The following is a 70,728-nucleotide window of genomic DNA, read 5'->3' as shown; positions in this document are numbered from 1 at the left end:
GAGAAGAGCAGAGATAGACCAGGAGGAGGCAGCGAGAGAGGGGATGGGTGAGGGGATCTGAGGGGGGAGAGAGAGGGAACTCAGGGAGAGGAGGTCAGCAACTCAGTTGTGGAGGGAGGGGGTGGTGTAAAGAGCACAGAGAGCACAGTGGGGATGGGGAAGAACATGATCCAGGTGTAAAGGGGGGGTTGAGAGCGTGAACGTGATCTAGATGGTAAGACGGATCACGTTCTTCCAACCCCACCCCCTTTACACCTGTTATGTATTGATGTGTGTATCGTCCTGGTACTTTAAATGTAATATAAGCACAATGGTACACCACAGAGGGCGCTGTGGTGGGAAACCTGGAAGTACCTGCAACAGGCAATATAAAAGGCTGACCACCACACCTGAGAGGCACTCTGAAGCTGTTCAATAAAGGACGAAGGTCACAGCAGTTAGATTAACACCTGACCGTGTGGAGTCAGTGATTTGCATGCTACATACACCACATTGGCGACAAGGAAGCGGACGAACTCCATGCAACCATGGCTACTCTGGGCTCGCTAAAGGATTTTACCGTGGGCAATGATTGGGAAGCCTTTACGGAATGGCTCGAGTACTACTTCACAGCAAACGACCTGACGGAGGACATGGGCGCAACGAGAGATAAGCGTAAGGCGATATTGCTCTCCAGTTGTGGAGATGAGGTTTACTGTCTTGTCAGGGATTTGCTGGCACCCGGGAGCACCAGGGACAAGTCATACGAGGAGCTGACTGAACTCATTTGTGACCGGTTGAAACTGAAGGAGAGCATCCTCACGGCCAGATACAAATTTTACCATCACTGCAGACCTGAGGGCCAGGATGTCACCAAATATGCTGCAGACCTCAGGAGACTCGCGGCGCCGTGTGATTTTGGCACACACCTTGACGAGGCATTACGGGACGTTTTCGTTATGGGGATTGGCCACGAGGGCCTCCTTCACAAGCTGTTAGCCACGGAACCCACAGTCACTCTGACAAAGGCTATCACCATCAGCCGGGCACATATGACTTCGACTTGCAGCACCAAGCAAATAATTCACACAGTCTCGAACCCGGCAGGCACTGTCCACAGGATAGCATCCACCACGGACAAAACTGCAGAATGTGGCTCTGCCCGGGGCAGAGAGCACGGACCTCGGGGTCCTGGAACTCAGAGTCCGCTGAGGGGGGCCAATCAAGCAGCATCATGCTGGCACAGTGGAGGAAGCCATGGGGCTCACCGGTGCAGGTTTGCGGAGTACTCGTGCAATACCTGCCACACGAAAGGCCACCTTCAGCGTATGTGTAAAAGAAATCGGACTCACCATGTGGCTGAGGAGATGGGGGATGATCCACCATCCAGCGAGGAGCAGGCAGAAGATGATGAGGTGTTGGGACTGTACACGTGTACTGACGATTCGCCCCCAGTGATGAGGGAAGTAAAAATCAACGGAGTCCCTGTGAGTACGGAAGTGGACACGGGCTCAGGTCCGTTGTTGATGAGTCGGAGAACTTTTGATAAACTGTGGATTAACCCAGCTGCACGACCCAAGCTGGTCCCGGTCACGGCGAAGCTGCGTACCTACACCAGGGAACTAATACCTGTTCTTGGCAGAGTGATGGTGCAGGTATCCCACGGGGACGAGACGCACGTTTTACCTTTGTGGGTCATTGCAGGCGATGGGCCGACACTCCTCGGCCGGAGGTGGATGGGGACGGTCCTTGGGAGCTGGGAAGACTTCACCACTCCACAGGCTACTGCTCCCTGGGGTGCTGCCATGCCCCGGGTCCCCAGAGAGCAGCTGGAGCTGCAGTCTCAATCTACCCACAGGCAAGCAGAGCAAGCCCCAGGCCCGGACCTCACACAGAGATCCTGCAGCCTCAGCCCCCACAGGCAAGCAGCCCTACAGAGGCGGGCCTAGTGGGGGGGGGGGGGGGGGGGGGGGTGAGCCGGCGGGGCGCTGCGGATGGGGTGCGAGGGATCCAGGATAGCCGGCGGATCGGAGGGGCCCACAAAGAGGGAGAGTCGGGCGGCGGCAGCAGCTGGAAGTCGGCGGCCATGGCGGCCACAGGGGAGGCTGCTACGGAGGCCGCGGGGGAGGCGGCAAGTGCGGCTGCTGGAGAAGCCACGACGGCCGCAGGGGAGGCGGCTACGGTGGCCGCCGGAGAAGCGACGACGACGGCCGCAGGAGAGGCGGCAAGTCAGGTGGCAGCGGAGGCTGCGGCGGCGGAGGGCATCCGGAGCAGCGGAGAGCAAGATGGCGGAGGCCTCGTGTCCAGAGCAGCAGAGCATCAAAGATGGCGGTGCCCAAGGACAAGCCTTGTGGAATCCTCCTGCATCAAAGATGGCGCCTTAAAAAAGAAATGCACCCGGGAGTCTTAAAAGGGCCTTATCATGTGGTGGTCCCCACAAAGGACTTCCGTAAGGCAGAGCGAGTCTAAAATGAACTATGTTAATGTGAGATGGCGGATTTATAATAAGAATTAATATTTTAATGCTGAATGGCCACTGTATTTGTGTAAAATAATGGATATGAAGTACAATTAATGATAAGAACTAACAAGGAAATCAGGGATCCGTTACCAGTCAATAACTAGTTAATGTACCAGATAACATGTACCATACTAGCGCGCTGTCTATGCCTACCTGTCTTCCGTTGGACAAACAAGGTCGAGATCCCCGGCAATGGCTTCGGGACTGGGGGGGGGGGATGTTATGTATTGATGTGTGTATCGTCGTCCTGCGTCCTGGTGGGGGGGAAGTGTGATGTTATGTATTGATGTGTGTATCGTCCTGGTACCTTAAATGTAATAAAGCACAATGGTACACCACAGAGGGCGCTGTGGTGGGAAACCTGGAAGTACCTGCAACAGGCAATATAAAAGGCTGACCACCACACCTGAGAGGCACTCTGAGGCTGTTCAATAAAGGACGAAGGTCACAGCAGTTAAGTTAACACCAGACCGTGTGGAGTCAGTGATTTGCGTGCTACATACACCACAACATCCACACCACGTTCTCCCTCCTCCCCCTACGCCTGGTTGATTTCTCAGAAAGCATGTGTGGCAAGTGGCTTTACTTCATACCCAATAAATCTGTTAACAATCTGTGATCCACACATAATGCCCCATCTATGGCGCGGTGGAGGGGGTGAGTTAATAAATTTGTTGGAGGGAGAAGGTCATGAATCCATGAGGTAGGAAGTTGGGCAAGAGGAGGAGGTCAAGAACCCGAGGCGGGGGTGGGGGAAGAAGATCAGGAACTTAGGCAGGAGGCAAAGGTCAGGAATTTGGGCGGGGGAGAATGTCAGGAACTTGGGCTGTGGGCGGGGGGGAGATCAGGAACTTGGGCTGTGGGCGGGGGGGAGATCAGGAACTTGGGTTGTGGGCGGGGGGGAGATCAGGAACTTGGGCTGTGGGCAGATCAGGAACGTGGGCGGGGGGGGAGATCAGGAACTTGGGCTGTGGGCGGGGGGGAGATCAGGAACATGGGCTGTGGGCGGGGGGGAGATCAGGAACTTGGATTGTGGGGGGAATGGCAAGGGGAAAGTCAGAAACTTGGGCTGTGGGGGGGGCAGATCAGGAACTTGGGCTGTGGAGGGGGTGGGTGGGGGGGGGAAGGAACTTGTTTGGGGTGGGGTGAGAGAAGGTCTTAATCCGTCAGAGCAAGCCCTGTCTGTTCCAAGTGAGCTAGCTCTGTTCTGTCTCGAGTCAGCAGTCAGAATGCCTCTAATTACACTTTGCAAAGTCACTGATTACATAGGCAGGGCCCGAATTCCTGAAGTTTCACCCCCCCCCCCCAACCAGCCCAAGTACCTGACTCCACCTCCACCCCCACCCCGCCCCGGTCAAGTTCCTGATCTACCACCCGGCCCAGCTTCCTGACATTCTGCCCCTGCCTACACATTAATTACACATTACAGAGAAATTGCTGGGTGTGTCTTATCCTCCAAGGGGACCAATCAGCAATCAGATCTTGTGATCAAGGGGACTCAATCAGAGCATTAGGTGTTACAAATAAACCCGTCCTTAATAACTTTTTCCAGGTCTGATGAAGGGTCATTGACCTGAAACGTTGGGCTCAACTTTGCCCAAGACCGTTTTCTGGCGTATTGCCAGAGTTATGCCTGTTTTTCTCGGCCAGAAATGCGCCAGAAATATTTTGCCAAAGTTTCCCTGATGTATAATTCAAATTTGGCGCCATGCAGCATGTCCAGTCGCCTTGGGGGGTGTAGCCTGCTGTCTGTGGCAGAAAACGATACCGCACTTTCTGCGCATGCGTGACAAAAAAAGTGACGTTTTTGATGTTATTTCAATGGACGCGCAAACGCAGTACATCTCCGGGCTGGCAATCAGCCATTTTGAAAGAGCCAGTTGTGTGAGAAGGAGTGCTGTGTGAGAGCATTGGAAAAATCGGATCTGCAGCAATACAAGATGCAATGCGGTACCAGGACCAAGAATTTCTTACAGGATGAAGTGAAGGCACTAGTTACTGTGATTGAGACCAGATGGCAAGAGCTGGACACCAACAGAGGTCACATAAAAGATCCACCCAAAGAAATGAAAAAACGCTGGAACCAAGTTGCAGAAGATTACTGTGCAATGGTGACCACCACATGGTCTGGAGGCCAGTGTAAAAAGAAATGGCAGGACCTTGGTCAAGTAGTTCGTGTAAGTAATATTTTCATTAATTCAATGCAATTGCAATTGTAAATGTGACCAGCTGTACATGTCCCACCCAGCAGAAAGATACTCTCTCTAAAAAGTTATGTTTTCATCTTTGCAGAGGAAAGTGGCATATAATAAAAGGGAAAGAACTCGAACAGGAGGAGACCCGGCAAATCTGTAGCCACTGACACCCTTGGAGGAGAGGGTCCCTGTTTTGATGGTCCTGCCTGGAGAAAAGCAACCACCACTGCACAAGCTGGGCCCATGCTCGAGGGAGAGGGTAAGTCCTGCAAATTCCAGATGGCTTTGCTAAATGTAAGTACTGCGCGGGCTAGCCATGCTTCAGTTCCTGGGGATGTCTCCGTCAGCAACGCTTCGGTTGATGCAATGTGTGCTATCATTCATCGTGGTCCTTCAAATCAGCCTGCTGCCTGCGCTATGTGAGCCTACTCATGCCACCTACCCTGCCTCCTCCTCTGCCTCGAACCATTTGTCTGTGTTCTGTTATATTTTGCAGTACTTGAGGCCGACCCTGACGATGCAGAAGAAGATTCAGACGAGGACGAGCCTGAAGAGGAGAACATCTTCCAATCCCACCCTCCAGACCAAGAGCATGGGAGGGAGGGAGAGGGGATGGAGATGGATGAAGCCCCCACTGTTTTACTGACTTTGGTGGAGGTGCAGGTGCCGCCCATTGAGATGCTAGCCCCTTCCATGACTAGTGGCTTGAGTGTTGGTTGGACATTCCATGGTTTCCTAACGTGGGTCCCAGTGGTGTGGTATCGTGAGGCATACCCAGGGCCCCACCGTCCCATGTTGCGTGTCCCAGTGGTGGTGTGCAGCGAGGCAAACCCAGGGCCCCACCGTCCCAGGTTGTGGGTCCCAGTGGTGGGGTGCAGCGAGGCAAACCCAGGGCCCCACCGTCCCAGGTTGTGGGTCCCAGTGGTGAGGTCCGAGCCACACCCATGGGGAGGAGGGGAAGGAGAGCTCGACTGCGCGCTTCTGAGGTGCAGGATCTAACAGATGTGGTTCAGATGATGGCAATGAATGGGGATTGACCTTCCGTGATCAATCCTGGACACTATCAGTGGGGTGTGTGATGAGGTAGCGGGATTGACGGGAGAAGTAATCTCACGAGAAATGGGAACGATGTTCGGGACCATGAGTGAAGGAATATCTCAGTCAGCTGAAACCATGTCAGTGACCATGAGGGACGGAATGTCAGAGGTAATGCAAACCGCATCACTAACCATGAGAGGGAATGTCACAGGTAGTTGAGACAGTTTTGCTCAACATGAGGTAGGGAATGTTGCAGGTCGTTGAGACACTGCCAGGGCACATGAGGGACAGCATGTTGGAGTTAGCTGCTGCAATAAGGGAACACGTCCAGACCTCGTGTCCATTGACAGAATCAACTGCCACTCCCACTCCAATCCCCACACCGGCCTCTGAAGAGTCCCAAGCCGGTCCATCCAAATTGCCGCCTCGGCCTTCCACATTGCCGCCTGGGCCCTCCACATTGCCGCTTGCTCCCCCCACCCCCCAACCAACAGGTGCACACTACCCGAGACTTTCAAAGTGTACCCGCTGTCGTAAAAATGTTCTGAAAATCGTGTTCCCGAAAATCTCCGGGCACCCCGCCAACCCCCAAGGACAGAAATGACAAGTGTCAAGTTGGCGGGGCGTCGGGCCACCTGCTGCCGGCCATGAGCATCCAAATCCCCGCAAAAGGGGCATTTTCATTTCTTCATCGGGACTTCCGACATCTTAAAAGGATTAAGCTTGGTACCAACTCCAGAAACACTGCACCACTGTAAAGTCCTTACTCTACAGTATGAAACCACATGAGGCATATTCTGGGGACAAGGTCACTCTGTGACCTTAACTCTTTATTCACAGGACTCCAAAGACGATGACCCTGCGTGGGACCTCCCTTTTTATACCTGTGTGATCAGGTAAGGAGTGTCTCCCACAAGTTCGCCCCTTGTGGTTAAGGTGTGCATCTAGGTTGAGTGTATACAGTAATACAGTGGTGTTACATTGTGGTTACATACATGACAGTCACCGCCCCCCCACCCCAAAGTCTTATTGGGATCATAGGTTTAGTCTTTCAAGTGGTCTACGCTCCCTCATGGAGCGCTGCAGTTGGGGCTCTGGATGTTGGACACTGACGTGAGTGTCTGTCACCTGTGGTGATTCCGGCCTGTCCAGGCTGACCGCAGGGACTGTGCATTCTTCTGATTGCTCTTGTTGCTCGTTCACTGGCGTGTGGTGAGCTCCATCTCATGGTCTTCTTCAGGTTTCTCCGTGTCGATGCTGAACCTTTTTTTTACTTGGTCCAGATGCTTACGGCATATCTGATTATTAAGTTTTACCACGATAACCCTATTCCCCTCTTTGTCAGTTACAGTGCCCTCAAGCCATTTGGGCCCCATGGTGTGATTGAGGACGAATACAGGATTATTTATTTCTATACATCTCCCCCTCGAAATACGGTCATGGTACTCGTTTTGTGACTTGCACTTGTCCTCAACTATGTCGGTCAGGACTGGGTGAATGAGGGACAACCGAGTTTTGAGTGTCCATTTCATTAGTAGCTCTGCGGGCGGGACTCCCGTGAGCGAGTGCGGTCGGGATCTATAGGCCAGCAGGAGACGTGATAGGCGGCATTGTGGGGAGAGTCCTTGAACCCTGAGCATACCTTGCTTAATGATTTGGACCGCACGTTCCGCCTGGCCATTGGAGGCCGGTTTGAACGGCGCAGTCCTGACGTAGTTGATGCCATTGCCCGACATAAACTCTCCGAATTCACAGCTTGTGAAATATGGGCCATTATCACTAACCAGGATGTCCGGCAAGCCATGGGTTGCAAAGATCGCACGTAGGCTTTCCACGGTGGTGGATGACGTGCATGAATTCAGAATGATGCACTCGATCCATTTCGAGTACACATCTGCCACATCTTTCCCATGAATGGGCCCGCGTAGTCAACCTGAATGCATGACCATGGCCTGGTGGGCCAGGGCCATGGGCTGAGTGGGGGCCTCCCTGGGGGCATTACCCAGCTGGGCACACGTCGAGCACCTGCGAACACAGTGTTCCAGGTCTGAATCAATTCCAGGCCACCAAACGTATGACTGGGCAATGGCCTTCATCAGCATAATGCCTGGGTGCTCGCTGTGGAGTTCCCTGATGAATGCCTCCCTGCCCTTCTGGGGCATAACTACCTGGCTGCCCCATAGTAGGCAGTTGGCTTGGATGGAGAGCTCATCCATCCATCTGTGGAACGGTTTGACCTCCTCAGGGCATGCTCCGTGTGCGGGCGCCCAATCCCCAGTCAGGACACATTTCTTAATCAGGGATAGGAGGGGATTTCTGTTTGTCCAGATTTTGATCTGGCAGGCTGAGATGGGGGAGCCTGCGCTGTCCAAGGCATCGACAGCCATGACCATCTCAGTGCTTTGCTCCGCTACCCCCTCAGTGGTGGCCAGTAGAAGCCTGCTGAGCGCGTCAACGCAATTTTCAGTGCCGGGCCGGTGCCGGATGGAGTAGTCATAAGCAGCCAGCGTGAGAGCCCATCGCTGTATGCGAGCTGATGCGTTGGCATTGACAGCCTTGCTGTCTGACAACAGGGATGTTAATGGCATGTGATCCATCTCTAATTCAAACTTCCTATCAAAGAGGTACTGATGCATTTTTTTTACACCATAGACACATGCAAGCACTTCCTTCTCGACCATCCATATCCCCGTTCTGCTTGAGAGAGCAACCTGGAGGCATAAGCCACAGGTTGCAGTTGACCCTCAGCATTGCCCTGCTGCAACACGCACCCAACCTCATAGGACGATGCATCACATGTCAGAACCAATTTTTTACAGGGGTCGTACAGGGTCAACCCCAAAACCAATCGCAACCCTTACGCAGGAGCACATGTAGCAGCTCCAACAATGTGCTCAGGTTCAGCAGAAAGTTCCCTAAATAGTTCAACAGTCCCAGGAATGAACGTAACTCTGATGTGTTGCAGGGTCTGGGTGCTCGTCGAATCGCCTCTGTTTTGGAATCGGCCATCTGAGCAACCTTCCTACCCAGAAACTCAACCTCGGGAGCTAAGAACACACATTTAGACTTCTTGAGTCGCAGGCCTACCCGGTCCATTCGGCGTAGCACCTCCTCCAGGTCGTGGAGGTGTTCTTCGGTGTCTCGACCTGTGATGAGGATATCGTCTTGGAATACGATCGTTCCAGGAATAGATTTAAGCAGACTTTCCATGTTTCTTTGAAAAATCTCGGCCGCTGATCAAATGCCAAACGGGCACTTGTTATAAAGGAACAGTCCCTTCTGTGTGGTGATGGTGGTCAGTAGTTTAGATTCGTCGGCCAGTTCCTGGGTCATATAGGCTGAAGTGAGGTCCAACTTGGTTAACAGCTTGCCGCTTGCCAGCATGGCGAAGAGGTCCTCCGCTCTCGGGAGCAGGTATTGATCTTGTAGGGATACCCGCTTGATGGTGGCCTTGTCGTCGCCACAGATCCTGACAGAGCCATCCGCTTTTAGGATAGGAACGATGGGGCTCGCCCAGTCGCTGAAATCAACAGGCGAGATGATGCCCTCTCTCAACAGCCGGTCCAATTCGCTCTCGATCTTTTCCCACATCACATACGGCACCGCTCTGGCTTTGTGGTGCACTGGCCTGGCATCCGGGGTGATGTATATCACTACTTTAGTGCCTTTGAAAGTCCCGACGCCAGGTTGGAATAGTGAATCAAATTGTTGTAGGAATTGTGAGCACGAACTTTGCTCCACAGATGACATTGCGTGAACATCCCCCCCATTTCCAGTTCATCTCGGCTAACCAGCTCCTCCCCAACAGTGCGGGACCATTGCCCAGGACAATCCAGAGCGGCAGCCGATTCATTAACCCATTGTGTGTGACAGCCAACATTGCACTGCCTAGCACCGGAATGATTTCTTTAGTGGAAGTCCGTAATTGTGTCTCAATACGTGCTAATTTGGGTCTACTGGCTTTAAGTGGCCATAGCTTCTCAAATTGCTGAATGCCCATGAGTGACTGGCTAGCCCCAGTGTCCAGTTCCATGCGTACTGGGATACTGTTTAATAAAACCCTCATCATCATTGGTGGCAATTTGGTGTATGAACTGTGAATATTCGCCACATGAACCCACTGAACCTCGGCATCCTTCGATTTGCTCCGAAAGTCATTCTGCCTCAAAGAACCCTCTTCTGGTCCATCTGCCTCATATATTAGTCTGGTTGCAGACTTCCTGCACATTCGAGCTAAGTGGCCACTGAGATTGCAGTTCCTGCAGACAAACTGTTGAAATCTGCAAGATCTAGCTGAGTGTTTTCCCCCACACCTCCAGCATGAGTTAAAGTTTCCATTGTTGGGAACAAAGGGACTATAGCCAGGCATTCCACGCTGACTGTCCCTTTGACTGCTCTTAAGTACCCTATTAGTGGGTGTCAATGGCCCCATCCCGGGCCGCATTGTCCACTGTGATGGCGTGAATGTCCGTTCAGCCTGCCATTGTCTCTGTTGAAGTCCTACACTGGGGTCTATTGCTGCCTGAGGAGTGTCGGACTGCCCCTGCCTGCCTGCGGGGCTCTGAGTCGCATTGATGATGTTGACTTCCTGATCCATCGCCGCGTTAGAGGCAGAATTGCGTGCGTATATTATTTTCGTCTCTTCCTCCCCGCCATGAAAGTTTGAGCTATCAACGCCGTCGCTTCCAAGGTCAAATCCTTGGTTTCAATTAATTTGCGGAAAATTCCCGCATGACCGATGCCCTCGATAAAAAAGTCCCTTAGCATCTCCCCCCTGCAGGCGTCTGTGAACTTACAGAGGCTGGCCAAACGCCGGAAGTCCGCTACAAAGTCCGGTATGCTCTGTCGTTCACGACGTCGGTGGGTGTAGAATCTGTGTCGGGCCATATGTATGCTACTCGCCGGTTTGAGGTGCTCCCCAATCAATTTGCTAAGTTCTTCAAAGGTTTTGTTTGCCGGCTTTTCGGGTGTTAGTAAGTCCTTCATGAGTGCGTAAGTCTTTGGTCCGCAGCTGGTCAAAAGATGAGCCCTTCGCTTGTTGGCCGCTGCATCCCCCAGCCATTCTTTTGTAACGAAGCTTTGCTGAAGCCTCTCGACAAAATCGTCCCAGTCTTCCCCAACACAGTACCATTCCTCTGTGCTACCGGTGGCCATTCTCATGGGCCGTGAATTCCCGTTTCTCGTCGCCAATGTAAAGTCCTTACTCTACAGCATGAAACCACACGAGGCACATTCTGGGGAGAAGGTCACTCTGTGACCTTAACTCTTTATTCACAGGACTCCAAAGATGATGACCCTGTGTGGGACCTCCCTTTTTATACCTGTGTGATCAGGTAAGGAGTGTCTCCCACAAGTTCACCCCTTGTGTTCAAGGTGTGCATCCAAGTTGAGTGTATACAGTAATACAGTGGTGTTACATTGTGGTTACTTACATGACAGTCACCACCTGCGGGCAGGGGTGGTGGAGTCACCAAGAACAAGCATGGCGAGCTGTCTTAGAATAAGGTGGAGGAGAGATTGGTGCAGCCTTTCTTTGCTGCTGTTGTTGTTATTATTATCGAGAATCTATGGTGCGTCCTCCTCCGTTTTGGATGTCCACGAAAGTTCGTCACCATCCTCCGCCTGCTCCATGACGACATGATCCTTACCACCTGAGCCATTACAGACCCAATCCACGTCCGGACTGGGGTTAAGCAGGGCTGCGTCATCGCCCCAACCCTCCTCTCAATCTTCCTTGCTGCCATGCTCCACCTCACAGTCAACAAGCTCCCTGCTGGAGTGGAACTAAACTACAGAACCAGTGGGAACCTGTTCAACCTTCGTCGTCTCCAGGCCAGGTCCAAGACCACCCCAACCTCTGTCGTCGAGCTATAGTATGCAGACGATGCCTGCGCCTGCGCACATACAGAGGCTGAACTCCAAGTCATAGTCAACGTATTGACTGAGGCATTCCAAAGCATTGGCCTTACTTTAAACATCAGTAAGATAAAGCCCCTCCACCAACCTGTCCATACCGTACAGCACTGCCCCCCCCAATCATCACGATTCATGGCGTGGCCCTGGACAACGTGGACCATTTCCCATACCTCGGGAGCCTCTTATCAACAAGAGCAGACATTGACGATGAAATTCAATACCGCCTCCAGTGCGCCAGTGCATCCTTCGGCCGCCTGAGGAAAAGAGTGTTCGCAGACCAGGCCCTCAAATCTGCTCATGGTCTACAGGGCTGCAGTAATACCCACTCTCCTGTATGGCTCAGAGACCTGGACCATGTACAGTAGACACCTCAAGTCACTGGAGAAATACCACCAACGATGTCTCTGCAAGATCCTGCAAATCCTCTGGAAGGACAGACGCACCAACGTTAGCGTTCTCGACTAGGCCAACATCCCCAGCATTGTAGCACTGTCCACACTTGATCAGCTCCGCTGGGCAGGCCACATTGTTCGCATGCCAGACACGATACTCCCAAAGCAAGTGCTCTACTCGGAACTCCTTCACGGCAAACGAGCCAAAGGTGAGCAGAGAAAATGTTACAAGGACTGTTGTAACTGTTCTCAAATTAAAAGATTTTTGTAAGTTATGTAACTTTACAAGTTTAAAAGTTAGTAAGTGATCTTAGAGTTTGTAAGTGATCTTAAAGTTTGTAAGTGATCGTAACTGAAAACTTTAAAGTTTGATACAAGAATAATTTTATTAAAGTTAATTTAAGTACAAAGAACTGTTTGTTAAACTTTTGAATGAAATATATTTTACATTAAATCTGAATCGTTTTCATTATTTGTTCCATTATTAACACAACTTTTGAAGTAAACAAGAATAATTTCCATCATTTGTTTCATTAACACACACAACATTACGGAACAGGTCCAAACAGTAAACATGTGGAATAGTTGTCGCTGAACCCTCAGGCAGCAGTAAAGCATTCATGAATGAGCTGCTGGCGCAAGGCTTGAGGGGCACGATGGCACGCCCTCCTCCGCCGTCATGCTCCGGGTTCAGGTACTTGCATAGCTTCCTCATCCTCGTCCTCCTCCTCCTCCTGCTCGTCATCTGCATCTTCCACATCATTATCATCAACCACTCTCACCGCAGGTGTGTCTTCTCCTACCAGCTGCAGCTGCCTCATGATGACTAAGCTATGCAGCACGCAACAGTGAACTAACCGACAATCTCAGGGGAGCATAACAAGTAGCCTCCGGAATGGTCCAGGCATCGGAAACGCTGTTTCAAGATGCCAATGGTCCTCTCTATGATGCTGCATGTCGCAATGTGCGACATGTATTCACGGTCAGTTTCCGTCCGGGTTACGTGTAGGGGCGTCATGAGCCAGGTGGCGAGGCCGTATCCTTTGTCTCCCAGTAGCCAGCTCTACCCTTCTGGCTGCTGCTGAAATACGGCAGATATCACGCTCTCGCGTAGGATGAATGCATCATTGGTGCATTGACTGACATGATGCGATGCATGTCGTCACACATGAGCTGTACATTAATGGAGTGGAAGCCTTTTCTGTTCCTGGACATCTCAGAATCCTCCAAAAGTGCTCACAAGGCGATGTGGGTACATTCAATGCAGCCCTGTAGCTTTGGGAAGCCAGCAATCATGGAGAAGCCCATAGCCCTGTCACGCATTGTTTGGGCGGTCATGGGGAACTTTATGAAATCATTCCTCTGGGCATATAGTGCAGCAGGCACCTGTGTCGAATGGAGACATGTGTTGCATGCTGAGAGATGGCGCATACATCCCCAATTGTAGCTTGAAACGATCCGGAGGCAGAGAATGAAAGTGTAGCTGTAACCTTCACTTCAACTGACAAAGCAGTCCTCCTGGTTGCAGGTCTGCTTTCACCAACTCACAGATCTCAGTTACAACTTTGCGGAAACACAGCCTTCCGACACAGTCTGCATCACTCAGGTGCAGGTACGAATGCCTATCAATATACCCGACGTGGGTAAGGCCTCCTGCCCAGCACCCTTCGGGCTCTGATGTTCCTCATGTGTGTGAGTCCTACGTAGAACCATCATGCAGAAGGCTCGCACAAGGTATGGCATTGTCAGTATTGCCCCCATAGTTACATTTTACCTTTGCAAGAAGCTCAAAATGGCAGGAAGGCAGGCAAGAGAGGTTTTTTGTTTTCTTTCCCCAAGGTCTGTATGGATGGACCCAGGTCATGTGACTTCTACTCCTGCCCCCCCCGCCCCCAACTAATTACAGTCTTGTGATTTCTCCCCTTCTTCACCCCCAAACTCATTGCAGTCTTGTGCATAGTGCAGCAGCCTTCCGATCGCCACCTCCCTCCCCGGGCTCAGTTCAGAAGCTTTCCGATCACCACCTCCCTCCCCCACCCCTTCCTCCCGGGCTTGTTTTCCAGCTGAGCCCCGAGGTCCTGTGTCCGGGCATGGGGCCGATTCTGACGGCTGATGCTACAACCCCTCTCCAGCCCCGCTTAAAGATGTTTGGTGGTGGCGTGTGAGTAAAAAAAAATGAAAACTTCAGAAATCCAAGAAACTTCCATGTACTCTGTTGAAAGGTAAAAAAGAGTTGAACTTTAGCAAGTAGAGCTTTTGCCCCTCAGGTGTATAAACTGGTACTGTATCACATTACATTATTTTTTAAACATATTGGCCCTGAAATTCCGATGTTCCGGGTCCGTACGAAGTTCCTACGGACCCGGGAGGGCATCGGAAAAGCCGGGTTTCAGCGCGTAATGCGCATGCGCTGAAAACTGGCTTTTCCGATCTGTCAAGTTTCTGGCTTGACAGATCTCGCGCATATCGGGAGCGAGGACACTTGCAGGCAAGATTTCCGATATTTTGCCCTGCAAATGTTCATTAAAATCTTGCGCCTGAAAAAGCAGGCGTATAGCCTACTTTTACAGGTGCAAGTGTTTAAAAATACATAAAAACATTAAAATTAAATTAAATAAACATGTATGAAAATATACTTTATTGTTAAAAACCCTCCCCACTACGGTAAGTTTATTTTACGGCATCTTTTTAAAAAGTCGGGAAAATATTATTTTTTATAAGAACTTTAATTTAAATGATTCTTAAATATGTCGTGTATTTTTCTATTTTTTAATTGATTTTTTGTGTGTTAGAGGCGGGGGGGGGGGGTTTCTCATTCATAATAATGGGAACTCCAACTTACGGAGTTTCCATTATTATGGACGAGAAAATACTGTACCTTGATTGGTTGCCCAGAGCCATTTGACTACAGCTCCAGCCCTGCGCTCGTCCCAACGTGCACGCGGTCCGATGCGTAGGAGTGAAGGCCTCAGGCTCGGAAGTTCGAGAGGGCACAGCAACAACAGGTAAATGCGCAGTTTTTTACCTTTTTTCTTTAGTTTGCCCACAGGAAGACCTCTAGCGGAATTTCAAGCCCATTGTTACAGAAAACTAACCCGGACACACTCAAGAATTCAAGACTTTTCTGATAGGTGCTAGTCTGCTTATCCCAATCTATATGAAAGTTAAAATTCCCCATTAAAACCACTCTGTCTTTACTACACGCTTGTCTAATCTCTGCATTTATACAACCTGGCACTTCACAGCTGCTACCAGGAGGCCTATACACAACTCCCATTACAGTCTTAAATCCTTTCCAATTTCTTAATTCTTCCCATAATGTCTCCACTGCCTGCTTACCTCTCGTTTTATCCTCTCTGCTGCTTACCTCTCATTTTATCCTCTCTGATCATTGAAGTGATTTACTCCTTAATCACTAAGACTACTACCCCCCTCTGCCATTTCCCTATCTGTCCTGTAGACCTTATAACCGTGTATATTTAGTTCCCAGTCCTGACTGTCTTGCATCCATGTCTCAGTAATGGCCACCATGTCATGCCCTCCAATGTACCTGCAGTTCATTCAATGTATTCCTTATCATTCAATGTATTCCTTATATTCCGTGCGTTTGTATAAAGAACATTTATTTGGGCCACACACCCTGTCCTTCAGCTCTGATGTTTTAGTCACACATTTCTTATTTCTCTCTCCTGGTTTAATCACTTTGCAATTTTTTGTTTTCCCTTTTACTGTAGTGCCTAAAGCACAATTTCTGACTGCTACTCTACTCTCTACCCTTATGTTTGTTTTTGAAAATACTATCTGTCCTGCAATTTCTCTCTGGGCCCTCCCTCCCCATTTACTAGTTTAAAGTCCTTGTGACCACCCAATTTATCCTTTCCGCTGGGACCCTGGTCCCAGACCGGTTCAGATGGAGTCTGTCCCAATGGTACTGATGCTTCCTGTCCCAATACTGGTGCCAGTGCCCATGAAATGCAACCCCTCTTTCCCACACCACTCCTTTAGCCACATGTTCACTTCCCTAATCAGCTTATCGCTACACCAATTTGCACGTGGCTCAGGTAATAATCCAGAGATTATAACCCTTGAGGTCCCGTTCTTTAATTTAGCTCCTAGTTCCTGGTACTCCCCAAACAGGACCTCGTGCTGACTCTTCCCTATGTTGTTGGTCGCAACATGGACCACAACGACTGGATCCTCCCCTCCCTCTCCAGGATCGTTTCTGGCGATTTCAAGATGTCCCTTACCCTGGAACCAGGTAGGCAACATACCAAGTAAGACTCTCGATCTTGCTTACAAAAGATGCTATCTGTCTCCCTAATTATAGAATCATTTACAGCTACCACATGATGTTTCCTCACCTCCTCCTCCTCCTTTTGGACAGCCTGCTGCTCCAAGGTGCCATGATCCGCATTCTGGTTGTCCTTCCAACAGCCTTTATCCTTATTCTCACAGATAGCAAGTACATTGTACCTGTTGGATAGGATAGTTTCTGCGAATCCTCATTCCCTTTCTTACCTGGGTTTCCCTTACAATGCACACGAGCACTTCGCACTTTTCTGCTTTAAATTTCATCTGCCATGTGTCCGCCCATTCCACCAGCCTATGTCCCCTTGAAGTCTATCACAATCCTCCTCACTGTTCACTATACTTCCAAGTTTTGTATCACATGCAAATTTTGAAATTGTGCCCTGTACACCCAAGTCTAAGTCATTGATATATTTCAAGAAAAGCACTGGTCCTAATACCGACCGCTGGGGAACACCACTGTATACCTCCCATCAGTCCGAAAAACAACCGTTCACCACTACACTCTGTTTCCTGTCACTTAGCCAATCTCGTATGCATGCTACCACTGTCCCTTTTATTCCATGGGCTTCAACCTTGCTGGCAAGCCTATTATGTGACACTTTGTCAAATGCCTTTTGAAAATCCATGTACACCACGTCAACCGCATTGCCCTCACCAACCCTCTCTGTTATCTCATCAAAAAACTCAATCGAGTTAGATAAACACGATTTGCCGTTAACAAATCCGTGCTGGCTTTCCTTAATTAATCCGCACTTGTCCAGATTGTCGTTTCTAAAAGCTTTCCCACCACCGAGGTTAAACTGACTGGCCTTTAGTTGCAGGGTTTATTCTTACCTGAACAAGGGTGTAACATTTGGATTTCTCCAGTCATCTGGCACCACCTCCATATCTACCCTCATTCCTGTTGGAATGATTGCTGTTGGTGAGACTCTTTTTATTTGTTGATGAGATGTAGGCGTCGCTGGCAATGCTAGCATTTATTGCACATCCCTAATTGCCCTTGAGAAGGTGATATTGAGACGTCTTCTTGACAACTGAATGGCTTGCTAGGTCATTGGTGAGGGAGGGTGTTACGTTTAGAATAAGACTGCACAAGACAGTACACCTTCAGCTCAAACTGTTGTGACCTTGGTCTCTTTATTGTAACTCCAGAGTGAGGAGGCAGCATGGTAGTCTGCCTTTTATACCTGCTTGCCCAGGGTGTGCAGGTGACCCTTGGGTCTCCCACAGGTGCGCCCCCTGGTGGCACGGCTTACACATTGGTAATGTTTACATACGTAACATCATTTCCCCCCCCAAAGTCTTATGCACAAGTTATTTACAAGTTGAGGCGATCCGGGGCTCTGCGTTCCCGGGTTGATCGCCTGAGTTAAAGTCCTGGCATGGGTGAGTCGGTCGGATCATTGCTGCATGGCCGCGTGGCTGGTCTGATCGGACTGTCGAGCATGATGGGTTCATCCTCGTGGTTAACAGCGAGGTCGTTTGTGTTAGTGGGTCGCTGGGGGCCAGGTCCTTTCCAGTAGTTCCTGGTTATCTGTAGTTCGCAGTTTGGTGTGGTCCAAATGCTTTCTGTGTTTGCCCATTACATGGTTTCACAACAAACACTCCATTTTCATCACAAACACTCCATTCCCCTCTTTGGCTAATACAGTGCTAGCAGCCCATCTGGAGCCATGATCATGGTCTACATCATTTATTCTGATGTCGTGTGGAGGAGCCATACGATCATGGTGCATTCTCTGCTGATAGGATACGGAAGGCCCGGTTCTGAGTGATTCAGACCGTTGACTGCGTAGCACCTGGGATAGCCGGGTCTGTGGGGAGTCTACCGTGACACTTGTGGTGCTCAGCTTTATGATTTGGGCTGCCCACTCTGGACTTATGTCGCTGGCCCTAAGGTCCGGCAAGCCAAGGATGGCAGATATGGCCTTGAGACTTTCAGTAGTGGCGGGAGACCGTGTGGTGCCCGTGAATCCTGGGCCATGGTATGGAGGTCCAGGGCCACGAACTGTGTGTAGCCTCCCTGCCTTTCTGTGCAACGTTGCAGGGTTGCCCCATAGGGGCCAATCTGATGGGATGAGCATTACGTCTTTGCGACAGATAAGCTGCAACATCCCATCGAGCGGTTTGCCATTAGCAGGCGGTAACATGGGATCCTGGCTGGTCCAGGTCCCAGTCTGGGGAGCTGTTACGGTTGACCCCTCGCTTTCCAGCACTTCCATAACAAGTCGATTTTAAACCTATTCGAGACAAAGCATTGATAATGGTGCCTCTGCTCTCCAAAAACTGTGAGATTGCCAGCTTGTCTGACTTGAGTAAATATTGGGACACACTTTGGTATGTCTCTTTTGTCCTGTGAACGCAGGCTACAGCCTTGGGTAAGTTATTGGTTACATGTAGAACCAGTTGGGGTTCGCGCGCTACTTTGGCTTGCTGTACAATATGCCCGACCCAGTGTGATAACACATCAATTGCTACAAGTATTTTGTTAGATACATATACGACCGGTTGGTGTTTGCCCGCTACTTTGGCTTGTTGTAAGGTATCCATCCTCGTCACCAATTGTTACATTTATAATAACTCTACAAGGCTGCACACCTTCAGCTCAAACTGTTGTGACCTTGGTCTCTTTATTGTAACTCCAGAGTGAGGAGGCAGCATGGTAGTCTGACCCTTGGGTCTCCCACAGGTGCACCCCCTAGTGGCAAGTCTTACACATTGGTAGTGTTTACATAAATAACATCGGGCAGTTAAGTGTCAACGACATTGTTGTGGGTCTGGAGTCACATATAGGGCAGACTGGATAAGTACGGCAGATTTCCTTCCCTGAAGGACATTAGTGAACCAGATGGGCTTTTATGACAATCTGAAAGTTTCATGGTCACCATTACTGATATCAGCTTTTTATTTCACATTTATTAATTGAATTTAAATTCCCCAGCTGCCACGGTGGGAGTTTAACTCACATCTCTGGATCAGCCCTCTGGATTACTTATCCAGTCACATAGCCACTTATCATCATCATCATCATCATTATAGGCAGTCCCTTGAAATCGAGGAAGACTTGCTTCCACTCCAAAAGTGAGTTCTCAGATGACTGTACAGTCCAATACGGGAATTACAGGTGGGACAGACAGTCGTTGAAAGAAAGGTTGGGTGGGAAACCTGGTTTGCCGCACGCTCCTTCCGCTGCCTGTGCTTATTTTCTGTATGCTCTCGGCGATGAGACTTGAAGTGCTCAGTGCTCTCCCGGTTGCTCTTCCTCCATTTAGGGCGGTCTTTGGCCAGGGACTCCCAGGTGTCGGTAGGGATATTGCACTTTATCAAGGAGGCTTTGAGAGTATCCTTGAAACGTTTCCTCTGCCTACCTGGGGCTCGCTTGCCACGTAGGAGTTCCGAGTAGAGCGCTTGCTTTGGGAGTCTTGTGTCCGGCTTGCGGACAATGTGGCCCGCCCAACGGAGCTGGTCGAGTGGTCAGTGCTTCGATGCTGGGGATATTGGCCTGATCGAGAACACTGACGTTGGTGCGTCTGTCCTCCCAGGGGATTTGCAGGATCTTGCGGAGACAACGTTGGTGATACTTCTCCAGCGATTTCAGGTGTTTGCTGTATATGGTCCACGTCTCTGAGCCATACAGGAGGGCGGGTATCACTACAGCCCTGTAGATCATAAGCTTGGTGCCAGATTTAAGGGCCTGATCTTCGAATACTCTCCCTCAGGCGGCCGAAGGCTGCATTGGCGCACTGAAGGATGTGTTGAACCTCGTCGTTGATGTCTGCCCTTGCTGATAATAGGCTCCCAAGGTTTGGAAAGTGGTCCATGTTGTCCAGGGCCACGCCATGGATCTTGATGACACCATTACTGATACCATCTTTTTATTCCACATTTATTAATTGAATCTAAATTCCCCAACTGCCACAGTGGGATCTCTGGATCAGTCCTCTGGATTACTCATCCAGTCACATATCACTATGCCACTGTCAGGGCCCAGGAGTGAGGTCGGGGCCTAGGAGCGAGGTCAAGGTCCCGGAGTGGTGCAGCGTGGACCAGCCGCGAGGTCGGGAGGCCTACACTGCGTTCTCTGAAACCCAGAGAAAGAGGAAGGAGGGAGAGGGACAGTAGGAAAATGTGTGGGTATGTGTGTGCTAGGCCCATGCAGCAGAGCCTTGTCTCCAATCGTCTTGGGTCCCCTTGTCATTGGACCAAGATCTTGCTCTGCCAAGCCAGTGTGGTGGCTGGTGTGCAACGGCCACCCCATGTTAAAAGAATTCACACAAAGGCATCTTCCACACTCTAAAATTAAGTTCGGGACCTGGAACGTCAGGACAACCAGCGACAGACCGGAACGTCGCACCTCCATCGTTGCCCGGGCACTCAGATGCCTCGACATAGACATCGCCGCCCTAAGTGAGACTCGACAGGCAGGAGAAGGCCAGCCCAAGGTACAAGGTGGTAGTTACACCTTCTTCTGGAAAAGTAAACCAGAAGAAGAACGCCGCCTCCATGGGGTAGGCTTCACCATAAAAAATGAGCTAGTTGGGCATATCAGAGACTCCCCTTGTGGGATAAACGAATGCCTCATGACCCTTCAGCTCACCCTAGCCCGGAACCAGTGCGCTAAAGTCATCAATGCTTACGCCCCAACAGACAAGACCAAAGAGGAATTCTACTCCAGCCTCGAACAATCCCTGTCCCGAGTCCCAACGGGCGACACGCTCATCGTCCTTGGCGACTTTAACGCCAGAGTTGGAAAGTACACAGATCTCTGGGGAGGTGTAAGCGGCAGGGGGTAGGGAAAACCAACTCCAACGGTACCCTCCTCCTGACAAAATACTTAGACCATGGTCTTGTCATAACCAACACCTTGTTTCGTCAGAGAGACAAGTATAAGGCATCATGGCAACATGCTCACTCCAAGCACTGGCATCTGCTCGACTACGTCATCGTCCGAGCGAGGGACCGCAAGGACATCCACATCACCCACGCCATGACAGGAGCCGACGACTGCTGGACTGATCACCGTCTAAACCGCTCTGTCATTTCCATCAATATAGCCCCAAAACAGCGGCGGCTGCAGGAAAATCAACACTGGAGCACTCAAAGACCCTGCTAAGAAAGCCCTATTCAGCCAGCACCTTACAACCAACTCGATGATTTCCAGTGAACCGGAGACGCAGAGTGTCCACAGCCCCTGGTCTGCCCTCAAGGTCTCCATAATTAGCACCTGTGAAGAGACGCTTGGTCACCCCACCAAGAAACATCAAGACTGGTTCGACGAAAACGACCAGGAGATCCCGGAGCTAATAAGCCGCAAGCGCAAGGCATTCTTGAACTGGAAACAGCATCACAACTTGAGAGCAAGAAAGCAGCTCTGTAGATGGCTGAAGGCTGAGGTCCAACATAAACTCGCGACCTAAAGAATAGATGTTGGGTGGAGAAAGCGCAGGAGATCCAGCAACTAGCCGACAACCACAAAGTGCATGGATTCTTTAACGCATTCAAGAACACCTACGGCCCAAGCACCCAAGGTCCTACCCCACTGAGGGCCAAGAACGGAGAGGTGCTCATCAAGGACAGAGAGGCAGTCAGTGCCCACTGGAAAGAGCACTTCGAGGATCTCCTTAACCGAGACTCTATCTTCGACGTCAGTGTCCTCGACTCCATCCCGCAGCATGCTACCTGCCATCACCTCAGTACAACCCCAGCCCGGCATGAGGTTGAAAAGGCCATCTGACAACTGAAGAACAACAAGGCCTTAGGAGCAGATGGAATTCCCGCTAAAGCATGGTGGAGAAGTACTATTGGCGCGAATCCATGAACTCATTTTTCTTATTTGGAAAGAGGAGAGCATGGCGGGGGATCTTGGAGACACTGTAATTGTGACCATCTTCAAGAAAGGTGACAAGTCCTATTGTGGTAATTACAGAGGAGTTTCCCTGCTGTCTGCCACAGGGAAAGTAATTGCAAGAATTCTCCTCAATCGCTATCTCCAGTGGCTGAAGAGCTCCTCCCAGAGTCGCAATGCGGATTCCATCCACTAAGGGGAACAATGGACATGATCTTCACCACGTATCAAATCCAAGAAAAATACAGGGATCAGCACCAACCTTTGTACATGGCCTTCTTTGACCTCACAAAGGCCTTTGACACTGTTAACCATGAGGGATTATGGAGTGTCCTCCTCAAATTCAGCTGCCTTCAAAAGTTTGTCACCATCCTCTGCCTCTTTCATGATGACATGCAAGCCATGATCCTGACCAACGGATCCACCATAGATCCAATTCAAGTTCGGACCGGGGTGAAGCAAGGCTGTGTCATCGAACCAATGCTCTTCTCTCGATCTTCCTTGCTGCAATGCTCCATCTCACCCTCAGTAAACTCCCCGCTGGAGTGGAACTAAACTATAGAACAAATGGGAAATTGTTCAACTTCCGTTGTCTCCAGTTCAGAACCAAGGTCGTCCCATACTCTGTCATCGAATTATGGTACGCAGATGACACTTGCATTTGCGTACACTCGGAGGTCGAACTCCAAACCATCGTCAACACCTTCACTGAAGCGTACGAGAGTATGGGCCTTACATTAAACATCCATAAAACAAAGGTTCTCTACCAACCTGCCCCCGCCACACAGTACTGCCCCCCGATTATCAAGATCCACGACGAGACCATAGACAACATGGACCATTTTCCATACCTCGGGAGCCTACTGACAACAAAGGCAGATATCAACGATGAGGTCCAACACTGCCTTCAATGTGCCAGTGCAGCCTTCAGTCACCTGAGGAAGAGAGTGTTTGAAGACCTGGATCTCAGACCCCGCACCAAGCTCATGGTCTACCGAGCTGTGATACCCGCCCTCCTATATGCTTCAGAGACATGGACTATGTACAGCAGGCACTACAAAGCACTGGAGTAGTACCACCAACGCTGCCTCCGCAGTGTTCTCGCTCAGGCCAACACTCCCAGCATCGAAGCATTGACCACGCTCGATCAGTTCCGATGGACAGACCACATCGTCAGCATGCCCGATACTAGACTCCCAAAACAAGCGCTCTACTTAGAACTCCGACATGGCAAGCAAGTCCCAGGTGGGCAGAGGAAACGCTTCAAGGACACCCTCAAAGCCTCCTTGATAAAATTGAACATCCCCACTGACACCTGGAAATTCCTGGCCCGGCGCCGAACACCTCGAGTCTCTTCGCCGGAGCACGCGAAAGCCAAGCAGAAACAATGGAAGGGAGTGCACAACAACCCAAGCACCCCACTCATTCGTCCCTTCAACCACAGTCTACCCCACCTGTGACAGAGACTGTAGATCCCGCATTGCTCTCATCAGTCACCTTAGAACTCATTAGTCTGGAAGCAATTCATCCTCCACTCCGAGGGACTGCCTAAGAAGGTGTGATTGCTGTTTGTCGATGTGGTTGCTGCTGCTGGTAATTCCCTCCCCCTCCTTGTGCTCTTGTCCCCCGCTGGAGATTGACAGGAGCCGGGAATCGCCTCTGTGTCTCTGCAGCGAATGACTTTCCCGTCTGGGCAGCGGACGGAGCTCGGCCGCGGGGCCGGGGAGTGAGCGGAGCCCGAGGCCGGATCACGGAACCGGGACAAGCTGCACCGGGTCGTTTAAAGGGATCGGGAAGCGGCACCGCCGGCTCCGGTTAATGGGGATCGCACCGCTTTTTGAGGCTGAAGCGGCAGCTCGGAGAATGAGGCGCGTCCGGAGAATGTTACAGCTGCTGGTGTGGCCGTGGCCTCGGGGGCTGCAGGTACCGGGAACCGGGGGCTGCAGGGACCGGGAGGCCGGGGAGCGGGGGGCGAGACCGGTTGGGTTGGGGGCGGCGCCGCTCCCCGGACTGGCCGCTCTACGATCAGATGCTGAAGCTGCTGGTGATCGGACGTCATCCCGGTTCCCGCAGTTTCGGTGAGCCTAAATATCGGGGCTTTGCCCGCGGGCCCGACCCCGGAACCCGGGACAGAGCGGCCGGGCCCGGGCTGGGGCCCGTGGGTTCACCGGCAGCCCTGATACTGCAGGGAACACAAGCTGCGGCGTAAATGCAGATATTTATACAACACTGTCACTGGAGATTGATGAGCGGACCTCCAACCCTCTCCATCAGAGACTTCAGTCCAGCGCAGTACTGAGGGAGAGCCTAACTGTCAGAGGGGCAGTACTGAGGGCGCGCCGCACTGTCAGAGGGGCAGTACTGAGGGTGCCCTTCACTGTCAGAGGTACAGTACTGAGGGTGCACTGCAATTAAAAAGAAAATTAGGAATGCAAAGAGAGAGCATGAAAACATTTTGGCAAGTAAAATCAAGGAAAACCCAAAGATGTTTTATCAATTCATTAAGAAAAAGAGGATAACAAAAGAAAGAGTAGGGCCCATTAGAGACCATAAAGGTAATCTGTTTGTTGAGGCGGAAGACTTGGGTATGGTTCTTAATGAATATGTTGCATCTGTTTTCACAAAAGAAAGGGGTGATGCAGACATAAGAACATAACAATAGGAGCAGGAGTAGGCTATTTGGCTCCTCAAGCCTGCTCCACCATTCAATAAGATCATGGCTGATCTGATCACTCCCTGCCCACTCCCCATAACCCTTTATTCACTTATTGCTCAAAAATCTGTCTATCTCCACCTTAAATATACTCAATGACCCAGCCTCCACCAGTCTCTGGGGCAGAGAATTCCACAGATTTAAAACCCCCAGAGAAGAAATTCCTCCTCATCTCAGTTTTAAATGGGCGAACCATTATTCTGAAACTACGCCCCCTAGTTCTAGATTCCACCACGAGGGGAAAGATCTTCTCTGCATCTACCCTGTCAAGCCCCCTCAGTATCTTATACGTTTCATTAAGATCATCTCTCAGTCTTCTAAATTCCAATGTGTATAGGCCCAACCTGCTCAACCTTTCTTCATAAGATAACACCTTCATCTCAGGAATCAACCAAGTGAACCTTCTCTGAACTGTCTCTAATGCAAGTATATTCCTCCTTAAATAAGGAGACCAAAACTGTATGCGTACTCCAGGTGTGGTCTCACCAACGCCCTGTACAGTTGTAGCAGGACTTCCCTACTTTTATACTCCATCCCCCTTGCAATAAAGACCAACATTCTATTTGCCTTCCTAATTACTTGTTGTACCTGCATGCTAACTTTTTGTGTTCCATGTACAAGGACCGTCAGATTCCTCTGTACCGCAGCATTTTGTAATCTCTCTCCATTTAAATAGTTTGCTTTTTTATTTTTCCTATCAGAGTGAATAACTTCACATTTTCCCACATTATATTCCATCTACCAAATTTTTGCCCACTCACTTAGCCTTTCTTTATACCTTTGCAGTTTCTTTGTGTCCTCCTCACAACTTGGTTTCTCACCTATCTTTGTATCATCAGCAAATGTGGTTACATTACACTCAGTCCCTTCATCCAAGTCATTAATATAGATTGTAAATAATTGAGGCCCCAGCACTGATCCCTGTGGCAGCCCACTAGTTACAGTTTGCCAACCTGAAAATGACCCATTTATCCTAAATCTCTGTTTTCTGTTAGTTAGCCAATCCTCTATCCATGCTAAAATATTACCCCAACCCCGTGAACTTTTATCTTGTGCAGTAACCTTTTATGTGGCACCTTATCGAATGGCTTCTGGAAATCCAAATGCACAACATCTACTGGTTCCCCCTTATCCATCCTGCTCATTACATCCTCAAAGAATTCCAGAAAATGTGTCAAACTTGATTTCCCTTTCATAAAACCATGCTGACTCTGCTTGTCTGTATTATGATTTTTTAAATGTCCTGCTACTACTTCCTTAATGATGGACTCCAACATTTTCCCAATGACAGATTGCTGCATTACAACAGAGACTACATTCCAAAAGTACTTCATTGGCTATAAATCCAAGTCTTTCTTTCTTTCTTTCTTTCTTTCTTTCTTTCTTTCAAAGTCCCTGCCATTTCCCTGTTTCCCATTATTAATTCCCCAGACTCACCTCTAAGGGACCAATGTTTACTTTAGCTACTCTCTTCATTTTCATATAACTGTAGAAGCACTTACTGTCTGTTTTCATATTTTTTGCTAGATTATTCTCGTAAGCTATCTTCTCTCTATTATTGTTTTAGTCATCCTTTGCTGATTTCGAAAAATGTCCCAATCCTCTGGCCTACCATTATTCTTCACAACATTGCATACCTTTCTTTTCAATTTGATACCATCCTTTACTTCCTTAGTTAGCCACGGATGGTTCATCCTTCTTTGAGTTTTTCCTTCTCATTGGAATATATCTTTGTTGAGAGTAATGAAATATCTCCTTAAATGTCTGCCACTGCTTATCTACTGTCTAACCCTTTAATCTATTTTCCCAGTCCACTTTAATCAATTCTGCCTTCATACCTTTGTAATTGCCTTTATTTTAGTTCAGGACACTAGTTTGAGACCCAACTTTTTCACTCTCAAACTGAATTTGAAATTCTACAATGCCATGATCACTCTTCCCTAGAGGACTCTTTACTCTGAGAACATTACCAGATCTAAAATCTCTGGTTGGTTCCACAACGTATTGTTCTAAGAAGCCATCCCGGATACATTCTATGAATTCTTCCTCAAGGCTACCTTTGCTAATTTGATTTGTCCAATCAATATGAAGATTAAAATCGCCCATAAACCTCCATTATTTCTTGATTTATATAATGTTCTACAGTGTAGGTTTATGTTCTTATTGCAATCAGAGAGGAGGAGTGTGAAATATTAGATGAAATAAACATCATGGAAGAGGAAGTATTAAGCGGTTTAGCAGCTCTGAAAGTGGATAAATCCTCAGTCCCAGATGAAATATATCCCAGGCTGTTAAGATAAGCAAAAGAGAAAATAGCAGAGGCTCTGACCATCATTTTCCAATCCTCTCTGGCTGCAGGTGTGGTGCTCGAAGGCTGATAATGTGGTACCTGTGTTTAAAAAGGGAGAAAGAGATAGACGAAGTAATTACAAGCCAGTCAGCCTAACCTCGGTGGTGGGAAAATTATTGGAAACATTTCTGAGGGCCAGGATAAATCTTCATTTAGAAAGACACGGATTAATCAAGGATAGTCAGCCTGGATTTGTTAAGGGAAGATCATGTCTGACTAACTTGATTGAATTTTTTGAAGAGGTAACAAGGAGGATCGATGAGGGTAGTGCATTTGATGTAGGGTATATGGATTTTAGCAAGGCTTTTGATAAGGTCCCACATAGAAACATAGAAATTTACAGTGTAGAAGGAGGCCATTCCGGCCCATCGTGTCCGCGCCGGCTGACAAAGAGCTGCATGGCCTTGGCTAGCAGCCCTGAAGATTATATATAAATTTATGAACAATGGTGGAAAGGCAAAAAACATCCAGCCCAAACAGTCCGCCTCATACCCCTTATACTGAAACATTCTACACTCCACCCCAGCCATGTGATCTCCTGGGAGAGGCAAAAACCAGATTAAAAACCCAGGCCAATCTAGGGAGAAAAAAATCTGGGAAAATTCAGGCAATCGAAACTAGTCCAGGAGATCACCCTGACCGTATTCGATTCCCTGCAATACTTGCCGTTATATCGGCACCGTCCAACAAAAGGTCATCCAGTCTAATCCCAACTACCAGCTCTAGGCCCGTAATCCTGCAGGTTAAGGCACTTTAAGTGCCCATCCAATCATCTCTTAAAAGTGGTGAGGGTTTCTGCATCCACCACTCTTCCAGGCAGCAAATTCCAGATCCCCACAACCCTCTGCGTAAAGAAGCCCCCCCCCCACCCTCAAATCCCCTCTAAACCTTCCACCAACCACCTTAAAAGTATGCCCCCTCGTAATAGACCCCTCCACCAATGGAAATAGGCCCTTACTATCCATTATGTCCAGGCCCCTCAATATTTTGTACACCTCAATGAGGTCTCCTCTAAATCTCCTCCGTTCTAATGAGAACAAACCCAGCCTATGCAACCTGTCCTCATAACTAAGATTCTCTATTCCAGGCAGCATCCTAGTAAATCTCCTCTGTACCCTCTCTAGTGCAACCACATCCTTCCTATAATATGGCACACAATACTCCAGCTGTGGCCTAACCAGTGTAATATACAATTTAAGCATAACCTCCCTGCTCTTATATTCTATGCCTTGGCCAATAAAGGCAAACATTCCGTATGCTTCTTAACCACCTTATCCACCTGGCTTGCTACTTTCAGGGATCTGTGGACAAGCACTCCAAGGTCCCTTTGTTCATCTATACTATTAAGTGGCCTATCGCTTAATGTGTATACCCTTTCCTTACTAGCCCTCCCAAAATGCATCACCTCACACCTCTCTGAACTAAATTCCATTTACCACTGCTCTGCCCACCTGACCAGTAGATTGATATCCTCCTGCAGCTCATGACTTTCCTCTTCATTATCAACCACACAGCCAATTTTAGTGTCGTCTGCAAACTTCTTAATCATACTCCCTATAATCAAATCTAAATCGTTGATATATACCACAAAAAGCAAGGGATCCAGTACTGAGCCCTGCAGAGCCCCACTGGAAACATTCTTCCAGTCACAAAGACATCCAGCAACCATTATCCTTTGCTTCCTACCTCCAAGCCAATTTTGGATCCAACTTGCCACTTTGCCCTGGATTCTATGGGCTTTAACCTTCATGACCAGTCTACCACGTGGAATTTTATCGAAAGCTCTGCTAAAGTCCATATACACTACATCGTACGCACTACCCTTATCGACCCTCTTGGTTGTCTCCTCAAAAAATTCAATCAGGTTAGTCAAACACAATCTTCCCTTAACAAATCCGTGCTGACTGTCCCTAATTAATCCTTGCCTTTCCAAATGTAGATTTATCCTGTCTTTCAGGATTTTTTCCAATAATTTTCCAATATGAGGTTAGGCTGACAGGCCTGTAATTACTCGGCCTATCCCTTTCTCCCTTCTTAAACATTAGCAGTCCTCCAATCCTCCGGCACCATGCCCAAATCCAAAGAGGACTGGAAAATGATGGTCAATGCCTCTGCTATTTCCTCCTTTACTTCGCTCAACAGCCTGGGATGCATTTCATCCGGGCCTAGGGACTTACCTACTTTGAAAGCTGCTAAACCCCTTAATACTTCCTCTCTCACTATATTTATTTTATCCAGAATATCACACTCCTCCTCGATAGCAGTAACCGCATTGCCCCTTTCCTTTGTGAAAACAGATGCAAAGTATTCATTAAGAACCTTACCAGAATCTTCCGCCTCTGCACAAAGATTACCCTCATGGTCTCTAATAGGCACTACCTTTTGGCAGGCTGGTCACGAAACTAAAAGCCCGTGGGATCATGGGTAAAGTGGCAAGTTGGATCCAAAATTGGCTGAGAGGCAGGAAGCAAAGGGTAATGGTTTTTGGGTGTTTTTGTGACTGGAAGGGTGTTTCCAGTGGAGTTCCGCAGGGCTCAGTACTAGGTCCATTGCTTTTTGTGGTATTTATCAATGATTTAGACTTGAATGTAGGGGGTACGATGAAGAAGCTTGCAGATGATACTAATATCTGCTGTGCGGCTGATAATGAAAAAGAAAGCTGTAGACTGCAGGAAGATATCAATGAACTGGTCAGGTGGGCAGATCAGTGGCAAATGGAATTCAATCAAGAAAAGTGTGAGGTAATTAATTTAGGGAGCGATAACCAGCCAAGGGAATACACATTAAATGGTAGGTCACTGAGAAGTGTAGAGGAACAGAGGGACCTTGGAGTGCAAGTCCACAGATCCCTGAAGGTACATATAAGGTGGTTAAGAAGGCATATGGAATACTTGCCTTTATTAGGCAATGCATAGAATACAAGAGCAGGGAGGTTATGCTTAAACTGTATAAAACACTAGTTAGGCCACAGTTAGAGTACTGTGTGCAGTTCTGGTCAACACATTACAGGAAAGATGTGATTGCACTGGACAGGGTATAGAGGAGATTTACGAGTATGTTGCCTGGACTGGAGAATGAGGAAAGATTGGATAGGCTGGGTTTGTTTTCTTTGGAACAGTGGAGGCTGAGGAGAGACCTTATTGAGGAGTATAAAACGATGAGGGGCCTAGATAGCATAGACAGGACGGACCTATTTCCCTTAGCAGAAGGGTCAAGAACCAGGGAGCATAAATTTAAAGAAATTGGTGGGAGGTTTAGAGGGGATTTGAGGGGAAATATTTTCACCCAGAGGGTGGTGGGGCCTGGAAATCACTGCCTGAAAGGGTGGTGGGGGCAGAAAACCTTATCACATTTAAAAAGTATTTGGATGTGCACTTGAAGTGCCGTAACCTACAAGGCTACGGACCAAGAGCAGGAAAGTGGGATTAGACTGGATAGCTCTTTGTCGGCCGGCGCAGACACAATGAGCTGAAATGGCCTCCTTCCCTGCTGTGAATTTCTATAATTCTATGATTCTATGCACTGTTGGAAGAGCAGTACTGAGGGAGCGCTGCACTGTCGGGGGCAGTACTGAGGGAGTGCTGCACTGTCGGAGGGCAGTACTGAGGGAGCGTGCACTGTCGGCGGGGCAGTACTGAGGGAGCGCTGCACTGTCGGAGGGGCAGTACTGAGGGAGCGCTGCACTCTCAGAAGGGCAGTACTGAGGGAGGGCCGCACTGTCGGAGGGGCAGTACTGAGGGAGGGCCGCACTGTCGGAGGGGCAGTACTGAGGGAGCGGCGCTCTGTCGGAGGGGCAGTACTGAGGGAGCGCTGCACTGTTGGAGGGGCAGTACTGAGGGAGCGCCGCTCTGTCGGAGGGGCAGTACTGAGGGAGCGCCGCACTGTTGGAGGGGCAGTACTGAGGGAGCGCCGCACTGTCGGAGGGGCAGTACTGAGGGAGCGCCGCACTGTTGGAGGGGCAGTACTGAGGGAGCGCCGCACTGTCGGAGGGGCAGTACTGAGGGAGCGCTGCACTGTCGAAGGTGCCATCTTTGGATGAGACATTAAACCAAGGCCCCGTTGGCTCCCTCAGGTGTATTAAAAGACCCCACAGTACTGTTCAAAGAGCAGGGGAGTTCTCCCCAGTGTGTTGACCAATATTTATTCCTCACTCAACATTAAAACAGATGATCTGGTCATTTATTTTATTACTGAGTTTTACTGTCCGCAAAATCCTTCAAATCCCCTGGGAGGTCAGACGCACCAACATTAGCGTCCTCAACCAGGCCAACCTCTCCAACATTGAAGCACTGACCACACTTGATCAGCTTGGCTGGGCAGGCCACATAGTTCGCATGCCAGACACGAGACTCCCAAAATAAGCGCTCTACTCGGAACTCCTTCACGACAAACGAGCCAAAGGTGGGCAGCAGAAACGTTACAAGGACACCCTCAAAACCTCCCTGATAAAGTGCAACATCCCCACTGACACCTGGGAATCCCTGGCCAAAGATCGCCCTAAGTGGAGGAAGCGCATCCGGGAGGGCGCTGAGCACCTTGAATCTCGTCGCCGAGAGCCTGCAGAAATCAAGCGCAGGCAGCGGAAAGAGTGTGCGGCAAACTAGTCCCACCCACCCCTTCCCTCAACAATTATCTGCCCCACCTGTGACAGAGACTGTGGTTCTTGTATTGGACTGTACAGCCACCTAAGAACTTATGTTACGAGTGGAAGCAAGTCTTCCTCGATTCCGAGGGACTGCCTATAATGATGTTTGTGGGAACTTGCTGTGCCCAAATTGGCTGCCACATTTCCTACATTTGAATATACTTCAAAAGTACTTAATTGGCTGTAAAGCGCTTTGGGAAGTCCTGGGGTTCTGAAAGTCGCTATTTAAATGCAAGTCTTTTATTTGGAGGCAGATATGTGGCATTGCAGGCAGGTTGTCGGACGATGTGCGGTTTTATAAAGACAGAAGCACAATACCACAATAACAGGAAGTACAATATAAGGAACCCGAGGTGACGTGAAAGAGCATGTTTTTACATGTTATGATCTGGCACGCACAGCCTGAAAGTGCGGGAGAAGTAGATTCAATAATGAGATAAATACCGAAGGGGGAAAATTTACTGGCCTTTGGGGAAAGAACAGGAGAGACTAAGTAGATAGCTCTACCAAAGAAATGGCACAGGCATCATGGACCGAGTGGCTTCTTTCTGTGCTGTATTTTTCTATGATTCTAGGTACAAATTTGAATTTATTTAACGCTCAAGTCCCAAAGTGATTCACGGCCAACACTGAAGTCACTGCGGTAATGTGGTCAAACACGGTTGCCAATTTGAACACAGCCAAGACCCAAAATGAGCAATAAAATTAGCAACCAGCTAATACTGTACCAGATAATCCAGTCCTACTTGGGTCCCCTCCCTCATCTCTTTTTCCGGTACATTGATGTATCGGTGCCATTTCCTGCTCTTGCCCTGAACTAGAAAATTTCATTTACTTTGTTTCCAATTTCCACCCGTCACTCATGGTCCATCCCTGACTCTTCCCTTACCTACTTCGACTTCTGTCTCCATTTTCAAGGGATAGGCTATTGACAAACATTCACTATAAGCCCACTGATTCCCACACTTCCTCCCACTTCCATCCCGTAAGGACTCCGTTCCATTCTTCACGTTTCTCCGTCTCCATCGCATCTGTTCTGACGACGCCACCTTCCAAACTCGTGCTTCCGATATGTCTTCCTTTTTCCTGAACCGAGGATTCCCCGCTACCTTGGTTGACATGGCTTTCGACCATGTCTGTTCTATTTCCTGCACTTCTGCTCTCTCTCCTCCCCCTCCCTCCCAGAACCACAACAGGGTTCCCTTTGTCCTCACCTTTCACCTCACCAGCTTCCACGTTCAACGGATCATCCTCCGCCATTTCCGCCACCTCCAGCGTGATCTCACCACCAAACAAATCTTCCCCTCCCCTCCCTTTTCAGCATTCTGAAGGGACTGCTCACTCTGTGACACCCTGGTCTACTCCTCAATCACCCCAACACACCTGCCCCTTCCATTGGCACCTTCCCGTGCAAGCGCAGGAGATGCAACATCTGCCCTTTTACCTCCTCCCTTCCCACTGGTCAGGGCCCCAAACATTCCTTCCAGGTGAAACTGTGATTTGCTTGAACTTATTTCAGTTTACTATACTGTATTCGCTGCTCGCGACGTGTTCTCATTCGGGAGACCAAGCGTAGATTGGGTGACCGCTTTGCGGACCATCTCTATTCAGTCCATAAGCGTGACCCCGAGCTTCCTGTCACTTTAATTCTCCGCTCCACTCACACTCAGACCTCTCCGTCCTCGGCCTCTTACACTGTTCCAACGAAGCTCAACGTAAACTTGAAGAACAGCACCTCATCTTTTGATTAGGCATTTTACAGCCTTCTAGACACAAAATAGAGTTCAATAATTTGACCAGAATCTCCGCCCCTGTTTTTTCACACTGCAGCTGATGATGATTCTGTCATTCCCATTTACAGCACTTCTAGAGCCATCTTTTATTTCTTTACCTGTCCCATTACTATCTTCTTTTGCTTTGCACAATTGTACCTTTTGTCATTTAATCTCTCCTGCCTTCTATCGCAGATTTTCCCTTTTGTTCTTTCCAACCTTCCCCCCTTTCCCTGCCTCTGCACTTGCTTAAAATCTGTCCATCTCTAACTTTTTCCAGTTCTGGCGAAAGGTCATTGACCTGAAACGTTAACTCTGTTTTTCTCTCCATAGATGCTGCCTGACCTGCGGAGTATTTCCAGTATTTTCTGTTCTTATTTCAAATTTCCAGCATCCTCAGTATTTTGCCTTTGTAATCATCATCATAGGCAGTCCCTCGAATCGAGGATGACTTGCTTCCACGTCAAAAAGTTCACAGGTGTTTCAATAAAGGACCTAAAATTCCAAGTCCCGAACTAAATCTTGAAGGGTGGAAGATGCCTGTGCGTGCATTTTTTTAACATGAGGTGGCCGTTGCACACCAGCCACCACATGGGCTTGACAAAGCTAGGTCTTTGTCCAGTAGCAAGGATTAATCAAGGTGATTGGAGACCAGCTCTGCTGCACGGACCTAGTGCGCGCACATATCGCAGTGTGGGTTGGCCCGTGCTGCCCTTGGGCCTTCGCCTTTTCTGGGCACCGAACTCACGCCTCTTCTGGGCCCCGATCACGTCCCTCTGCAATCTCTCGTCGCTCCTGCTGTATTTGCCCAATCTCCAATCACCGACCTGGACCTTGGTGACGTCCCTTTTCACTGCTGTTGCTCTCCTGCTCCAGCATGTGCTGCTCCCTGAAGTGGTATGCCGTCACGTTGTTCCTTCCGCTCCCCGGCCTGCTCCGATGGTGCTCGCAGGCCAGAGACCGCTCAGAGCGTCTTTCCAGTTGGGGGTGGGTGTCACATATATCCAGTGGGGGGATGGGGGGGGGGGGGGTTACATATATCCTGTTTCATTCTGTGGTGAGAAAGGTTGGCAGATTCGAAGATTCTCAGAAGAACACGGATGAGATGCTTTTCAGTCCGAATGTCGGCATTTCGCCAGTCCGATGCTCCCCCCACCCCCCTCTGTGCCACCTGCCCTCCCCGGGAACGTGGGCACTCCATCACTTGGGCTACAGCGCCTCCCCTCCTCCCCCGCGAACGTGGGATCTCCATCCCTTGGGCTACAGCACCCTCTCCGTTATTTATCCGTTGCCATCTTGAAATTGACAACACGACCGTCTTCCGGTCCCTGCCTGGTTAGTGATTCCTCACATTCACCATTGCTCGGGTTTAATCCAGGCTGCAGCATTGGAGACACTGTCTAGAGTGAGCTTTTGTGCATCATATTCGCGACTAAAATTGTTTGTGTATTTTTGGTAGAAGCGTCTCCCTGGTGTTAAAGTGAAGTACCTGTTCTTGGTGTGGTTCGGGATTCTGGTGGGCAGCTGGGTGCTTTACATGCATTACTCATCCTACTCGGAACTGTGCCGTGGCCACGTCTGTCACATGATCATCGTAAGTATGAAGAGTTTGAACATTAAGTCTTTTGCAATTAGTACAACTTCTGAGTCTGAGGAATTAGCTCAGTGTCCATTGTTGAGACTTTGAACATCATTTAATTTAAAAATAAATCAAAAGTTAGTGAAACATTGCAAGCATAATAAGCAAAACTGTTGTAAAAAAAATGTCCAGGATTCCTGCTCCTGATTGATATCCAGTATCCTCTTCCGTAAAGTGTGATGTGCCACAGTCTGCTTCAGGACTACAGAATATCTGTATTTTAACATCACAAGTAAAATGACTCTTGAAAAAGCGTGACCAAAATTTTTAATTTCACGTAACTTACTCCAGGCCTGAGTTTCCCTTTCAGTCTCTGATCTCAGAAATAGGACTGATTCTACTGGTGTATCTTCTCCGATATATTGCCGGGTGATTGTGACATCTTCACAGAGCACAACACACGCAGCTCCTCACATGGCAGGCAGCTCTCTCGGAAGCCTCCGGAATCTGCCTGGTTCTGTTTATTATTAACTATGCAGTTGCAGTCCACAATACGTCCACATCCACAGTGTGGAGCTACAAACATTACAAGCTTTTACAGACATTACAGTGATAATATCAACTTTAGAAATTAATGTCATCAGTACGGTATTAGGCTCGAGCCCCTTCAATATTTGTTGATCAAGACAGCATTTATTTAACAGACTCTAACCTGCAGAGTTTAATATTTTTTTCAGTGTGATCGCTACAAGAAAGGAATTATTTCTGGCTCTGCGTGCAAAGACCTGTGTGAGGAAAACACACTGCTGTTCCAACAATGTCTGTCGTCAAACCCCGTGCATCAGGTAAGTGATTTGTTGGTGAGACCAAGATCGGTGCATGTACAATGGTTCCCACATCACAGTTTACAGCTGTTGCAGCCCAGGGACAACAAGGCAGATGTTCAGACACAGACACAATAACTGAGCAGCATTGCCAACATTTACCAAAGTCTCAATTCAGCTTCAAGCTGTAAGGCTGCCCCACCCCCAAAACTGTCGTGGGGTGAAAATGGGTGCCGGATTTTTGGGCCAATGGATTCAAGTTCAGACAAAAGGCAAAGGCAGAGTTAAATCAATTTTTCATACAGAGGGCGGTGAACATGTGAACCAGAGAGGTTGGGAAAGCCGAGGGAATTATACATTGCAAGAGGATGATGTTGCATTTTTGTCAAAAAGGAACTTTGGAGGGCGTGAGATAATATGAGGTATAGATTCTGTGATCTTTCTGATGGGTGGTGGTGTTACAAAGTCAACTTGCATTGGCTGTCCCATTCTAGTCAGGCTGCTCATTCTAGCCCACGCTTCCACTGGAATGAAACTGAAACTAGAACATAAGGACTTAAGAAATAGGAGCAGGAGTTGGCTATCTGGCCCCTTGAGCCTGCTTCGCCATTTAATATAATGGCTGATCTGATCATGGACTCAGCTCTACTTCCATGCCCGCTCCCCATAACCCTTTATTCCCTATTCACTCAAAAATATGTCTATCACGGCCTTAAGTATATTTTATGACCCAGCCTCCGCAGCTCTCTAGGGCAGAGAATTCCATAGATTTACAACCCTCTGAGAAAAAATTCTTCCTCATGTCAGTTTTAAATGGGCGGCCCCTTATTCTGAGACTATGTCCCCTAGTTTTAGTTTCGCCATAAGTGGAAATATCCTTTCTGCATCCACCTTGTCGAGCCCCCTCATTATCTTATATGTTTCAATAAGATTACCTCTCATTCTTCTGAACTCCAATGAGTATAGGCCCAACCTACTCAACCTATCTTCATAAGTCAACCCCCTCATCTCCGGAATCAACCTAGTGAACCTTCTCTGAACAACCTCCAATGCAAGTATAACCTTCCTTAAATACGGAGGCCAAAACTGTACGCAGTACTCCAGGTGTGGCCTCACCAATACCCTGTACAGTTGTAGCAGGACTTATCTGCTTTTATACTCTATCCCCCTTGCAATAAAGGCCAACATTCCATTTGCCTTCCTGATTACTTGCTGTACCTGCATACTCACTTTTTGTGTTTCATGCACAAGGACCAACTGGTCCCTCTGTACTGCAGCACTTTGCAATTTTTCTCCATTTAAATTATAATTTGCTTTTCTATTTTTTCTGCCAAAGTGGATAACCTCACATTTTCCCACATATTACACCACTTGCCAAATTTTTGGCCACTCACTTAGCCCGTCTATATCCCTTTGCAGATTTTTTATAGATTAATAAAAATTGCAATTAATATAGATTGTAAATAGTTGAGGTCCCAGCACCGATCCCTGCGGCACCCCACTCGTCACTGTTTGCCAACTGGAAAATGACCCATTTATCCCGACTCACTGTTTTCTGTTAGTTAGCCAATCCTCTATCCATGCTAATATATTATCCCCAACCCCGTGAACTTTTATTTTGTGCAGTAACCTTTTCTGTGGCACCTTATCGAATGCCTTCTGGAAATCCAAAACACCACATCCACTGGTTCCCCCTTATCCACCCTGCTCGTTACATCCTCAAAGAACTCCAGCAAATTTGTCACACATGATTTCCCTTTCATAAAATCATGCTGACTCTGCTTGATTGAATTATGTTTTTCCAAATGTCCCGCTACTGCTTCCCTAATAATGGACTCCAGCATTTTCCCAATGACAGATGTTGGGCTAACTGGTCTATAGTTTCCTGCTATTTGTCTGCCTCCTTTTTAAAAAGGGTGTGTTACAATTGCGGTTTTCCAATCCGCTGGGACTGCCCCACAATCCAGGGAATTTTGGTAGATTACAACCAATGCATCCATTATCTCTGCAGCCACTTCTTTTAAGACCTATGGATGTAAGCCATCAGGTCAAGGGGACTTGTCCGCCTTTAATCCCGTTATTTTACCGAGTACTATATCTTTAGTGATAGTGATTGTATTAAGTCCCGCCCTCCCTCTAGCCCCTTGATTATCCACTATTGGGATGTTTTTAGTGTCTTCTACCGTGAAGACCGATATAAAATATTTGTTCAACATCTCTGCCATTTCCCTGTTCTCCATTATTAATTCCCCATTCTCATCCTCTAAGAGACCAACATTTACTTTAGCTACTCTTTTTCTTTTTATGTACCTGTAGAAACTCTTACTATCTGTTTTTTTTTATTTTGTGCTAGTTTACTCTCATAATCTATCTTCCCTCTCTTTATCATTTTTTTGGTCGTTCTTTACTGGCTTTTAAAAGTTTCCCAATCCTCTGGCCTCCCACTAGTCTTGGCCACCTAGTATGCCCTTCATTTCAATTTGGTACTATCCCTTATTTCCTTAGTTAGCCACGGATGATTATCCCTTCTCTTACAGCCTTTCCTTCTCATTGGGATATAGTTTTGCTGCGAGTTATGAAATGGCAGAGCAGGCTCGAGGGGCCAGTGGCCTACTCCTGCTCCTATTTCTTATGTTCTTAAAGCTAGGTGGGAATGTAAGTTGTGAGGAGGATGCTCTGAGTGGGCAAGAACATGGCGAATGGAATATAATATGGAGAAATGTGAAGTTATCCACATAGGAAAAATAGAAACACAGAGTATTTTTTAAATGGTGAGAGATTGGGAAATGTTGGTGTTCAGAGTGACCTGGGTGTTCTTGCCCACGCACTGAGCCTGTCTATATCCCCTTGAAGCCTTTTTGCATCCTCCTCACAACTTACATTCCCACCTAGCTTTAAGAACATAAGAAATAGGAGCAGGAGTAGGCCACTGGCCCCTCGAGCCTGCTCCGCCATTTCATAACTCGCAGCAAAACTATATCCCAATGAGAAGGAAAGGCTGTAAGAGAAGGGATAACCATCCGTGGCTAACTAAGGAAATACACGAATCACTGAAAGTTAACATGCAGGTATAGCAAGCAATTAAGAAAACAAATCGTATGTTGGCCTTTATTACCTCTGCCTCCCACTAGTCTTGGCCACCTGTATGCCCTTGTTTTCAATTTGATACCATCCCTTATTTTCATATTTAGCCACGGATGTTTATCCCTTCTCTTACAGTCTTTCCTTCTCATTGGGATATATTTTTGTTGCGAGTTATGAAATATCTAATGTGCAAAATATTTTGGACAACCCATTATATTATTCTCTGGAAATAACTGTGGGCTCGAGATCTCTCTAAACCAACATAAAAAACAGACTGTGTAGCGTAGGCTAAAAACTACGAATCAGGTTTATTAAGAAGAATATATAGAAGCAAAATAGATCAGCAAATTAGACAGCAATACATTATTTACCAGTAAGTTAGCTTGTTCTGAGTCCAATAGTAAGAGCTAATCATTACTCAGAGTCCTTTTTATCAGAATTATAATTATGTTTCAGAAATACATAATCATGGATGCTTTCGGCTTCATTGAATTCCAGCAACTGCGTCAATGTGCAGCCAAATGATGGAATCATGTGAATTGAAGCAATTGCCAACAGCTGTCACATTTACTACTGGTCTCCCCAGCCCTGGAGATCGAGCTGGGAATCAAACATCAGCTGATTTGCATATCATGTACATAACCTGACACACTGTCTCCCAAACAGCTGTTCAAAATCAAAGTGAATTTTTGTTGCTTCACCCATTAGGGGAAACATGGTGACCTTCCACAATGGTGACCTTGCATATATTAACATATCTCAAGCTTGAGGTACCTGACCAACCAATCTGGGCATGATGAGGGCCAACAACAAAAGGCATTGTCCTCACTCTCCAGTTCCAGCTCAATCCAGCTTCTGTTTCCTCCTTCACAGATACCAGGAAACTCTCAGAAAACAATCACAGAAACCTTAACATTCGGGAGGTCTTCAAATTACTGCAACAATGGGGCAGAAATTCTGGTCTCCCCAAGTCCGTACGGACCTGGGAAGGCATCACAAAAGCCGGTTTTCAGCACACAATGCTCATGTGCTGAAAACGGGCTTTTCCGATCTGTCAAGCCCAGATCCTCCGTATCTCGGGAGCGAGGTCATTTGCATGGGCAAGATTGCAGTATTTACCCATATCTTGCTCAGCAAATGTCCTCAAAACTCTTGCGCCTGATAAAAGCAGGCACATAGCCTACTTTTACCAGGCGTAAGAGTTTTAAAATACACAAAAACATTTTAAAATAAAATGAAAAAACACATTTCATTGTTAAAAACCCTCCCCACTATGGTAAGTTTATTTTAAACCATAATTTGAAAAACTTTGTAAAATATTGGAAAAATACATTTAAAAAAAATACATAAATAACTCATTTAAATTAATAAAAATATGTTGTGTATTTTTTCTATTTTTTATTATTGGTTAAGTCTGTTTTGGGGGGGGGGTTTCTCAATGATAATAATGGGAACTCCAACTTGGAGTTCACATTATTATGAATGAGAACATACTATACCTGATTGGCTGTCCAGAGCCATGTGACTCCAGCTCCAGACCTGCACACTGTGCCTCAGGACTGGGAACTTGCGTGGGGGCAGCAGGTTCAGGTAAGTGAACATTTAAAAAATTTTTTTTACTCAATCGCCCGCGGGAAGCAGCCGACCTGGATTCCTGGGCCAATATCTGGAGGTTATTGATCTGCCACTTACCAGATGTATTCTATTATATTTTCAAAACATTCGGATACATCAAGAGGGGGAGTTGGTTAAGTACATTTAGAGGTGCATCATTAGTCTTAAGCATCTTAGGATTGGTTATATTCCCTTCCCAAGAGGTTACCATTAACAACAACTTGTATTTATATAGCACCTTGAACAAAGTATAACATCCCAAGGTGCTTCACAGGAGCGTTATCAGACAAAAATTTGACACCGAATCACATTCGTAGATATTAAGACAGATGATTAAAGGCTTGGTCAATGGGAAGGTTTTAAGGAGATTCTTAAAGGAGGTGAGAGAGGTAGCGAGGTGGAGAGGTTTAGGGAGGGAATTCCAAAGCTTGGGGCCCAGGCAACAGAAGGCACCGCTACTGATGGTGGAGCGAAGAAAATCAAGGATGTGCAAGAGGCCAGAATTGGAGGAGTGCAGAGATCACAGAGGGCTGTAGGGTTAGAGGAGATTACTGAGATAGGGAGGGGCGAGACCTTGGAGGGATTTGAACACAAGAATGAGAATTTTAAAATTGAGGCGTTGCCAGAACTGAAGGTTAATGTAGGTCAGTGAGCACAGGGGTGATGGGTGAACGGATAGGGGCAGAGCCTCGATTTTAAAATTCTCATCCTTGTTTTGAAATCCCTCCATGATCTCACCCTCCCTATCTCTGTTTACTCCTCCAGCCCTACAACTCTCCAAGATCTCTGCACTCCTCTAATTCTGGCCTCTTTAATGCACTTGCCTTTAGCTGCCTTGAAGTAGCCTATTCGTATTGTATCCATCTATTCGTAACCTTGGGGTGATCCAAAACTCGGCTGCTCGTGTCCTAACTTGTATTAAGTCCCGCTCACCCATCAACCCTGTATTCGCTGACTCGTGTCCTAACTTGCACCAAGTCCCGCTTACCCATCAGCCCTGTACTCGCTGACCTACAGTGGCTCCCGGTTAAGCAACACCTTGATTTCAAAATTCTCATCCTTGTTTTCAAATCCCTCCATGGCCTTGCCCCTTCCGATCTCTGTAATCTCCTCCAGCCCCACAACTGCGCACCCCCCACCTCCGTGAGACGTCTGCCCTCCTCTAATTCTGCCGTCTTGAGCATCCTTGATTATAATTGCTCAACCATTGGTGGCTATGCCTTCAGCTGCCTGGGCCCCAAGCTCTGGAACTCCCTCCCTAAACCTCTCCGCCTCTCTTTCCTCCTTTAAGACGCTCCTTTAAACCCTACCTCTTTGACCAAGCTTTTGGTAATCTGCCGTAATTTCTTCTTTTGTGGCTCAGTGTCAAATTTTTGTTGTTGTCTTACAGCACTCCTGTGAAGCGCCTTAGGACGTTTCACTACATTAAAGGCACTATATAAATACAAGTTGTTGTTGTTGAATAGATCTGATGGTCATTTCTTGCCAGAGCTTTTTGTAAAGAGGTATGCACGTATGCACATATTGTGTACACATTTCAGAAAATAACATTTTGGACACAGTATATGAGTAATTTGAGATGTGACTTGTGATGAGTGTAGCGTGGCTCGGGAGGAACAGGTGACTTTGGACCTCTGGTTCCTAAAGCTCTCCACCACTGGGGGGTTTTCCTCGCCTCGTGTCTGGCTCTGTTGTACTCATTGCTAGGATGAGTCAACAACTCCATTATCATTGTATCATGTGACTATCAGGATGATGGAAGGCGAACTAAATGGACCTTGATCTTTTTTCATCTGGCAATTCCTGTGATCACAGGAGTTGGCACTGAGAACCCCACACTGATCCAATACAGACAGTACCTGTACCAGACTCTACATACACTAAAAGACTATTGGTAATGAGCAAATGCAAAGGCACAGGCTAGAAAGAGGGGGGAGAGTGGGGTTAGGCACACTGGCTGGCTGTAGGTCATTGTGTAACATAGAAATTTACAGCGTAGAAGGAGGACATGTTGTCATGTTTTATCCCCACAGGTTTATGGAGGAGTCTGGCGGGACAAGGAAGTCATTATCAAGTGTGGGATAGAAGAAGCCTTCAGAACAGATCTAAGTCCTGAGACACCACCTCGGAGGGACCTGATGCTGTTTGACAAACCAACCAGAGGGACCTCGATGGATGAATTCAAGGAGATGCTGCTGACATTCCTGAAGGTTAGTTTAATAGAATTTCCCCCCAAGTGGCTCTGACTCTGGCACTCTAATCGGACAGATTGCCCTTGGTCTAACTCAGCCACTGGGCATCTTAACTATCTGGTTAGACCAACGTATGACGTGTGCAGAACCCCATCACTGTGCCAAACAATGTCCTAACCAGACGCCTGAGAAATTCACACGGGCAAACTTTCTCCACCAAAATAGGATGCACATTGCAGGTTGACGAACCGAATTTTGGAGAGTCCCAGATTGTATCCGAGTATGATGGACTCCAATCTGGTTTCCGTGCCTGCCCCAACGGCTCTCATCAATGTCACAAATTACATCCTATGTGTCTGTGACGAAGGCAAACTATCCCTCCTCGTCCTTCTCGACTTGTCTGCAACCTTTGACACGGTTGACCACCCCATCCTCCTCCAACGCCTCTCCACCATCGTCCAGTTGGATGGGACTGCACTCGCCTGGTTCCATTCTTATCTATCTAATCGTAGTCAGAGAATCACTTGCAACGGCCTTTCTTCCTGCCCCCACATCGTTACCTCTGGTGTCCCCCAAGGATCTATCCTTGGCCCCCTCCTATTTCTCATCTACATGTTGCTCCTTGGCGACATCATCAGAAAACACAGCATCAGTTTCCACATGTACGCTGATGACACCCACCTCCTGAAATGCGTGTTCTTAGCCTCCCCTGTGCTCTGCAGTGACTCCAGCCACTCCTCAAGCTCACAAACCCCGAGCTCGAGTTCGAGCTACTGGAGGCACTTCCTGTACATGTAGTTATCTGGGACACTTGAAGCGTCTGGGAGATCCCACACAGCACAAGAATAACGGGCAACAGGTCTCGGCTGTCCCATCATTTTATTTAAGTCTATCTACTATGTTATATATATTTTTAGTTTAGTATCCTCTTACTCCTATTTATTACATATGTAGGCCAGATTTTTATGTTATGCATATTGGATCCCTTTAATCCCTCTTAGTTCAGCTTAATTTTATCCCCTTGGATCTAATTAATAACTGATTATTTATATATTTACTGTTGCCCCTTGATTTAAATTAGTTTGCATCTATCACCCACTCCCCTCCTCCTCCTCCCCTCCTCCTCCAGCCCCCTCACCCCCACCACCTCCTACCACTCTTCCCCCCCCCCCCACACCTCCTACTTCTCCTACCCCCTAGCAACACCTCCCTCTCCTCCCCACCCCCGCACCTCCTCCCTCTCCCCCCCCGCACCTCCTCCCCCCCCCGTAACCCCTCCCCCCCCCCACCCCGCACCTCCTCTCTTTCCTCCCCCGACCCCCACACCTCTCTTTCCTCCTTCTCCTCCCCCACCCCCGCACCACGTACTTCCTCCCTGTCGTCGTCCCCACCACGCACCTCCTCCCCCCTCCCCCACCCACCTCCTCCCCCCTCCCCCACCCACCTCCTCCATCTCTCCTCCTCCCCCCCACGCACATACACCCTCTCTCCCCCCACCCCATGCACCTCCGCCCTCTCTCCCAACACCCCCCATGAAGCTCCTCCCTCTCTCCCCCCACCTCCTCCCCCCCACGCAACTCCTCCCTTTCCCCCCACCCCCCACACACATAATCCCCCACTCCCCCCACCCCACGCACCTCCTCCCTATCTCCCCCTCCCCCCCTATGCACCCCGTCCCTCTCTCCCCCACACACCCCGTCCCTCCCCCTCCCCCCCACACACCTCCTCCCTTTCCCCAACCCCACCACGCACCTCCTCCCTCTCTCCCCTGACCCCCCACGTACCTCCTCCCTCTCCCCCCACCCCACGCACCTTCTACATCTCATCCCCCCCCCCACCCCACGCACCACCTCCCTCTCCCCTCGCACCACCTCCCTCTGCCCTCGCCCTGCGCACCTCCTCCCTCTCCCCCCGCCCCGCGCAGCACCTCCCTCTCTCCCCCGACCCCCACGTACCTCCTCCCTCTCCCCCCGCCCCGCGCACCTCCTCCCTCTCCCCCCGCCCCGCGCAGCACCTCCCTCTCCCCCAGCCCCGCGCACCTCCTCCCTCTCTCCCCGCCCCGCCCTCTCCCCCCACCCCGCGCACCTCCTCCCTCTCCCCCCACCCCGCGCACCTCCTCCCTCTCTCCCCGCCCCGCACCTCCCCCCACCCCGCGCACTTCCTCCCTCTCCCCCCGCCCCACGCACCTCCTCCCTCTCTCCCCGCCCCGCACCTCCTTCTCCCCCCGCCCCGCGCACCTCCTCCCTCTCCCCCCGCCACGCACACCTCCTCCCTCTTTCCCCGCCCCGCACCTCCCTCTCCCCGCCCCCGTGCACCTCCTCCCTCTCCCCCCGCCTCCCGCGTACCTCCTCCCTCTCTCCCCCCACGCACCTCCTCCCTCTCTCCCCCTTCCCGCGCATCTCCTCCTCTCTCCCCCTTCCCGCGCACCTCCTCCTCTCTCCCCCCCTTCCTGCACACCTCCTACCTCTCCCCCCCCCGTCCCGTGCACCTCCTCCCTTTCTCCCCCAATGCATCTCCTCCCTCTCTTCCCCTTCTCCCACGCACCTCCTCCCTCTCTCGGCCACCCACCCACCCACGCACATCCTCCCTCTCCTCTCTTTCCCCCCCCCCCACCCCGTACCTCCTCTCTTTCCTCCCCCACCACGCCCCCTCCCTCCCGTGCCCCCTCCCACGCCCCCTCCCTCTCGTCCCCCTTCCACGCCCCCTCCCTCTTGCCCCCTCCCCACGCACCTCCTCCCTCTGCCCACCCCATGCCTCCACCCTCCCCCACGCCTCCACCCACCCCAATGCCTCCTACCCCTCCTCCCCTCCACACCATGGACCTCCTCCCTCTCTCCCCACACCACCCACGCACCTCCTCCCTCTCCTTCCCCCCCGGCATCTCCTCCCTCTCTCCCGGCCCCCCGCACCTCCTCGCTCTCCCCCTCCACCTCCTCCCGCTCCCGCTCCCCCTCCCTCTCCCCATCCTCCCCCGCAGCTCCAACCTCCCCGCCGATTTTCTCCTCCTTACCTCCTCCCCCTCCACCTCTTCCCCCTTCTACTCCCCCTATCTCTTCCCCTCTCTGCCCCCCCACACCCCCATCTTTTCCTCTCTACCCCCCCCACTCCGCCTACCACTTCCCCTCCGCCCCCCCCCCACTCCCCGCGACCTCTTCCCCTCTCCACCCCGACCTCTTCCACTCTCTCCTCCCCGCCACTTCCCCTCTCTCCCCCCGCCTCTTCCCCTCTCCCCCCTTCCCGCCCCCTTCCCCTCTCACCTCTTCACAGCCCCACCTGTTCACCCCCCCACCTCTTCAACCCCCCCAACTCTTCCCCTCTCTCCCCCTCTCCCGTCCCCAGCACCTCTTCACCTCTTTCCCCCACCTCTTCCCCTATCCGTGCTCCCCCACCTCTTCCCCTCTCTCCCCAGCACCTCTTCACCTCTCCCCCCCACCTCTTCCCCGCTTTCCCCCCCGCCTCTTCCCCTCTCTCTACTTCCCCTATCCCTCTCCCCCGTCTCCCGTCCTTACCCTTTCCCCCCCACCCCCTTACCTTCTCCCCCCCACCTCTTCCCCACTCCACCCCACCTCTTCCTCATTCCCCCCCACATCTTCACCCCCCCCATCTCTTCCCCTCTCCTCCCCCACCTCTTCACCTCTCTCCACACCTCCTACCCCTCTCCCCGCTTCCCCCCCCACCTCTTCACCCCCCCCACCTCTTCCCCTCTCTCCCCCTCTCCCCCCCCACCACCTCTTCCCCTCTTCCCTCCACCTCTTCCCCTCTCCCCCCCGACCTCTTCCCCTATCCCCTCTTCCCCCCCCCACCACCTACCCTCTCCCCACCCACCACCTCCCCTCTCCACCCACCTCTTCCCCTCTGTCACCCCCTCACCTCTTCCCTTCTCCACCCTCCTCCTCTTTCCTCACCCTTCCGACGCCTCCTCCCTCCCCTCCCCCGGCCCATATCTCCTCCCTCTCCTTCCCCCCCTCCATACACCTCCTCCCTCCCCTCCCGCACCTCCTATCTCCCCCCCTCCCCCCTGCACCTCGTCTTTCCTCCCCGCGCACACCTCCTCCCTCTCCTTCCCCCCCCCCCCCCCGACGCACCTCCTCAGTCTCCCACCCCCATGCATCTCCTCCCTCTCCCTCTCCCCCACGCACCTCCTCATTCCCCCCCCCCCAACGCACCTCCTCGCCCCCCCAACGCACCTTCTCACTCTCCCCCCCCCCCCCACCGCCAACGCACCTCCTCACTCTTCCCCTCCCCCACAACGTACCAACTCACTCTCCCCCCCGCCCCACGCACCTCCTCACTCTCTCCCCCACCCCCACACGCATCCTCCCTCTCCCCACCCCAGCACGCCTCCTCCCTCTCCCCCCCAAGCGCCTCCTCCCTCTCCCTCCCATGCGCCTCCTCCCTCTCCCCCCCCCCACGCGCCTCCTCCCTCTCCCCCCCCCCACGCGCCTCTTCCCTCTCTCCCCCACCCTCACCGCAACTCCTCCCTCTCTCCCCCCACCCTCCCTGCACCTCCTCCATCTCACCACCCCCCCGCACCTCTTCTCTGTCTCCCCCCGCCATGCCTCCTCCCTCCCCTTCCTTCCCCCTCATGCCTCCTCCCTCTCCCCTCCGCACCTCCTCCCTCTTCCACCACGCACCTCTTCCCTCTCCCCCCACGCACCTCCTCCCAATCCTCCCCCCACCCAATGCATCTCCTCCCTCTCTTTCCCCCTCCCACGCACCTCCTCCCTCGCTTCCCCCACCCCACGCACCTCCCGCCCTCTCTCCCCCACCCCACGCATCTCCTCCCTCTCACCCCGCCCCCTGCCCATGCCTCCTCCCTCCCCTTCCTTCCCCCTCATGCCTCCACCCTCCGCCATGCCTCCACCCCCTCCTGCCCCCCCATGCACCTCCACACTCCCCCCTCCCCCACATCTCCTCCCACTCCACCCCTGCCCCCGCACCTCGTCTCTTTCCTCCCCGCCCCACGCCTTCTCCCTCTCCTACCCCCCACACCATGGACCTCCTCCCTCTCTCCCCACACCGCCCACGCACCTTCTCCCTCTCCTTCCCCCCCGGCATCTCCTCCCTCTCACAGCCCCCCTGCACCTCCTCGCTCTCCCACTCCTCCTCCTCCCTACCCCCTCCTCCCCCTCCACCTTCTCCCTCTCCCCCTCAACCTTCTCCCTCTCCCCCTCCACCTCCAACTTCCCTACCTCCCCGCCGACTTCCTCCTCCCCCTCCACCTCTTCCCCCTTATACTCCCCCCGACCTCTTCCCCTCTCTCCTCCCCCGCCACTTCCCCTCTCTCCCCCTGCCTCATCCCCTCTTCACATCTCCTACCCCTCTCCCCCCCCTTCCCCTTTCACCTCTTCACCCCCCCACCTCTTCCCCACCCCCCACCTCTTCCCCTCTCTCCCCCTCTCCCGTCCCCCAACCTCTTCCCCTCTTTCCTCCACCTCTTCCCCTATTCCCCCTCCCCCCACCTCTTCCCCTTTTTCCCCAGCACCTCTTCCCCTCTCCCCCGCCCACCTCTTCCCCTCTTTCCCCCACCTCTTCCCCTATTCCCCCTCCCCCCATCTCATCCCCTCTCTCCCAAGCACCTCTTCCCCGCTCCCCCCTCACCTCTTCCCTTCTCCCCCCCACCTCTTCCCGTCTCTCCCCCACAACTCTTCCCCTCTCTCCACCTCCCCTATCCCTCTCCCCCCTCTCCCGCCCTTGCCCTCTCACCCCACCCCCTTATCCTCTCCCTCCCACCTCTTCCGCCCCCCACCTCTTCCCCACTCCCCCCCATCTCTTCCCCATTTCCCCCCCACATCTTCCCCCGCCATCTCTTCCCCTCTCCCCCCGACCTCTTCCCCTATCCCCCCTTCCCCCACCTCTTCCCCTCTTTCCCCCCCCCCCGCACAACCTACCCTCTCCCCACCCATCACCTCCCCTCTGTCACCCCCCCACCTCTTCCCTTCTCCACCCTCCACCTCTTCCCTCTCTCCCCCACCCGACCTCTTCCACACTCCCCCCCTACCTCTTCCCCTCTCCCCCCCCACCTCGTCCCTTCTCCCCCTCGCACCTCTTCCCTTCCCCCCCCACCACAGCTTCCCCACTCCCCCCCCCACCCCTTCCCCTCTCCCCCACACACCCCTTCCCCTCTCCCCGCTGCCACCCCTCCTGCCCCCCCGCAACACCTCCCTCCCCTCCCGCCCCCCGCACCTCCTCCCTCCCCCCTCACCTCGTCTTTCCTCCCTGCACACGTCTCCTCCCTCTCCTCCCCCCCCCGACGCACCTCCTCCCTCTTCCCCCCTCCAAGCACCTCCTCAGTCTCCCCCCCCCACGCAACTCCTCACTCTCCCTCTCCCCCCAAGCCGCCTCCTCCCTCTCCCCACCCCCACGCGCCTCCTCCCTCTCCCCCCCCACGCGCCTCCTCCCTCTCCCCTCCACGCGCCTCCTCCCTCTCCCCCCAACGCGCCTCCTTCCTCTCCCCCCCACGCGCCTCCTCCCTCTCTCCCCCCACCCTCCCTGCACCTCATCCCTCTAACCACCCCCCCGCACCTCCTCCCTCACCCCCCCCCCAACCCCGCACCTCCTCACTCCCCCCCCCCCGCACCTCCTCCCTCTCCCCCCACGCACCTCCTCCCACCCCCCGACGCACCTGCTCCCTCTCTTCCCCACCTCACGCACCTCCCTCCCTCTCTCCCCCACCCCACGCACCTCACCCCACGCACCTCCTCTCTCTCTCCCACCACCCACGCACATCCTCCCTCTCCCACCACCCTCACTGCACCTCCTCCCCCTCACCACCCCCCCGCACATTCTCCCCCCCGCAACCCCTCCATCCCCTCCCCTCAACCCCTCCATCCCCTCCCCTCCCCACCTCCTCCCTCCCCTCCGTACCCCTTCTCTTTCTCCCCTCCCCCCCCGCACCTCTTCTCTGTCACCACCCACCCCGCCCATGCCTCCTCCCTCCACTTCCTTCCCCCTCATGCCTCCTCCCTCTCCCCCCACACACCTCCTCCCTCTCCCCCACCCACGCACATCCTCCCTCTCTCCCCCCACCCTCACTGCACCTCTCCCTCTCACCCCCCCCAGGCACCTCCTCCCTCTCCCCCTCCTCCTCCCTCTCCCCCGCCTCCTCCTCCCTCTCCACCCCACCTCCTCCTCCCTCTCCCCCCCACCTCCTCCTCCCTCTCCCCCCCACCTCCTCCTCCCTCTCCCCAACCCCGCTCCTCCTCCTCCTCCCTCTCACCCCCCCCCCACACACCTCTTCCCTCTCTCCCCCTACCCCCCCCGCACCTCCTCCCTCTCCCCCCTCCCACCCCGCACCACCTCCCTCTCCCCCCCGCTCCTCCCTCTCCTCCCCCCTCCTCCCTCTCCTCCCCCCTCCTCCCTCTCCCCCCCTCCTCCTCCCTCTCCCCCCCACCTCCTCCTCCTCCCTCTCCGCCCTCCTCCTCATCCCTCTCCCCCCCTCCTCCTCCTCCCTCTCCCCCCCACCTCCTCCTCCCTCTCCCCCCCACCTCCTCCTCCCTCTCCCCAACCCCACTCCTCCTCTTCCCTCTCCCCAACCCCACTCCTCCTCCTCCCTCTCCGCCCTCCTCCTCATCCCTCTCCCCCCCTCCTCCTCCTCCCTCTCCCCCCCCACCTCCTCCTCCCTCTCCCCCCCCACCTCCTCCTCCCTCTCCCCCACCCCGCTCCTCCTCTTCCTCCCTCTCCCCTCTCCTCCTCCCTCTCCCCCCCACCTCCTCCTCCTCCCTCTCCGCCCTCCTCCTCATCCCTCTCCCCCCCCTCCTCCTCCTCCCTCTCCCCCCCACCTCCTCCTCCCTCTCCCCCCCACCTCCTCCTCCCTCTCCCCAACCCCACTCCTCCTCCTCCCTCTCCCCAACCCCACTCCTCCTCCTCCCTCTCCGCCCTCCTCCTCATCCCTCTCCCCCCCTCCTCCTCCTCCCTCTCCCCCCCCACCTCCTCCTCCCTCTCCCCCCCCACCTCCTCCTCCCTCTCCCCCACCCCGCTCCTCCTCTTCCTCCCTCTCCCCTCTCCTCCCTCTCCCCCATCCTCCTCCTCCTCTCCCCCCTCCTCCTCCTCTCCCCCCCACCTCCCTCACCCCCCTCCTCCTCCTCCCTTTCCTCCCTCCTCCTCCTCCTCCCTCTCCCCCCCCACCTCCCTCACCCCCCTCCTTCCCCTCCCAACCCCCTCCCCCTCCCCCCTCCTTCCCCTCACCCTCCCTCCCCTCTTCCCCCCCCACACTCCTCTTCCCTCTCTCCCCCTACCCTCCCCGCACCTCCTCCCTCTCCCCCTCTCCCCCCCGCACCTCCTCCCTCTCCCCCCGCACCTCCTCCCCGCTCCTCCCTCTTCCTCCCCTCCTCATCCTCCCTCTCCCCCCCTTGCTCCTCCCTCTCCCCCCCCTCCTCCTCCTCTCCCCCCCTCCTCCTCCTCTCCCCCCCTCCTCCTCCCTCTCCCCCCTCCTCCTCTTCCCTCTCCCCTCACCCCCCCTCCTTCCCCTCCCATCCCCCCATCACCCTCCCTCCCCTCTCCCCCCCACCTCCCCTCCGCATCTCCTCCCTCTCCCCCTTCCCCCCCACACATCTTCCCCTCTTCCCCCCCCCAACCTCTTCCCCTCTTTCCCCCCCCAACCTCTTCCCCTCTTCCCCCCGCACCTCTTCCCCTCTCCTCCCCCCAACTCTTCCCCTCTCCCCACCACCTCTTCCCCTCTCCCCCCCAACCCTCCCTTCCCCCCACCTCTTCCCCTCTCCCCCCCAACCCTCCCTTCCCCCCCACCTCTTCCCCTCTCCCCCCCAACCCTCCCTTCCCCCCCACCTCTTCCCCTCAACCCCCCACCTCATCCCCTCTCCCCCCCACCTCTTCCCCTCTCCCCCCCAACCCTCCCTTCCCCCACCCACCTCTTCCCCTCTCCCCCACCTCATCCCCTCTCCCCCCACCTCTTCCCCTCTCCCCCCCAACCCTCCCTTCCCCCCACCTCTTCCCCCTCCCCCCCGCTTCCCTTCCCTTCCCTCCCCTCTCCCCCCCGCTTCCCTTCCCTTCCCCCTCCCCCCGCTTCCCTTCCCCCCCCCTCACCGCCCCCATCCCCCGCTTCCCTTCCCCTCCTCCTCCCTCTCCCCCTCCTCCTCCCTCTCCCCCTCCTCACCCCCTCTCCCCCATCCTCCTCTCCCCCCATCATCCTCCTCCCTTTCTCCCCTAACCCCCTCTCCCTCTTATCCCCACCTCCTCCTCCTTCCTCCTCCCCCGCCCCCCCCCGCACCTCCCTCTCCCCTCCCTCCCACCTCTTCCCCCCTTCCCCCCCCACCTCTTCCCGTCTCCCTCACCTCTTCCCGTCTCCCCCACCTCTTCTCCCCCTCCCCCCACCTCTTCCCCTCTCCCCCCCACCCTCCGCTTCGCTTCCCCCTCCCCCCCACTTCACTTCCCCCTCCCCCCGCTTTCCTTCCCCCTCCCACTGCTTCCCTTCCCCCCATACTCAGCTTCACTTTCCCCTCCCCCTCCGCTTCCCCTCCCCCTCCCCCTCCGCTTCCCTTCCCCCTCCCCCTCCGCTTCCCTTCCCCCTCCTCTCCCCCCGCTTCCCTTCCCTTCCTTCTCCCCTCCCCCCCCCGCTTCCCGTCCCTCTCCCCTCCACCCCCTGCTTCCCTTCCCCATCCCCTCCACCCCCCGCTTCCCTTCCCCCTCCCCTCCCCCACCCACTTCCCTTCCCTCTCCCCCCACGGCTTCCCTCTTCCCCCTCCCCCCTGCCTTCCCTTTCCCCCCCCCCCCCCGGCTTCCCTTCCCCCCTCCCCCCCGGCTTCCCTTCCCCCTCCCCCCCTGGCTTCCCTTCCCCCTCCCCTCCCCCCTCCCCTTCACTTCCCCCCCACCCTCCGCTTCCCTTTACCACCCCACCCTCCGCTTCCCTTTCCCCTCCCTTCCCGCTTCCCTCCCCTGCCCCCCCTCCGCTCCCCTTCCCCCTCCTCTTCTCCCCTCCCCCCCGTCCCCTTCCCTCCTCCCCCCTCCCCTTCCCTCCTCCCCCCTCCCCTTCCCTGGGACTATATTCAGGATCAGCATTGCCGTCACTCACAATACTCTCACTTTTTTCAGTCTAGTCTTGGAGATCAGCATTCACTTGGGAACCTTGTCAACAGAATAATCAGCATGGCAGATATCAACCAGGACAAGAAGGTCTCATTAGCAGAAGCAAAGTCTATCTGGGCCTTGCTTCAGCTCAATGAGTTTTTATTGATTGTTTCTCTGCACGAGAAGGAACACACGGCCCAGTTGCTGGGCTACTGTGGAGACCTGTACGTCACGGAGAAGATCTCCCACCACTCACTGTACAGCATCAAGGTGCCACGCTTCCTTCAAGCAGTTTTACCCACAATGGTGCACAAGAGCCTGAACCGCTGGTTTGCTCCTGCATGGCCACGGCGAGTGGAAATCACCATCGGGCTCTTGGAATTCGTGGAGGAGATTTTTCACGGTACTTACGGCAGTTTTTACATTTGCGACACAGACCCAGGTAACATCGGTTACAATGAGAAATATGATTTTAAAATGGTTAACTTAAGGAAGGTGGTGACAGAAATGACTCTTAAAGGATTCTATAAAGGGCGACACTGTGAACACAACACAGACTGCACACATGGGAAAGATTGCACATCAACCTGTGACAAACTAGTGAAGCAATGCAATACTGAACTGATACAACCAAATCTGGCCAAGATTTGTGGCTTACTGCGGGAGTATCTGCTGTATGGAGCACCCATCGATTTCAGAGACGAATTACAGAAACACCTGCAGACCTGCATGACACTAAATGGGTTGGCAAGCCAGATGGAGGTACATCATTCCCTGCTGTTAAACAACATCAAAACCCTACTTTGGAAAAAGATCTCCAACACTAAATATTCATAAAGAGTCAGAAATTCTCTAAACACAACCGTGTTGCATTTGGAGGTTCTTGTCTAACGTAATTTATGAATTAGTATCATCTGTGTCAACAACCTCAAGTAAAGTTCTGAGCAAATAGCTGCAGGTACTCATCAGTCAATTTAAAATGACCTTTAGGTACCTTGTCAAACCATAAGCCTAATATAGTACAGTACAAAGGATGCAGACATTATTAAAGGTGAAATATAGCAATCATATAACAAGAAACATCCTCTTCATTTGCGTGTCAGTTTTTGCTGGGTATTCGAGAACAGCCCCTATTGTGTTGTCGTCTCAACCATTGAACAGAATCACCACTGCATGAGACCCAGTCACTCCTTCCCCCTCCAGCCTTTTCTTTGATTTTGATCTTTCAGAATTCCCTCGATTCTGGAATGGTCCCCGCGGTTTTGAAGGTAGCAAACATAACCCCGCTGCTGAAGAAAGGAGCGAGAGTGAGAACAAGGAACTACAGGCCAGTTAGCCTGACATCAGTAGTAGGAGAATGATAGAATTTATTATCGAGGATGTGGTAACAGGACACTGAGGAAATCAGGTTAACACGGATTTATGAAAGGGAAATTGTGTTTGACAAACCTGAATTTTTTCAGGTTCAATGCCCCTTTAACGGGCTGCACAGGCCACTTAAGCTTCCGCACATGCACACGTTTTCTAATCAAAAGCCGGCTGAACGGGACCTCCAGAGCGCTGTGTAGCAGCACAGCTTAAACAGAATCTTGCTCATAACTAGCAGGGTAGATAAGGGGGAAACCAGTGGATGTGGTGAATTTGGATTTTCAACAAGCATTCAGTAACGTGCCACACAAGAGTTTATTACACAAAATTAAGGCTCATAGGATTGGGGATAATATACGAGCATGGATTGAGGATTGGTTAACGGACAGAAAACATTGAGTAGGAATAAACGAGTTGTTTTCAGGTTGGCAGGCTTTAATTACTGGGGCCCCAGCTATTTACTATCTATAATCAATGATTTGGACGAGTGGACCAAATGTAATATATCTAAGTTTGCTGATGATACAAAGCTCATGTAAGTTGTGAGGAATATACACAGAGCCTTCAAGGGGATATAGACAGGCTAAATGAGTGGGCAGGAACATGGCAAATGGAATATAAAGTGGAGAAATGTGAAGTTATCCACTTTGGTAGGAAAAAAACAGAAGCAGAGTATTTTTTAAATGGAGAGAGATTGGGAAATGTTGGTGTTCAGAGGGACCTGGGTGTTCTTGTACACAAATCTCTGAAAGTTAACATGCAGGTACAGCAAGCAATTAGTAAAGCAAATGGTATGTTTATTACAAGAGGATTTGAGTACAGGTTGGACCTCTCTGGTCCAAAGCCCACGGGACTTCGCACTGAGCCCAGGCTTACCGGTATCTGAGGACAGCGCCCGGGCTCCTGAACACCTCCGCCACGCTCCGGGAGCTTGGGTTGCGAAACTCGGGCCTCACTTACTCTCTCCGTGTAGAAATCTCACAGCCACATTTATTAATTAAGGCACTGGTTTGGTGCTTTTTAAAAATAAAATCCTCCTCTCCCTCAGGCCCAGCTTCGGCGCCTCAGTCCACTGCCTGCCCTGCGCGTTCCTTGCCCCACCATCTCACTGAAGCACAGGAAACCGGGATGTCACACACGCAAAGCGGCAGTTACACACTGATCACCGAGAGCCAGAAAGCGCGGCAATCCGATGCCAAACCATGGATGTTTCTGGACTAGAGAATACCGGACCAGAGAGGTCTAACCTGCATAAGAGTAAAGATGTCTTACTGCAATTATATAGGACTTTAATGAGACCACATCTGGAGTATTGTGGACAGTTTTGGTCTCCTTACCCAAGGAAGGATATACTTGCCATAGAGGGAGTGCAACGAAGGTTCACCAGACTGAATCCTGGGATGGGGGGATTGTCCTATGAGGAGAGATTGAGTAGACTAGGCTTATATTCCCTAGAGTTTAGAAGAATGAGGGGTAATCTCATTGAAACATAGAAAATTCTTAAGGGTTTTGACGGGGTAGATGCTGAGAGGCTGTTTCCCCTGGCTGGAGAGTCTAGAACTAGGGGGCACAGTCTCAGAATAAAGGGTTGGCCATTTAGGACTGAGTTGAGGAGAAACCTCTTCACTCAAAGGGTTGTGAATCTTTGGAATTCTCTACCCCAGAGGGTTGCGGATGCTGAATCATTGAGTATATTAAAGACAGATCACTAGATTTTTGAATATTAAGTGAATCGAGGGATATAGGGAGAGTGTGGGAAGGTGGAGTTGAGGTAGATCAGCTGTGATCATACAGAATGGCAGAGCAGGCTCGAATGGCCTTTGCCTGCTTCTATTTCTTATGTTCTTATTTTACACTCCCAATCTCGCTCACACCTCTTCCACACTGCCTCTCCCTCCTAAACCTCTCCCACACTGTCTATCTCACCCTCACCCCTTACGCATTTCTGTCAGGTCTTTCCTGATTCCATCGTTAGCTGCCTCTATAATCTCCCTGGCCAGTCTATTCCAAACTTCATCACTAACTGAAGTAGTTACATGGAAACCGTCTGTTCACATTCAATGTTCGGTCGTGGTTTGGTTCCAGTATGTGTCAAATAGCTCATTATTTCTCCGTTCAGAATCTTGAATGCAGAACTAAAAAGGCACTAGGGAAATGTGGACACTGCAGAAACAGTTTTTGTTCTATCCAACAACTTGCATTTATACAATACCTTTAACGTAGAAAACTATCTTAAGAAGTGTAATGAAAAATAACCATGACTGATGGGAATCAAATGAAACAGTGGAGGAAGTGATACAAGTGTCAGACTGTACAATTGGAGATGCTCCAGTCATCATCTCTCTGCCCTTTTATCACTTCCTGTTCATCACTTACTCCAAAGTCCCAATTCTTTTCAGGAAATCACCTTTTAACGATCAGGAAGCTTGCATTTTGTTGCGATCTGCTGCCGGGAATCAGTCACCTCAGTTTATGCACCAACAAATGTTCATGTACACTCAAACACCAAGCTCAGCAACAACCCGAGACCGCAACTTCATTTCCAGATTTTAAAAAATTATTAATTTCAGATATTTCTACAAAGAAATCAGCTGCAATATTTTAATTTTTAGCTGAAAATGACAACAGGGATTCTCGGTAACGGATGTAGCGGCAAGAAGCATCATGTTGCTCTCGCTGGCAGGGGGAGCGAGGCCTCATCCTTCAGACTGTTCTCGAGCGTGGCGAGAATGTGCACAGTTGCTGCTGTGCTCTGACATGTCTCTTCAGTGCTCTCTCAGCAGGCAGGGTCGGCAATAAGCAGAGTTTGCTCTTCAGTCTCAAACACGCTCCCACAATAGTTCCACACAGACTGCTTGGAGACCATTGATACATTCTACACAGGACATTGGATAGTGCGGATTCTGAACTGACCAAGCTATGGGAGTGTCTGGGTGGCTCATCACTGGCTCTAACCGCATCAACATACATTTACAACCCAACTGCATCTGAATGCGCTGTTTTAACACACGTATCGACCCGCTCACACCCCCGCTCCCGAAGGTGCCGACTCTCACTGGGTTATAGTTACAGTTACAAAACCCCACTGCCCAGACAGGGGTGTGGCAGTCGGTAAGCATTCAGATCCCAGCAAAGCCCAGTCTAGTTTCAGACATGCACCCTGCAGGAGTCACTGGGTAATGCAGAACAAGATTTCGAGCTGATTTATCCCTGACCCATGGGTGCGGAGAGAGTCTGCCTCAGTGATATTCTGAGCTCACAGACCTCGGGAGCAAACTGGGGCCTCTCCAATACCTCACACTCAAAACCGAGATTTTCAGTTGCAAGTTAGATATCAAAGGCAGGGACTCGTGGCAAGGAAGAGTTTGAAAGCAGCGAGATGCATCTTGTGGGAGGCTGAAGAAGTTGCACTAAAATGATCTCTCACTATCCTCTTTCACAGCCCATGCGTCAGAGATTTCGGAGTGTTAGTGCAAGGACATCCTGGAATAAACCCTGCTCCAGTATCAGCTGGCTCAGCAATGGTGAACAGTACACCAGTGAGTTTAGTGATAATGAACAGTATTGAAACAGCTATCGCCTTGCTCACTTCTAGGCACGTCCTTCAGGCTGCAAGGCTCAGAAGTCAAATCAACAGGAGCCAACCCCAAACCCCAACTCAATCAGTAATATTTATTGTTCAATCACAAGTAACCACAACTCGTTTTGTGCAATTTAAAAAAGATTTGACAAATAATATTATCCAGTGTTGGGGGCAACACAGCCGGAAATCATCCCCAGTGCACTAAACACAAACTAAAGCAAGTTAGCTTCTCGCCACCTTATCTCAGCTCCCACTGTGGCCAGTAAAAAGCAAAATACGGGCGATACTGGAATTGGGAATAAAAACAGAACATGCTGGAAATACTCAGCGGGTCAGACCGTGTCTGTGGGGAGGGCACTGTCGGAGGGGCAGTACTGAGGGAGTGCCGCACTGTCGGAGGGGCAGTACTGAGGGAGTGCCGCACTGTCGGAGGGACAGTACTGAGGGAGCGCCGCACTGTCGGGAGGGACAGTACTGAGGGAGCGCCGCACCGTCGGAGGGGCAGTACTGAGGGAGCGCCGCACTGTCGGAGAGGCAGTACTGAGGGAGCGCCGCACTGTCGGAGGTGCCGTCTTTTGGATGAGACCTTAAGCCGAGGCCCCGTCTGCACACTCATAGTTATAAAAGATCCCAGGGCACTATTCAAAGAGCAGGGGAGCCAATATTTATCCGTCAACCAACATCACTAAAAACAAATTACCAGGTAATTTTTAAAATCTCATTGCTATTATGGGATCTTGTTGTGCCTAAATTGGCTGCCATGTTTCCTACATTACAGCAGTGACTACTCTTCAAAAATACTTCATTGACTGTGAAGCTTGTTGGGATGTCCTGAGATTGTGAAAGGCACTATATAAATGCAAGTCTTTATTTCTTAAAATGAAGATTCCCAGATGCAGTCCTGGGCTGTAGTTTCTGCACACTGATAACATGAGAAATAGGTGGTGTAGGTCATTTGGCCCCTCGAGCCTGCTCCACCATTCAATAAGATCATGGCTGATCTGATCACGGGCTCAGCTCCACTTCCCTGCCCGCTCCCCATAACCCTTCACTCCCTTACTACTCAAAAATATGTCTTATCTACTCCTTGAATATATTCAATGACCCAGCCTCCACAGCTCTCTGGGGCAGAGAATTCCAGATTTACAAATCCTCAGAGAAGAAATTCCTCCTCATCTCAGTTTTAAATGGGCGACCCCTTATTCTGAGACTATGCCCCCCCAGTTCTAGATTCCCCCATGAGGGGAAACATTCTCTCTGCATCTACCTTTTCGAACCTCCTCAGTATCTTATATGTTTCAATAAGATCACCTCTCATTCTTCTACACTCCAATGAGTATAGGCCCAACCTGCTCAACCTTTCTTCATAAGTCTACCCCTTCATCTCAGGAATCAACCTCGTAAACCTTCTCTGAACTGCCCTCCAATGCAAGTATATCCTTCTTTAAATAAGGAGACCAAAACTGTACGCAGTACTCTAGGTGTGGCCTCACCAATACCCTGTACAGTTGTAGCAGGACTTCCCTGCTTTTATAATCTATCTCCCTTGCAATAAAGGCCAACATTCCATTTGCCTCCCTGATTACTTGCTGTACCTGCATACTAACTTTGTGTTTCATGCACAAGGACCCTCGGGTCCCTCTGTTCTGCAGCATTTTGTAATCTCTCGCCATTTAATAATTTGCTTTTTATTTTTCCTGCAAAGTGGATAACCTCACACTTTCCCACATTGTACTCCATCTTCCAAATGTTTGCCCACTCACTGAGCCTGTCTATATCCCTTTCCAGACTATTTTTGTCCTCCTCACAACTTGCTTTCCCACCCACCTTTGTATCATCAGCAAACTTCGCTACATTACACTCGGTCCCTTCATCCAAGTCATTAATATAGATTGTAAATAGTTGAGGTCCCAGCACTGATCCCTGCGGCACCCCACTAGTTACTATTTCCCAACCAGAAAATGAACCATTTATCCCGACTCTGTTTTCTCCCAATGCTAATATATTACCCCCAACCCTGTGAGCTTTTATGTGGCACCTTATCAAATGCCTTTTGGAAATCCAAATACACCACAGCCACTGGTTCCCCCATATCCACTTTGCTCATTATATCCTCAACGAACTCCAGAAAATGTGTCAAACACGATTTCCCTTTCATAAAACCATGCTGACTCTGCCTGACTGTATTATGCTTTTCCAAATGTCCTGCTACTGCTTCCTTAAAAATGGACCCCTTATCCTGAGACTGTGCCCCCTGGTTCTAGACTCTCCAGCCCCGGGGAAAACAACCACTCAGCATCTACCCTGTCAATCCCCCTCAGAATCTTATATGTGTCAATTAGATCATCTCTCATTCTTCTAAACTCCAGAGAGTATCAGCCCAATCTACTCAATTTCACCTCATAGGACAATCCTCTCATCCCAGACTCAATCAGTAAGTAGTACGGACTCCCCAAGTTCCTGCTCCTTGGCCCACGGAACGCTGCATTCGGTTGGTGCAGTTATATGCAGTTAGTTTCAGAATAAGGGGTCGGCCATTTAGGACTGAGATGAGGAGAAGCTTCTTCAGTCAGAGGCTGGTGAATCTCTAGAATTATCTACCCCAGAGGGTTGTGGAGGCTCAGTCTTATTCCATACAGAGATTGACAGATATTTGGATATTAAGGGAATCAAGGGATATAGGGATAGTGCAGGAAAGTGGAGTTGAGGTAGAAGATCAGCCATGATCTCATTGAATGGCCTACTCCTGCTCCTAATTTTTATGTTCTTAGTGTGATTGCATGAGAGGGTACAGAGGAGATTTACAAGGATGTTGCCTGGACTGGAGAATTTTAGCTGAGGAAAGATTGGATTGGCTGGGGTTGTTTTCTTTGGAATAGAGGAGGCTGAGGGGAGACCTTATTGAGGTGTATAAAAATTAAAAGGGGCCGAGATAGTGGATAGGAAGGACCTATTTCCCTTACCAGAGGGGTCAACAATGAAGGGGCATAGATTTAAAGTACCTGTAATTCGTGAGAGGTTTAGAGGGGATTTGAAGGAAAATGTTTTCACCCAGAGTTGGTGGGGGTGTGGAACTCATTGCATGAAAGGGTGGTAGAGGCAGAAACTCTCAATACATTAAAAAGTACTTGGATATGTAACTTACAGGGCTATGGACCGAGAGCTGGAAAGTGGGATTAGGCTGGATTGCTCTTTGTCGGCCGGCACGGACACAATGGATCATAGAAACATAGAAAATAGCAGTAGTAGGCCATTCGGCCCTTCTAGTCTGCACTCCATTCAATATGATCATGGCTGATCCTCTATCTCAACACCATATTCCCGTTTTTTTCCCCATACCCTTTGATGTCTTTTGTATCTAGAAATCTATCTATCTCCCTCTTAAATATATTCAGTGACTTGGTCTCCACAGCCTTCTGTGGTAGAGAATTCTACAGTGAAAACATTTCTCATCTCGGTCCTCAATTTCCTACCCAGTATCCTGAGACTGTGACCTCTTGTTCTAGACTTCCTAACCAGGGGAAACATCCTCCCCGCATCTAGCCTATCCAACCCCGTCAGAATTTTATATGTTTCAATGAGATCCCCTCTCATTCTTCTAAACTCTAGTGAATACAGACCTAGTCGACCCAATCTCTCCTCATACGACAGTCCTGCCATCCCAGGAATCAGTCTGGTGAAACTTCGCTGCACTCCCTCTATATCCTTTCTTAGGTAAGGAGACCAAAACTGCACACAATACTTCAGGTGCGGTCTCACCAAGGCCCTGTATAATAGCTGTAATAAGATATCCTTGCTGCTGTACTCAAATCCACCGTCATGCCTTTTAATGAATCTTCCCAATCTATCATAGCCAATTAATTCCTCATACCTTCGTAGTGTCCTTTGTTTAGGTTTAGGACCCCAGTTAAGGGAGGAGGCTCACGGCATGGACTAGTTGGGCCGAAATGTCCTCCTTCTGTGATAACTGGATCTCGGTGGATGTGGGTGCCACTTTGGGGTCGAGGTCTGAGTTGGGGCCAAAAATCCTGAAGATCAGGAACCAAAAAATAAAGTCTTGTCATGGTGGGGTTTGAAGCAGTGCCATTTGAGGGAGAGGGCACCAAGGTTCCTTTTCTGGGAGAACAGTCAGAGGGTCAGTGGCAGGTTCCGCAGTGGGAGCCATGCCGACCTAACCCTGAAAGACACAGAAAAACAAAGCAAACTAGATTGGTTACATCGACCGTATGGCACAAAAACAGGCCATTCGGCCCAACTGGTCCGTGCCGGTGTTTATGCTCCACACAAGCCTTCTCCCACCCTTCTCCATCTAACCCCATCACCATATCCTTCTATTCACTTCTCCCATATGCGTTTATCCAGCTTCCCCTTAAATGCATCTCTGCTAATCGCCTCAACCACTCCCTGTGGCAGCGAGACCCACATTCTCACCACTCTCTGAGTAAAGATGTTTCTCCTGAATTCCCCATTGGATTTATTAGTGACGATCTTATTTTTTATGACTCCTAGTTTTGGACTCTGTTGTAATTTCCTCGACCCTGAGTTAGACTCAGACAATTTCTTTACTTGTAGCATGTTCTTTATTTCACTTGCGCAAAGGGTAGCAGTCGTTCAATCAACGGATGAGCTGGTCACTCCCCCGAACACAAGATATAGCACATATTTATACACACAAGTAAACAGGCTCCGTGTATTACGTGTAATGAAATTAATGTCATCAGTTAGTTGCAGGAATAAGTCACATTGTTACAAAGTCTCACATGATCTCAGATTACATTAAAAACAATAAATTCTTTACATATCGCAAGGCCACAGGTTTTAGTTCTGCGCTTATCTCTGTCAGCCATAGTTGTCTGATCGCAGTTTCCCTTATCTTAGGTCATCCTGAGTCTGTCTTACAAACTGTCGGCCTTTATCTTCCCCTTTCTGACTTTTGTGTAACTATGCCACAGGATAACACAGCATGTGGTTTCAACTACTGACGCCTTGATTTAATTCTAGTTGCTGACATAAGTTTTGGTTTTTATTTTTTTAATTCTAAGTTGGCCAAGTGTGATATCCCAATCAGGCCTTGCAACTTTATTTCCACAACTTCCCACAAGTGGAAACATTTTCTCTACGTCTACCCTATCGAACCCTTTCCCTCCACCCCCACCCCTTCCAGCTTTCCTCCCAGTGAGAAGCAGCATTCAGAACCATGGACTGCTCACTGCAGACCAATTTAACGTGCATTTTTATTTTTTACAATGGAGACAACCTCCTGTGTTACAAGTTTCTGTAGCTGACGGCATCAATACTTATGCATATTGAGCGCTTCATTTGGTCAATTCTTTCTGGATTCCGTGCAGAAGGTCCATTTGAAGCCTCTTGTCTTTTGCCCGGCGAATGGTCATTTTAAAAAGTTTACAATAGAGTTTAACTGCCGAAGGAGAGTCATCATTTCCCGGAATGGGGTAAGTAATGAGACTCGGATTACAGTTACTGTCCACTATCCCCACCGTTGGAATATTCATCTTGGCAGCATCTCGCACAGCAACGTGCTGGTCAAAGACATTGTTCAAGGTGCTGAGAAAAACAATGAGATCAGGCAGACGCACACCAGTGTCGTACTGGACATGCGCGTTGGTCAGCAGTCCACCCTGCCAGTATCTGGTGTGTGCATACTCCCCGCTCTCCTGCGCAGTGTTCTCTATCAGGTGAGCAAATTGACGGGTGCGACTCACAAACAGAATGATCCCTTTCCGATACGCACAATGAGCGGTGAAGTTCAGCGCCTGCTGAAGGTGAACAACACACTGATCCAAGTCGATGATGTCCTGCTGCAGTCGGCAGCCAAACAGATACGGTTCCATTAGCCTAACAGGGGCAGAAATATTTCCCATTATACTCGTTCCTTTTACAGACACACCTCATGGAGCAGCTTCTCTCCAACTGAGTTCTGACCCGAAACTGTCGAATCACAATCGGTGCCACTCCCCAACCCATCGCAATCGGTGCCACTCCCCAACCCAACCCATCGCAATCGGTGCCACTCCCCAACTCATCGCAATCGGTGACACACTGCAACCCAACGCAATCGGTGCCACTCCCCAACCCAACCCATCGCAATCGGTGCCACTCCCCAACCCATCGCAATCGGTGACACACTGCAACCCAACGCAATCGGTGCCACTCCCCAACCCATCGCAATCGGTGCCACTCCCCAACCCATCGCAATCGGTGCCACTCCGTTGCATATTCCAGGCACCAAATTCTGTGTCTCACAAGTTTCAAACTGTCGGAAACCAACAAGGCAGCAAACGTTTTAAAAGGTGCCCCACAATCAGACCTTTTACATTGTTGACTGTCTCAGTGAGGTCTGGACCAGACAAAACACTGCACATCGACAACCAGTGTGTTCCATCCCTCTCTCGGAGCCAGGCAACATTTGGAGATCAAAGGGCAGACAGCTGTTTCCAGACATCTGCCAAATCCACTCCCGAAGATGCTCGTCAGCACGGGGAAACTCGTTGTTCCACTGCCCCTCCACCAGAGCACCCGCTCCCAGTTATCCAAAAACTATTCCTAGTCAGCGCGACTGCTGAATTAGTTGCAAGACCAGGGCCAGAATCACAGCCCAGTGACCGTGGCCGGGGCCCAGTGACCGTGGCCGGGGCCACAGCCCAGTGAACACAGCCAGAATCAGAGCTCAGAATCACAGGCCAGTGGCCGAGGCCGGGGCTACGGCCCAGTGACCGAGGCCAGAATCACAGCCCAGTGTTAAGGACGTTTCTGTTTAAGTTCACTCATCTAGAAACTCAGGTTGTGCACAGTTGAGTTTTATTGCAATTTGCAAGATAAATAACTCTGCAAATGCTAAACAAAACTAGCAGCTGGCTGGAAAACACAGTATCCCATGGATTCCATACTGAGCACCAAGAATTAGATCCGGGTCTGGGGAATTTGGGAAACCCCTACGTCTCTCTCTGGGACAACATGCATTTCTCGCACCACTTGTTCCCACCATTGGCAGCCGTGATTCAGCTCCCGCGGCCCCACGCTCCGGAATTCTCTTAACAACTCTCCCATCTCCATCATCCTCCTCTAAAGCCTTTCTTAAACCCATAGAAGAATCATAGAAATTTACAGCACGGAAGGTGGCCATTTGGCCCATCGTGTCTGTGCCGGCCAACAAAGAGCTATCCAGCCTAATCCCACTTTCCCTCTTGGTCCGCAACCCTGCAGGTTGCAGCACTTCAAGTGCACATCCAAGTACTTTTTAAATGTGGTGAGGGTTCCTGCCTTTACCGCCCTTTCAGGCAGTGAGTTTCAGACCACTACCACTCTCTGGGTGAAGAAATTTCCCCTCAAATCCCCTCTAAACCTTCTACCAATGACTTTAAATTTATACCCCCTGGTTGTTGACCCCTCTGCTAAGGGAAATAGGCCCTTTCTATCCACTATATCTAGGCCCCTCATAATATTATATACCTCAATGAAGTCTCCCCTCAGCCTCCTGTTCCAAGGAAAACAAACCCAGCCTATCCAATCTGTTCTCATAACTAAGATTTTCCACTCCCGGCAACATCCCCGTAAATCTCCTCTGTACCCTCTCCAGTGCAATCACGTCCTTCCTGTAATGCGGTGACCAGAACTGCACGCAGTACTCCAGCTGTGGCCTAACCAGTACTTGGATGTGCACTTGAAGTGCTGTAACCTGCAGGGTTACGGACCGAGAGCTGGAATGTGGGATTAGGCTGGATAGCCTCTTGTTGACCGGCATGGACACGATGGGCCGAAATGGCCTCCATCCGTGCTGTAAATTTCTATCTATGTATCGATGATGGAGGGATGGTCATTGATGAAGCAGCTGAAGATGGTTGGGCCTAGGACACTGCCCTGAGGAACTCCTGCAGCGATGTCTTGGGACTGAGATTATTGATCTCCAACAACTATCTTCCTTTGTGCTAGGTATGACTCTAGCCAGTGGAGAGTTTTCCCCTGATTCCCATTATAAAATCATAGAATGGTTACAGCATGGAATTTGGCCATTTGGCCCATCGATCCCGTGCCGACTCTCAGCTAGTTCCACTCTCCTGCCCTTTCCCCGTAGCCCTGCATTTTTTCCCCCTTCAGACACTTATCCAACTCCCTTTTGAAAGCCACGATGGAATTTGCCTCCACCACCCTTTCAGGCAGCGCATTCCAGATCCTAACCACTCGCTGTGTAAAACAGTTTTTCTTGTCTCGCCTTTGGTTCTTCTGCCAATCACCTTAAATCTGTGTCCTCTGGTAATCCACCCTTCCGCCAATGGGAACAGTTTCTATCTACTCTGTCCACACCCCTCATGATTTTGAGCACCTCCATCAACTCTCCTCTCAATCTTCTCTGCTCCAAGGAGAACAACAAGGGGGAATAACCTTGAAATTAGAGCCAGGTCGTTCAGGGCTAATGTCAGGAAGCAGTTCTTCACACAAAAGGCAGTGGGGATCTGGAACTCTCTCCCCCAAAAAGACAGTTGATGCTGGGGGTCAAGTGAAAATTTAAAAACTGAGATTGACAGATTTTTGTTAGACAAGGGTATCAAGGGTTACGGAACCAAGGCCAGGAGAAGAATTTAAGATACAGATCAACCCTGATCTAATTGATTGGCGGAACAGGCTTGAGGGGCTGAATGGCCTCCTCCTGTTCCAGTATAAAGGCTCCATTGAACCGCCTTGGGATATTTTTTCAATATAAAAATGTTTTTATATATGCATTTTTGCACATTCCAATCTCCCCTCCCTCCCCAGCCCCAACACACTCCGGCCTCTCCCCTCCCCCCTCTTACCCCCCCACATGTACCGCAACCCCTGGTTGAGCAGCACCGAAGCATTTCCCAGTCTGTGCCAGTGGGTAGGACAATCGTGAACTCTTACCTGTGCCGACAGTCTCTCTTGTGACCATAATGCACCCTGGCATCGAAGAGGTCTTTGAGAGTGAAGAGTTCATGGACGTGGAAGAAGTCTGGATGTTTCAGGGGGTCAGTCAATAGTCCTTCATTCACTAGAACAGTGACACAGTGACACAGCGAACGGTTAATGATCACAATTTACCACCCTCCCGGATCGCCCCGTCCCACCCCCCGGATCGGTCCCTCCCACCAAATTTCAACCTGGTCTGTCCATGTCTCCCTTAAAACCATTGTTGTCGAACCCACCCTCCTGCCCCCGCCAAGTTTCACCCAGAGATATCCTCTCTCAGCCGCTGCACTGCGCAACTCCTAACCCTCGGTGATTTCAACCTCTATCTCTGCTCCCCTTGCCCGCTCTCCTCCGAGTTTACTGCCCTCCAGTCCTCCCTCCATGTAAACTGCCCTATCCATATTCACGATAGTGCAGTGCTCCCTCAGTACTGCCCCTCCGACAGTGCAATGCTCCCTCAGTACTGCATTGGGAAGGTTGACCTGGATTATGGGCTGAAGTGAGGCTGAAAGCTATGACCCATTACTCAGAGGGGAGAGTGCTATACTGAGCCAGGGCTGACACCTGAAGTTTTGGGATCCTTAGCACAAGGTGGAAACACTCAATATTCCGCAGTGATCAGCTCATTGCTGACCTGCTTGCGAAGGCACCAGGGAAGCTGGGAGGGTCCCAGGTGAGGCTGGGAGGGTCCCCGGTGTGGCTGGGAGCGGCCCCACAGCACGTCCGTACAGTTGTCCTTTCGGGCGGTGGCTGGAAACTGGCACCAGTGGGCAGGAGCGGGCAGCGAAACAGCCCAATCGCGGCAGCACTGGGGGTGAAAGAGAGAGAGCAGGGTTAGCAATACCGACAAATGACACAGAAACAGGCCATTCGGACCATCTAGTCCGTGCTGGCCTTTCCCAGCACACGAGCAAACAGGCCCCGTCACATTTACATTTACCGCCCAGCTCACATCATTGAAACAACTTGCACTGATATAACAACAACTTGCATTTATCCCGCGCCTTTAACACAATAAACTCTCCCAGGGCGCTTCACAGGAGCGTCAATCAGACAAAACTGGACTCGAGGTTCTGGCTGCTTTGGGAGATTTGTGTGTATTTTGGGGGTTTTATGGGATTATTTGGGGTTTTTCACTCACCGCTCTGCAGGAGCCGCATTGCAAGAGATCGCCTTAATTTCAACAAACTTTATCAACACGAGTCGGAAGGTCAAAGCAGCATTTCCGGCGCAGCCCTCACTAACATGGCGCTGCGCACTGCCCTCATTAACATGGCGCCGCGCTGCTTCCACTGAAGTCTGGCCAATGTTAGCTTGGCGTGAGCCACTGTCAGCACATCCCCAGATCGACAAGTGAAAGAGAAAAGCTGGAATTTTGACCCAGAATCACTCCAGACATTGACCCTGAATCACCCCAGACATTAACCCTGAATCACCCCAGACACTGACTCTGAATCACCCCAAACATTGACCCCGAATCACCCCAGACATTAACCCTGAATCACCCCAGACACTGACCCTGAATCTCCCCAGACATTGACCCTGAATCACCCTAAACATTGACCCTGAATCACCCCAGGCATTGACCCTGAATCACCACAGACATTGACCCTGAATCACCCCAGACATTGACCCTGAATCACCCCAAACATTGACCCAGAATCACCCCAAACACTGACCCTGAATTACCCCAGATATTGATCCTGTATCACCCCAAACAGTGACCCTGAATCACCCCAAACACTGACCCTGAATTACTCCAAACATTGATCCTGAATTATCCCAGACATTGACCCTGGATCACCCCAGACATTGACCCTGAATCACCCCAGATATTGACGCTGAATTACCCCAAACACTGACCCTGAATTACCCCAGAAATTGACCCTGAATCACGCCAAACACTGACCCTGAATCACCCCAAACATTGACCCTGAATTACCCCAAACATTGATCCTGAATTATCCCAGACATTGACCCTGGATCACCCCAGACATTGACGCAGAATCACGCCAAACACTGACCCTGAATAATCCCAGACATTGACCCTGAATCATCCCAAACATTGACCCTGAATCACCCCAAACACTGACCCTGAATCACCCCAAACATTGACCGTGAATCACCCCAAACACTGACCCAGAATTACCACAAACACTGACCCTGAATCACCCCAGACATTGACACTGAATCAACCTAAACACTGATTCTGAATCACCCCAAACATTGACCCTGAATCACGCCAAACACTGAAGCTGAATTACCCCAAACATTGACCCTGAATCAACCCAAAAATTGACCCTGAATCAACCTAAACACTGATTCTGAATCACCCCAAACATTGACCCTGAATCGCCCCAAACACTGACCCTGAATCACCCCAAACACTGACCCTGAATCTCCCCAGACATTGACCCTGAATCACCCTAAACATTGACCCTGAATCACCCCAAACAGTGACCCTGAATCACGCCAAACACTGAAGCTGAATTACCCCAAACATTGACCCTGAATCAACCCAAAAATTGACCCTGAATCAACCTAAACACTGATTCTGAATCACCCCAAACATTGACCCTGAATCGCCCCAAACACTGACCCTGAATCACCCCAAACACTGACCCTGAATCTCCCCAGACATTGACCCTGAATCACCCTAAACATTGACCCTGAATCACCCCAAACAGTGACCAAGAATCACCCCAGACATTGACCCTGAATCACCCCAAACATTGACCCTGAATCACCTCAAACATTGACCCTGAACCACCCCAAACATTGACCCAGAATCACCCCAAACACTGACCCTGAATTACCCCAGATATTGATCCTGTATCACCCCAAACATTGACCCTGAATCACCCCAAACACTGACCCTGAATCACCCCAGAATGTGACCCTGAATCACCCCAAACACTGAACCCGAATCACCGCAAACACTGACCCTGAATTACCGCAGACATTGACCCTGAATCACCCCAGACATTGACCCTGAATCACCCCAAACACTGATCCTGAATCACCCCAGACATTGACACTGAATCACCCCAGACAGTGAACCTGAATCACCCCAAACACTGACCCTGAATCACCCCAAACATTGACCCTGAATCACCCCAGTTAGTGACCCAGAATCACCCCAAACATTGACCCAGAAACACCCCAAACATTGACCCTGAATCACCCCAGACATTGACCCTGAATCACCCCAGACAGTGAGCCTGAATCACCCCAAACTTTGGCCCAGAATCACCCCAAACACTGATCCTGAATCACCCCAGACATTGACCCTGAATCACCCCAGACAGTGAGCCTGAATCACCCCAAACTTTGGCCCAGAATCATCCCAAACACTGTTCCTGAATTACCCCAGACATTGACCCTGAATCACCCCAGACAGTGACCCTGAATCACCCCAGACATTGACCCTGAATCACCACAAACACTGAACCCGAATCACCCCAAACACTGACCCTGAATCACCCCAGACATTGACCCCGAATCATCCCAAACACTAACCCAGAATTACCCCAAACACTGACCCTGCATCACCCCAGACATTGACCCTGAATCACACCAGACATTGATCCTGAATCACCCCAAACATTGACCCTGAATCATGACCCAGAGATTGTCCCTGAATCACCCCAAACATTGACCCTGAATCACCCCAAACATTGACCCTGAAGCACCCCAGACATTGACCCAGAATCACCCCAGACATTGACCCTGAATCACCCCAGACATTGACCCTGAATCAAACCATGCACTGACCCTGAATCACCCCAATCATTGACCCTGAATCACCCCAAGCATTGACCCTGAATCACCCCAGACATTG

At 50.7% G+C, this 70,728-nt stretch overlaps 2 protein-coding genes across 2 annotated transcripts; one reads left to right on the top strand and one right to left on the bottom strand.

The window, feature by feature from the left end:
* Positions 1–23,836: 23,836 nt before the first annotated feature.
* On the top strand, positions 23,837–54,067 carry dipk1b (divergent protein kinase domain 1B). Its single transcript, XM_070863419.1, has 5 exons — positions 23,837–24,120; positions 35,137–35,271; positions 35,994–36,101; positions 42,812–42,988; positions 53,018–54,067. Exons 1-5 carry the CDS (start codon positions 24,016–24,018, stop codon positions 53,828–53,830), a joined length of 1,338 nt encoding a protein of 445 aa, XP_070719520.1. The 5' UTR covers positions 23,837–24,015; the 3' UTR covers positions 53,831–54,067.
* A 9,093-nt stretch (positions 54,068–63,160) lies between these two features.
* mrps2 (mitochondrial ribosomal protein S2) lies at positions 63,161–68,084 on the bottom strand. The gene is made up of 4 exons (XM_070863418.1): positions 68,029–68,084; positions 67,522–67,695; positions 66,843–66,969; positions 63,161–63,800 (listed from the first exon to the last, which is right to left on the bottom strand). Exons 1-4 carry the CDS (start codon positions 68,045–68,047, stop codon positions 63,260–63,262), a joined length of 861 nt encoding a protein of 286 aa, XP_070719519.1. The 5' UTR covers positions 68,048–68,084; the 3' UTR covers positions 63,161–63,259.
* Between the last annotated feature and the right edge of the window lie 2,644 nt (positions 68,085–70,728).

The sequence above is a fragment of the Pristiophorus japonicus genome, chromosome 20 (assembly GCF_044704955.1).
Source record: "Pristiophorus japonicus isolate sPriJap1 chromosome 20, sPriJap1.hap1, whole genome shotgun sequence".
NCBI classification, from domain to species: domain Eukaryota; kingdom Metazoa; phylum Chordata; class Chondrichthyes; family Pristiophoridae; genus Pristiophorus; species Pristiophorus japonicus.
This window is presented reverse-complemented; position numbering and strand designations above follow the sequence as displayed.

Bases quoted from the DNA above. Each gene is read 5' to 3' on its own strand.
- mrps2 (XM_070863418.1), bottom strand. The intron at 66,970-67,521 runs GTCAGCAATGAG...TCACTGTTCTAG, and splicing joins CCTGGTGCCTTCGCAAGCAG to TGAATGAAGGACTATTGACT. The intron at 63,801-66,842 runs GTAAGAGTTCAC...TGCCCCTGTTAG, and splicing joins AAGAGAGACTGTCGGCACAG to GCTAATGGAACCGTATCTGT.
- dipk1b (XM_070863419.1), top strand. From the start codon at position 24,016: ATGGGGATCGCACCGCTTTTTGAGGCTGAAGCGGCAGCTCGGAGAATG. The intron at 24,121-35,136 runs GTACCGGGAACC...TATTTTTGGTAG, and splicing joins CGTGGCCTCGGGGGCTGCAG to AAGCGTCTCCCTGGTGTTAA. The intron at 35,272-35,993 runs GTAAGTATGAAG...TATTTTTTTCAG, and splicing joins ACGTCTGTCACATGATCATC to TGTGATCGCTACAAGAAAGG.